Genomic DNA, 62,024 nt, shown 5'->3' on the forward strand with positions numbered 1-62,024 from the left:
AAGGCACGACTCTCAAAAGCATTGAAAAAGTGGATCATGTGAGAGTGTGACTGCACTATATGCACTGAAATTATATGCTAAATGGTGTCATACCATGAAAACATCACATGCATAACATTTTAAAGGCCTCAAAACTCAAATCTAGTTAAAGCCACTTATACCACAACCATGCAAGGCAAGCCTCAAAGGGCCAAGACCACTCAAGACAGAGTTAGAGCATGGAAAAACATGAGTAAAAACATGCTGAGACAAAGCTAAAACATGCTAGAACAATGGACTAACTCATGAAGCATACTATGCTAACAAGCAAGATTGCACTAGAGGTGTAAGATGTGAGCAACCAATGACCAAACCAACCAAAAACAGAGTTATGGAAGGTCCAAAAAGTCACAAAATCATGCTTGAGCTAAGTCACAAAAGAGTAGAAAAGCATGCTCAAATATGAGGCCAACAAGACATGCAACCAAGAAGCAAAGAGGGGAGGCCACCCCCTCCTACTTTGGACCTCAAAACATGGTTTCTACCACTGAAATTTCTCTGAGTTTCAGTGGTAGAAAGGCCAAACAAAGAGTGCCTCAAAAGCCTTAAGAGATAGTATAAGGCTTAAGCAAATAAGGCACACAAGGAGGTGAAACACTCCTAACTCCCACAGGGCCTCAAACAGCCACTTTTAATACTCAAAAATAGAGTTTTTGCAGTTGACAACTAGGCCAAAATAAGCATGCAAAGGTGGCCTAAACTAGTACAAAAACAAGCCTAAAAGGGGGTATGTGCTTACCCTTGAAGAACCACAGCAAGACAGCAACTTCTCTGAGCTAAAATCAACTTTTTGAGTCCAAACAAGACCCTCAAGTACCTCAGCAACAAGGTTGTGGTGTTTGACTAGGTGTTGTAGTGCAAATATATGAAGAAAAAAACTCTTAAGGCTCAAAATAGCACAATATAGAGAGAGAGTGAGAATTCTATAGAGAGAGGGAGATTTTTAGCTCTGAAAAATCTGAACCCTCAAATAGGGGGAAGGACCTCCCCTTATATAAGCAAAGCAAGGAGAAGCTTGCTTGACAAGCTTAGAGCTTGTTCCAATCCCTCCATACACGTGTATGGAGGATAGCCTCAACGCTCAACAGCTAGCTCAAAATATCTGGAAATATCTGAAAAGGAGAAAGATTGGCTGCCGGCCAGTTAAGGTGGCCGGTCGGCCACCTCCCCTAGCCGGCGGGCCACTCCAAGTGGCCTTCAAGAGAGGAAAGTGGCCAGCAGATTCCAAAAGTGGCCTGCAGCCCTTCCCCTCCCTTAGGTAAGAGGCAACAAGGTTTTGGCCCAAAAACCAAGGCCAAAACACAAAGTGTTAAGAGGCTCAAAGACAAGGCACTCAGCCGAGAACTTCGGACGCTCGAAACAAGCACAAACATGCACAATCATCGTGTGCACAAACGATAACGTCAGAATCTTAAGGTCGGTCAAAAATGGGGTGACTACAGTTTTCAACAACAAAGATGAATTTCTTACTTGGGTACGTGATATTGGAAGGACAAATGGCTTTGTTATTATTATAAGGATGTCACACTATGGTAGCGGTCGCAAAAGTCTAAGAATTTATCTTGTTTATGAGCAGAATGGAAAGTATAGATCATGTAAGAAGTTGAAAGACAGCTCGAAAGACTTGTTGAGACAAACTGGTACGAAGAAGAGCAAATGTCCATTTGATTTGAGGGCATACAAGTTGAAAACAAGCGATGAATAGACATTGCATGTAGTTTGTGGACTGCATAATCATCCAACTGTGGAGCATCTCCAAGGGCATACATATGCAGGGAGATTGTCAACTAATAAAAAGTCATTGTTAGTAGATATGTCAAAAAGCCTACTAAGACCAAAAGAGATACTCATTACACTCAAACAGAGGGATGCCCTTAATATGAGCATAATGAAAACAGTTTACATGTATGACATCGATATAGGGTTCTACAGAAAGCTAGTAGATCCTAGATGTAACAACTATTGGGTGAATTAGCGAAACATAAGTACATTGAGCGTCATCAATGTGAGAAAAGCTCTATGACTGTCACGGACTTGTTTTGGGTACATCCAGTGAGTTTGGATTTGCTTCGTACATTCCCTTGTGTGTTGATTATGGATTGTACATATAAGACGAATAGATATCAGCTTCCTCTTATTGAAATTGTGGAAGTGACATCAACTCATATGACATTCTTCGTGGCTTTCGCGTAGTTGCAAACTGAGCGGGGTGATAATTATGTATGGACGTTACAAACATTGCATGATCTTATGGGCAACAGTGTTTTACCTAAAGTCATTGTCACAGACAGATAGCTTGCCTTGATGAATGCCATTAACAACACCTTTCCGAATGCTCAGCATTTGCTATGTCGTTGGCATATTAATAAGAATGTATTGGCGAAATGTAAAAAAATGTTTGAGATAAAAGAAAAATAGGAGAAGTTTAACACTACATGGAACTATTTAGTATTGTCATCGACTGAAGAGGAGTACAATGATCACCTTGTAATACTGCATAAGGATTTCAATAATTAGCTAAGTGTGCAAGTCTTAACATCTCCATAATGTTTACAATTGTAGCGTTGTTGCCTTCCTACCACGACCATGAACGAATCTTAAACGAGTGATTATGACACTTCAAGGGCCTCATTTCATCAACACCATTCCAAATAGCTGCGGTAACATGACTTTTAAAACTTTTAAGGATTGATGGATCAGTTGGCCCTCTCGGAAATGGCTAAGTAAGGATATCTTCATCAACAATGTCAGCATCATCAGTAGTAGGGTCATCATCTATAGCAATATCCCATAACTGGTGCATCATATATAGGATCATCATCCATGGCAATGTGTGCATCATCATCATGCACTCAAGCACGTCCACATCCACGTTCAGCATAATTCACGAAGTCTTCTGTTCGAAGCTGTTATTGACCGACGTTAACTGGGACCGGCATCCACCTGCATAAGGCAAATTATTCTCATTAACCCAATATAGCATTTATAGTGAAAATACTAACAAATATACAATCAAATCATCAAATTGAAGTCATCAATCAATATAGAAATAACAACTACTTGTGTTAACAATATAATGTAGAAACACCAATGCTGCACAAATTTTCTTTTCTATTGTTATGCATCGAAGTTTGCAAAAAAAAATAAATACATAAACATATCCATAAAATAATATTGTTGGAAAAGAACTTAAGGTAAAACCAATCTTGATGACCTATGTGGTCTAAATATATATATATATATATATATATATATAATAAAAGGAAAAAAAAATCCATTCGGAACTTCAATGCCGAAACAACACGTAATTTTCGAAACTAAACTGTCGAAAACATGGCATCATTTCGAAACTACAAAATCGAAGAAATTCATCAACGTCGAAAACTAATAATTGAGAATTTATTTTTTTTCAAAAGTAATTTGTTGAAATAATACAATTTATTCGGAAGTTATGTTCCGAATTCACTCTATCTTTTCAGAAACTCAGTGCCGAAAGCCTGAAATCGTCACTCACAAGACTGAAATCGAAGGTTCTATGCCACTAGAGTGCACATAGATCTGAAATGATAAATACAATAACAAAATGATAAATATAATAAGAAAATGGAAAGATTTCTTACCTTCAACACTATTTTGAAGGATTTATAATGGTTTTCAATGGAGGTCTTCTATACAAATCTTCAATGAAGGAAATTTCACTTCAGACCAAAGTTTTCAAGAGCATGGGTGGGTCAATGTGAAAGTAGAGTCAATCAAAATTGTATAGAAAGAGGGTTAGTAGTGTGTGTACAATGGTTATGAGTGAAGGATGTAATTGTAACTTTAAGTATGTGGATTGAGAAGATTAATTGATAATCAAATTAATAGGTGTGTGTATTGAGAAAAGATGTGCCCTGAGCTAATTAGGTGTGTGGAAATAGAATTTCCTATGTCTGGATCTTTGAACAAAGAGAATCTAAAATTAGATTTATGGACCAAGTGCTTTTTATTTTAATATCTATCTAAAATTTGAATTAGTTTTGATCGTTTTAATCTTACCAAAATGAGGTCATTATAATTATGTAAAAACTATATTTTTCTTAAATTTTAAGCACTGTGAGTCTAATTTACCCTATATAAAATTAATAATCATTTCATTTTTTCTCTTTCTCTAAATTTTTTTAGTTTTAAAGTGATTTAAAAAATGAATTATAAAATAAATCAGTCAATTAACCTATATGAAATTAATAAAAATGAATTATATAAAATTAATAAGGAACTTTTTTTCATAAATCTCGTTTCTAACACTTTTATACCATAAAACTCAAATCATTTTTGATTATCTCATTAGGTATCATTCAGTGTAGTAAGACCAAAGTACTCTCCCTCCATTCTAAAAACAAAACCATTCATATTCCTCATATTTTCACTCTAAAAAAATGCATTAACTACACACCACTATTTAATGTTGATATATATTACACACATAAAATTAAATATGGTTCTTTATTGATTGTCATTATATTTTGGTAGTTCCCATTCATCCAAATGTTGACTGTACGTGATGACGTGAATGTTCACATCAGATGACATGAATGTAAATGTTCATATCAGATGACATTGTGATAAATATGATGTTAAGGTTCGTATCAGTATTGTATCAAATTACACAACTACAAGCCTTAACTTTCATTTGAATATAAACATGACATGAATATTCACATTTTTATGTTTTAGTGTGAACATTCACGTCATTTGACATTAACATTTGTATTCACATCCATATGTTTTAATATGAACATTTACGTCATTTGATGTGAACATTCACATTCACATCATCTGATATAGACATTCACGTTATCACGTACAGTCAACAATTGGATGCATGGAAACTACCAAACATAATGAAAATTAATAAAAAATCATGTTTAATTTTGTATGCAATGTATATCAACATTAAATAGTGGTATGTAGCTAATACATATTAACATTTTTTTTTTCGATTCAAATACATATTAACATTAAATATAAGAGTCTAAGAAAATAATATAAATCAAAAAAAATAACCTTATAAAATAAAAGTATAAATATATGATGGGTTATAAATTTCATTCATAAACTTCTTAAGTTATAAAACTCCTAAATAAAACTTATGAATAAAAATTCCAAATTAATAATTATTTCATTTTTTAATAATAAGAAAAATTCAATTTTTCTTTTTCTTTTTTTTTTCACTCCCTTCCCAAATCACTTAATTGAAGAGTGATCCCTTCTTCGGGGAATTAAATGAGTGCACGCATTAAAAACCGAAAAGAAAAAAATAATAATTAAACTACAAAAGATCCACCGAAAAGTCCAAAAGCAACGTCAACACAGTGGCTTACTACACCAACCAGAAAGCTGAAAACAGTATAATCGCTTTGAATCTCATCTCTCTATTCCTATTCCTCTTATTACCCACCAGGTAATCTCTCTCTTTCTGTATCTCTATCTATATATATTTGTGTGAAACTATACACCCATACATAGATTGACTGTACTTGTCCTAATTCACCAGTTTGTTTGTGGGTTTTTAATCTTTCTTGATGTGAATTTTTCATCTATCACAATTATTTGTGTATGGGTTTTGCCTTATTAGAAATACTTTTACATGGGATTAGTATGTTATTGCTTATGGGTTTGAAGATTTGTTTGCCTTGTTGAATTTGATGAATTCTGGCTTACTGCGTTAGTCTAGAGTTGTTTCAATTTAAAACAAAAAGGTTTGGTGGGTATAGAGAAGGCAGGATTGGCACTGTCAATGAATTGTATGGTAAAATAGAAGCCTACTGAATAAAACTAGAGCTAGTGGAGAGAATTACCTATATGGTTGCTTGGTTGATTTTTATTGGATGTCACCAAGTCTTATTGGCGATGTTGCATTTGACAAAGGATGGGTATTAAAATGCAAATCTTAGACTTCAACCATAGCTGTTGAAAAGCGAGAAGGGATAGGTCTTTGGAAAATAGTTAATATGTATACTAAACCATTTATTTGAAATGTGGAAGATCATTGATTTAGACTTGGTAGGTAGGTGGAAAGCGTAAAACATGTAGTTACACCTTCTCAACATGAGATGTCATTCTAGATATGAACTGATGGAGAAAAAGGTTCTACATAGCAGATATGGATTGAGGCGTTGCTGAGTTGACTTAAGTACCCATTAGGGAGTCATAATTCATTTGAAATCATTTAGAATTTCATATGAGAGATTAAAGCTACAGGCTGATTCCTACGACTTTGGCTTGTCTTTAAACTTTGAAGTTAAATCATTGAAAGTTATTTGCTTAATTTGATTTATTTAATCTCAAAATGGTTTGGAGATTTACTCATGTTGGTGTATGATATATTGTGGATTGCCTATCAGAATTCCTTAGGTTTTAAAAGAGGCAGTTTCATTGGTATCCTTTCATTTATAGATTACATTTGTTGGTTGGGACTATTTAGCCAACAATCTAGTAAACCGTTGTTGCAGCTTGCAACATCTGGTCAAAATGGGTTGTTTGCATTGAGATATCTCACCCGACATACGCTTTTCCTTAATTAAATGAACTTTGTTAATTGTCTTGAAGGAAGTGCTTCTTAGAGAAACTCTTAATACGTATTGGTAGTTGTGAACATGGAACCTAACAATATTCTTGAAACTAGAAGCTAGCTCCTGATGCTCTCATGACACTCTGTCACCAATGATTTCACCCTCTTTCTTTCTTTCTTTCTTTTTTAGGCCCTATAGAACTTTCTCATTTATACATGCTATACGTTCTCTAGATTTTTTAAGCTTGCTTTCATATCAAATATGGAAAGCTACTTCACAAGGTTTGTTTCCAATGAATACTTTAACAATCTGCTCATAATTTGGTATGACATCCCAAAGGGCATTGACTTGTCATTTTCAGATAATTATAGTTTATACAACTTTGATTGAATCAAAGCCGAGGACTTCACAACTTCCCATTCCCACTCTCCATTTTGAAACGATTGGTTGGATTTTGGTTGGCATGAGATGTTTAATTTCTATGATGACTTATGCTCTGCAGCTATATCCTAACCTTGTTCTTAATTCACTCTTAGGACACATATTGTGTTTTACCCGTTCCAATCATACCCTTGCCCACAAATATATCTTTGAAGTATTTTATATTGGGTGTTATGTCTTATTCTTTAGTTAGCTTGTATTAAGCTCCTTGATCAGAGAAGTCGCTTTAGTGGCCATAAGAAGCACGTTATTTCCAAAGATCCACCTACTAAGGTGAAAGCATGTAGTTTTTCTATTTTTCATGCATGTAACATTCTACTATGTTAGTTGGTATTGAGGTCAAGACTAGCCCATTACAACCTATAGTTCAAACTAAATTATCTGTGGTCAGGAACTTATTATGAACAAACCCAGCTAGACTAACAAGGATAAAAACAACCTATATAATATGAATACAATGCAAGGGTATTTTGCTTTTCAATCAAAATATGTTGTACTGCTTTGCTTGTATCTGCATCGTCAACTACGGAATCTGTTTATGCGACTCAACTAAACTTACCAAATACAAGACTCAATATTTTTGAATGAAATTTAATTTCCAACACAAAAAATGATATGAGAGTAAAGTTTTCCTCAGATTTCTAATTTGATAATAAAATTTAAAATTTGTTACATTTAGAACTGACACCTTGTTCTCCGTGTAGGACTATTTTGCTAAAGAAGTGTAAAACTCATCCAGATAATGGGGAACACTGAATCAATGTCGGATGATACTCAGGATGATTATTTAAATCAGCCCCCTTCATATTCAAATAATCAACCCCCTTCATATCCAACTAATCAACCCCCTTCATATCCGAAGAATCAACCGCCTTCATATCCAAATAATCAACCCCCTTCATGTGCCGGAAGTTCAATGGATCCTACCTATCAAATAAAGCAGCAAAGTCTTTGCATAGCGGATAATTTCAATTCCTTGGATGAGGTTTTTAATTATTTCATATTCGTATATTAACTTTTCCTTTATAACTTTTTTTTTTTGCCTGATTACATCATTAGTGAAGGAGCCTTTATTTAATGTGCTTGTCATGATATTTGATACCTTAATGAATGTTACACTTTTTAATGAGTGTGAAGAACATATGTGATGCATGGACAGTTAAGAAATAACATGTTCAAACATTAGTATAATTGAAATGAGAAAGTTGAGATTGATGAGTGTTCTTGTAAAAAAAGTTTAGGGAGAAGGAGAATTAGAAGTGCCTCCAATTAAATATACAATGAGGGAGACACTTGAGATGGTATGGTATGTGCATTGTAGACCAATTAACATAAAGTATGGAAGAGTGCTTTGATCTACGCTGAGGGTGGTAAAAGAAATTAAGAAGGCCGATGAAGAAGTATATGCCTTAAACTTAACAGAGGATATGACTTCTAATAAGAGATAACAATAGGAAATGGGTCCATGTACCCGATACCAAGTAATTGGGGCAAAGGCTTGTTGAGTTGAGTATCAAGATGCTAGCAAGGAAATATATTGCCATTAGTATTATAAAGAAGATACCTGTATGAATAGCATGTAGTTTTACTTGTGGTCCTTCTAATCAAATGTTATGGGAACTCAACCTATAATTTATTATCCTCCATTTTCTATTTTTAAAGGTAGATACATACCATGCTTCGGGAGTTATTAATGCTTTACTTATACTCCTAGGTAATCTCGGCACTAAGAGAAGCTGGCCTTGAATCATCAAATTTAATACTTGGTATTGACTTCACAAAGAGCAATGAGTGGACAGGTGACCTTTTCTTGGCAGTGGTGATTATTTTGTAACTTCTAATCAATTGAGAAGATCATTTGACATTTTAATGATTGTAGGCAAGCAATCATTTAACAGGAAAAGCCTCCATGCGATTGGTAACACACCTAACCCCTATGAGCAAGCAATCTCTATAATTGGCCGCACTTTGTCTCCATTCGATGAAGATAACTTGATACCTTGTTTTGGATTTGGTGATGGTTAGTCCTTGCTCATGACTGCGCTATTAGGTTGAGTTCCCTTGGATTTTTGTTGTCTAATAATTCTATATTTTCCTTATATTTTCTGGTAGCGTCAACGCATGATCAATATGTGTTCAGCTTTTACCCTGATCATCGATACTGCAACGGATTCGAGGAAGCTCTCTCACGATACAGAGAAATTGTTCCTTACATAAAGTTATCAGGTCTTGAAATATACTCTCCTTTACCCTTATTTATCCAACATCTTTAAATAATTTTTTATTGTCAATTAAAAGTGTGGCCCACAGCTCAGTTGGGTGCAGGAAATAAGGGTTGAAGAATGTCTTATTCACCTGCTGACATATATTCAGTATATATATTAGGGCAATTTCACTTGTGGACTAAAATGCAGCTTAAGAGAAAAGATTGAAATACCTTTGTACATAAGTAACCTCATTATGCAAACCACAAACATTTTCGTCTTCTTTTTGGGAAGCAAAATTCACTTTAACCCCCTATGCTTTACTCCATGTGTGATTTACTCTCTCTGACATTTAAAGATGAGCACATAACCCCTTTATGTCCTGACACATGTTTCAGCCTTAAGGTTAACTTGGACGGAATGTCTAACGGTGCACTTTAGTCTGCAAAAACCATAATGGTTATGTGCTTATTTCCAAATGTAGGGTTTAACAAGGGCCAAACCACAAAGGGGTAATAAGTGGTATTTGCCCTAGATATTATTAAAGAAAAAGGAAACCAAGAAATATGTCATCATGCAAAAATCTCTTCTTGCTTTGCAGCTACGTTTATTATTAGGACATCCAAAGATTAGGATTTTATTGCATTATAAAATTGAGTTTCATATATGTCTAGATGTCAGCTAGATCTAACCTTACCCACAACAGAGTGGTTGAATTGTTTCATGATGAATATGAGCTTTAATGACTTTGCATTAAAAAAAATTATGGTGAAAAGAGAGATGCACACCATAGCATTCCCTAAAGAACAAGAGGATTAAATCAGTCATTATAAAATTTTATATTTTCCAACCAAGTAGAAGTAGATATCCACCTACCAGAAAGACTACTTATGCCACCAAATACTTTACTTATGTTTTCCAACTAAAAGGCATTGCTTGGTGCAATGGTAAAAGCTTAGGTTGATAAGCGTGAGAATGTGATTGAGTTTCAAAATAGCCACTTTGTGTTTTATAGTGCAAAGGTTAGAAATGTCTCCATTCTAATCCTCCCAACACCAACAGGGAACAACACTGGGTAATATCTTTTTTTTGTTTGTTTACTTTTTTTTGTGCTCGGGATTGAGACGATGGAGGGGAAGGGAGGTGGTGGTATGGTTTCTACATTCATAAATTAATCCGTAGACCTTGCACTTAAGTAAAATGCAATAAATAGAGGGGTTGTTTGGGAAGTTGGCTTTTTGTTTAAAAAAATGAAGGAGCCAAAAAAAGCCAAAATGTCACTAAAAACCCAAAAAACTAAAAAGCCACTAAAAAAGCAAATTATACAAATCAGTCTTCATGTTTTTCCGTGCTACAGCTTTCACTTGCACCACATACTATGAAGCATGAATACGGATACAAGACACGGGTATGATACAATATGGATACGACGATACGACAAAACTTAAAAAAATAAGATACAAGTACGGCTAGAATATGCTTGTGATTTTTTTTTTATATATAATTTTTAGTAGGGGAAATTACAAAAAAAAAAAAACATCGGTGTTTGACTCTTGTAACAAAATAAATCTTAAGTTTTTCATTTTGACAATTTAAACCATAATCTTTCAATTTGTTTTCAGTCTGAATCATTAGTCTATTTTTGTTAAGTAAAACTGACAAAAAATGGTATTTTAATCATTAAACTCAACGGAAAAGGGTATTTTAGACATTTTAGAGTTTAATGATTAAAATATCATTTTTTTGTTGGTTTTATTTAACGAAAATAGGTTAATAGTTTAGATTGAAAACAAATTAAAAGATTAATTAGATTGTAAATTGACAAAATTAAAAACTCTGTGTTTATTTTGTTACAAAGATCAAACCCTAAGGGGTTTTTTTGGTAATTTTCTCTTTTTATTATTGTATTATACATAAATTGAAATTAAGAATTAAAGTTGTGTTTGGATTAGGATTTGGAAAGGGAAAAGAAAAGGGAAATGGAAAAAAACAGAGCTTAAGCATTAGTTTAAGAGCTAATAGCCAACCGTTAATTTTTTTTAGAAGTCTTATGAAAATTCCATTTCCAAATCCATCCAAACAGAACCTAAGTATTAGTTTAAGAGCTAATGGCCAACCATTACTTTTTTTAGTAAATCCTATGAAAATTCCATTTCAATATCAAGTCTAAATTGTGTTTATAGTCCTTGCACTTTTCCCTTTCATACTTAAATAAATGTATTATATACAAAAGTGCTATACATAACTTTAGTTGCTTTTTAACTGTTGAAATCCGATTTTAGTATCATTATATTTTCTTATTTATCTTACTTTCTAAGAAGTTATAGCTATAGATATGGAATACATATACGACACATTTATAAGAATTTGTCAATTTGATAAATTTTGAAAAAGTAGGCTTCTACTCTAATCTCACTAGTTTCTTCTTCTCTAATGTTGTGCAAGAATTATAATATCACAATCTCACTTTCAAAATAGTTCGGATACATGACTTATCTCAAAAGTATCCGATACTTCTCAAAATTAAAGAAAATTAATATCAAGTATTGGATACGTTTAGGAAGTATCAGATACGTATCTTCAAGTATCCAAGGAGTATCAGTATCTAATATGGGTATAACTTTCTTTTGGAAGTATTCGTGCTTCATAGACCACATATACAAGCTCACTTACCTCCATGAAAATTAGGAATGGCAACGGGGCCGGGGATCACCCTCCCCGTCCCCGATCCCCGATGATAAGAATGTCCCCGGCCCCGGCCCCGATCCCCGACGGAGAACCTATTACCATCCCCATCCCCGTCCCCTAACGGGGATCGGGTTTCCCCGACCCCGAAAATTCCCCGGATCAAAAAAAAAAAAAAAAAAAATTCAAACAACATCATCCACAACAATATCATCAAACAACATCAACACACAAATCTGAGTAAAAAGAGAGGTAGATCTAAGTAGAGAGAGATAGATCTAGCTGCAATCTAATATATATATATATATATGTGTGTGTGTCTATATATAACACAGAGAAAGAGAGGCGGAAAGGTCAGGCGGCGGAGGAGATCGCGGAGGAAGGCAGCGAAGGAGATTGGCAGACGGCAGAGGAGGGCGGTGGAGAAGCGGCGCTGTGAGATCGGCGGTGGAGGAGCGGTGCTGTTAGATCGGCGGAGGAGGGGCGCTGTCAGATCGGCGCTGTGAGATCGGCTCTTCTCTCTCTCTCCTCATTTTTCTCACGCGAAATGAAGCTATGTGTGAGGGGAGAGAGGATCTGAGATGGGAGAGAGAGAGATCTGAAATGAGGGAGATGAGGGAGATGAGAGGTGTGTTCTGGTTTTCGAATTGGGAGATGAGTTCTGAGAGAGAGAGAGAGAGAGAGAGGGAGGAGAGTATATATTATATGAGTACATATATAATATTATATTATATTAGGTTTATTATTATTTATGTTAGAAAGTAGTGGGTTCTAGTCAACACAGTCAGAGAATAGATATAATATAATATTATATTATATTAGGGAGTGTATTATATTAGATTTGAAATGAGAGAGGGAGAGGGAGGCGGGGAGAAACAACGGGGAACGGGGCCGGGGCCGGGGCCGAACCACTTATCACCGTCCCCGGCCCGAAAATGAGCGGGGATTTTTTTTTTAATACCATCCCCGGCCCGTTGGGGGTATTTTTCGGGAAAACACCGTGTTAATCGGGGTCGGGGGGTCGGGTCCCCATCGGGCCGGGTTTAAATTGCCATCTCTAATGAAAATGTAATTATTTTGAGTTGTTCCTATTTAAGTGCACTTTGTTGGAATATGTCCCACATCGCCTGGAGTTACCCCATCTATGTGTTAGAATGTGTTTCATATCGCCTGGAGTTGTCCCATCTGTGCTAATTATAAGATTTTAGTTTCCCTCTCCTTAATACCTAGGTTTTAAGAAGAAGCATGGGTTAGGCTTTTCAATTTGGTATCAGAGCTTGGTTAGGCCTGTGACTGGTGGGCCATTTGTCCAGCTAGTGTATGTTATGGTCCAGGAGGGTGTGTTGAAATGTGTCCCACATCGCTTAGAGTTGCCCCATATGTGCTAGTTATAAGGTTTCAGTTTTCCTCTCCTTAATACCTGCGTTTTAAGGAGAAGTGTGGGCTGAGTTTTTCAATTTGGTATCAGAGCTTGGTTGGACCTATGACTGGTGTGCCGTTTGTCTGGCTAGTATATGTTGTGGTCCAAGAGGGTGCGTTGGAATGTGTCCCACATCGCCTGTAGTTATATGTTGTGGTCCAAGAGGGTGCGTTGGAATGTGTCCCACATCGCCTGCAGGCAATGTGGGACACATTCCAACGCACAGATGAGGCAACTCTAGGCTATGTGGGATACATTCTAACACACCCTCATGAACCACCACAGACACTAACCAGACAAACGGCACACCAATCACAGGTCCAATCAAGTTCTGATACCAAATTGAAAAGCCCAACCCACACTTCCCTTAAAACCCATATATTAAGGAGAGGAAAACTGAAACCTTATAACTAGCACATATGGGGTGGGACAACTCCAGGCGATGTGGGATACATTTCAACATACTTTTCCCAATTATCTATTAGGTTCACTAATCACGAGCACAGAGTAAAGCGTGTAATTGATGAGTGTGTGATTGGCATTGATCCTTGTGATTTTAAGGTTCCAAATTTGAAACCTAAAAAATGAACCACAATATAAGCCCCGAAGTGTCACTGAAAGGACTAAATAAGATTCCAGCAAGTGTACTTCTGCTGATCTTGAACTGAATAAGAAGCAACCATTGTTTGACCAAATATTTTTTGACATTTGCCTTAACCCTAGCAAAGGCTTATCTTATGCTTGCGTTGCAAATGGTTCTCATAAACAATTATAGAGGCTGATCCGCTTATCTCATGAAATGATGAGTTCTATTTAAAGAGATCATTTTTCTTTAAAATATAATTTGATGATTAGGATGTGCCATGGTTATTTTATTTTTCTAGTTGTAAATGGCATGTCATCTTGTTACAGATGTAGATATTTGAAACATGTATCTCGAGCTTTAAACACATTACATTGCAGCTAATTTTCTACCATAGTAGAAAGTAAACTAGTTCCACGTTTGGCTCTATAATGTTATCCTTCTGTGCATTCACTCAATGAATAGGTCCTACCTCATTTGCACCTATAATTGATGCTGCAATTGATATTGTGGAGAGAAGCAATGGGCAATATCATGTGCTCGTCATCGTTGCAGATGGACAGGTTTGGAACATGATGGGTGTGTTTGGCTTGTGTTTTGAGATAAATTTTCAAAAAAAAAATTTGGGGAGAGAGTTTAGAATTTTTTTTTGATTTGTTTGGTTGTATGTTTTGAAAATAATTTTGGAGTTTGAGAGTTTGAAATGATTTGATATTTTGTTATAGTTGAGTAGATGTGTGTGTGAGAAAAAATGATTGAGAATGAGAGAGAAGAGAGAAAAATGATTGATTGATGTGTAGGGAAAAGAAAGTGATTTTGGAAAAAAAAATTCAAAAAATTTGAACCAAACAAAATTTTGAAAATTTTTCTCAAAAATTGTATTTTAAGATACAAACCAAACAAGTCCGATGTCTTATTTGGGAGCTTTTATCCACACACCACAGAAATTCTCAATTCACATCAATTTTCCATTCGGATGTCAACTTCTCAACAAAAATGAATTATTCGGATATGAACTTTCAAACAAAAATGAGCTGTTCAGACATGAACCCTGTTCGATGGTTGATATCCCAACATTTGATTTTTGTTCGGAAGTTCATGTCCTAATGACACCAATGGTGTGAACTGAGAATACGGTGTGTAAATAGAAGCTCCCTATTTATTTGTAGCATTTATAATAAATCGTAATGAAACTGTTTTGAAACTTTTGTAATATGAAATTAGGTTACCAGAAATTCTGATACACCGCCTGGAAGATTTAGTTCACAAGAACAGGCAACTGTCAATTCTATAGTTGCTGCAAGGTAAAAGAGTTACCATATGATGAGCTTGACTATGATTGCTGTCTTCAATTGTTAATTGATGGCATTTAATTAACAGTCAATATCCGCTTTCAATTATCTTGGTTGGTGTTGGAGATGGACCATGGGATGCAATGAAACGATTTGATGATAACATTCCTCAACGTGCATTTGATAATTTTCAGGTACTTTGAGAATTGTTGCATCATCTTGATAAATCCCAATCTTTTCATTTTCCATACTATAACATTTACTAAGCTGTGTTTTTTCTTTTCCTTTTTTGGATACCCTTTTTGTTTGGTATGAAACCACCGTTTAGTTGCAGAAAGACCCCCAACACCCTGAATTCAGTGCTATTGGCCAAAGAAAATTTTTTTTTTTTTGCCCATGTTGAACCCGCTGTATAGAGAAATTATTTTAGTTTGCATGCCATAGCTTTGATTGCTGTGGAACAAAATGAAATTTGTTATAACATGTTTTTTGTTTATCCTCCGTATAAATTTTTTCCCTGCTCCACAGTTTGTAAATTTCACAAAGATCATGTCTGAGAACACAGACATGGAAAAGAAGGAAGCAGCTTTCGCCCTCGCCGCTCTCATGGAAATTCCACTTCAATACAGAGCTGCACAAAGCCGTCAGCACATGGAGTAAGGCTGAAAAGCTGTAGTTTAGGTTCTTGGTGTTATTTATTGTAGTGCAGGGATCTAGTGAATATACTAACTTGTTCACTTATGTAGTAGAAATATGGGAGGTCCACGGACAACGCCTCTGCCTCCTCCGCGTGCTGTGATAGATCATGATAATGCGGTTAAATCAATCCCACACATGACAAACTTCGAACCAATAGACCAAACACCAGTGGAGCAGGTAAAGTTCATTTTTCTTTTGTGGAAAAAGGAAACGTGCTCATTTCTCCCGCTTTAGATTCCTGCAGTTGGTTTTTAAAAAAATTTTGGTTGTATTTTACTAGGTGTGTCCCATTTGCTTGACAAATCCTAAGGATATGGCTTTTGGATGTGGTCATTTGGTAAGCATTTTGAAAAAGTTATTTTGTTGGTCTGGACATCAACAGTTACAATGTACACTTGTGTTTTTGGGATCGAAATTATGTTCATACAATTTTTCCTCAAACTAAGCTCACACTCCATATTTTATTATGATAACTCCAACCATATTTGCATTTATATTCATGTTTGGGTGAAACTGTTTTTTTCTTTTCTAATTCTGGCATTGGAGGGATGCAGATATTTTCATTGGTTGTCCTTTCTGTTTGAGAGAGAGAGAGAGAGAGAGTATGATACTAGCTGTGAGCCTAAAAATCACAAGTGAAACAATTTTTATTGGGTAAATTACACTGACCTCCCTAGAGCTTCGGATAAAATACAATTAGCCCTATAGTTTTAGTATAATTACACTAACGTCCCTCAAGTTTTAAATTTGAGGACAATCTAAACTACATGTTAGAAATTTGTTAATTATTTAACAATAGACTTAATTTGTATAATAAAATTCCAAATTTATTCTTGTTAAAACAGTTTAACCGTATTAAATGGGTTAATCTTATTTCTTTACTGTTTTTATCTTCCTCTACCCCTCCCCTTCTCTCTCTCCCGCCTTCTCTATCACGTCTCCCTTTTGCAGAACATTGTCATGCCTCCAACATGCCAAATCCATCGCCTCCGACATAGAAGCCACACAACCCTCGCCTCACCTTCCCCTTCCTGTTCCCTCACCTCCATATTTTCTCCCCTGTGACCACCATGGGCCCGATTCCCTCTTTTGCGCCCTCATCTCCTATTAGTAGTGCCACCTCCCTAGCCCCCTCCACCACGACACCCCGCTCCGACCTAGGTCACTTCCACCATTGCAACCCTCCAACTACCTCATTCTCCCTCATAATGGTGGCTCATAATAATGATGATTCTACTGAAGTTGAAGAGAGACAGATGTTGATTTTACCACCTCCCACTCCCTCTTCCTGATCAACAGACTTGTGACCCATACCAAAATAATCAAAATTTGAACAATTTAAGCTTAAAAAATTAATCAAAAAATTTCAAAAACTCATTATAAAAAAAATTAAAAAAAAGAAGAGGAAAATCCAACACCACCCAACTCCACCGCTTCTTCCTCTCCAATGCCGTCCAACCCTTCTGATCAATGTCTTGCAACCCTACCCCCTTCTTCCTCTCAGTGCCTTCCACCATCCTCTTCCTCTTTATTAACAACAACAACAATGAAGCAAAAATTTGAATTAAAGAAAAAGATGGGAAGCAATAAGACGTTCGCAGTGGCATGTGTAAGAATTTATGTATTATTGATTGATATGTTGATTGTTATTTTCTGTCTATTACAAATGGTTCCTTATATAGATGTAGGTGTAGTGGATGGTGTGTAGTGGATGGTGATAGTGGTGTAGTGGGTTAGGTTTAGTGGAGTAGGTGAGGTGGTAGTGGTGTAGTGGGTTAGGTTTAGTGGAGTAGGTGAGGTGGTAGTGGTGGTAGGTGATGGTAAATTCTAACAGCCCCCGCAAACTCAAGGAGGATAGAAACTAACCAACTTGAGTTTGAAGAGAGGAACAAAACAAGAAAATACATTAATACATAAAATAAAAGAGGATAGGAGACACTGGTCGTGTCAGACCATTGGTGAAGACACTGGATGGTGGTGTCATAACGTTGTAGAAGACACTGTATGGTGGTGTCATAACGTTGTAGAGGACACTGTATGGGGGTGTCAGACCGATGTAGAAGACAGTTTATGGGGTCATGTCGGACCGTTGTAGAAGACAGTTTATGGGGTCATGTCGGACCGTTGTAGCAGACAATATTGTGACAGTTGTTGTGACAGTTTACGGAGTCTTGCTGGACCCTTATAGAAACTAACCGGAATCAATGTCGGGACAGTTTACAGAGTCTTGTCGGACCCTTGTAGAAACTAACCGGAATCAATGTCGGGACAGTTTACAGAGTCTTGTCGGACCCATGAAGGAGCTAACCGGAATCAATGTCGGGACAGTTTACAGAGTCTTGTCGGACCCATAAAAGAGCTAACCGGAATCAATGTCAGGACAGTTTACAGAGTCTTGTCGGACCCATAAAGGAACTAACCGAAATTAATGTCGGGACAGTTTACAGAGTCTTGTCGGACCCTTAAAAAATGCACCCTCAAAAGGTGTGCCCAATTTTTCAAAAGGCGTGCCCAATCCATAAAAAGGCGTGCCGGACATGATGATGGCGAGGCACGTGAGCGCCTTGGCTGGCGCGCCCGTTTGTCGTCGAGCGTCGAGCGGCGCATGATGCGCGTGTCTGCCGCTTCGTCAGGGTCTTTATAAATCGAAGCGGGGGCTGAGGCTGGGAAGCATAACAAACCAGTCTGAAACCTCTGAACCTTTGCAGTCTGAAACATTCTGTAAACACTCTGTAACCAACCCGTCTCTGAAACACTCAGCAACATGGCCTCTTCTTCCCGTCCAGCTACCCAAAACATGGCCTCCTCTTCCCGTGGTCTGCTCACGCTCTTTCCAAAACTGAACGAGCCCACAAGAGAAATAACTGGTGCGGTGGCCAGTGAACCTCAACCAAACACCTCTGGTTTTGCTCCGTTGAACTTTCCGATGCGGTCGGTGGAGCAAAAAATGGCGGTGCAAACTGATATTGAGGCCAATCAGTATATTCTGAAGTCATGTGTGGAAACCATGACTGCGGTCACAAACTTGTCGCACCGGCTGCAGAGCAGGACAAATGAGGTGCAACAGTTAAACTCCCAGCTGGCTCTGCTCCAACGCATGTATAAGGATGCGCGAGCAGAGATAAGTGTGCTAAAGGCGGAAAACAAGGAGCTGAAGCGGAAGGCCACCGTGATGTTTCGATTTGGAGGGCCGCCATATGCTGCAGTGGAGGAGCAGGGAGTAGTGATCGTGCCCAGTGGAGTGAACGTGCTCGGTGGAGTGGGAAACACGGAGGCAACACCGTCAAGGACCGCCCAGGACGGAAGCAAAAAGAAGAGACCCGCGGAATAGGCGAAGAAGTGAGGTCGGTGGGTGGCCGCCTGCAGAAAAGAAAACAAATCTTTGGGTGTTTGTTTGTTGTTGTTGTTGTTGTTTTTTTTTTTTTTTTTTTTTGTGTAAAATTGTGATCGGGGTTGATCCCTGAGATGAATAAAATATGGTTTGGTGTGCAAAGCTATATGGTATGAATGAAATTGGAAAAAAGATTAAAAATAATGTGAAAGAAAAATAAAGAAAGAAATAATAAAAATATATTTGAAATCAAAAAATGAAAGATGGGGGAAATAAGGAAAGTGGTTTGAAGAAAAATAAATAAAAATAATGGAGTTTGAAATCAAACGGAGGAGAGTTGATTTTTTTTTTTTTTTTTAAATATAATATAATATAATAAAAAGAGATATATATATATATATATATATAAAATAAAGAAAGTGGGGAACAAGTGTGTATCAAGAGCACCAATCGGTGTCCCCCATGTTTTCCTCCTCCAACCGAGACCCAGAGAGAGGGAGATTGAGTGGGTGCATGATGATGATGTTGGGTCCATGGAGAGAGAGAGAGAGATTGCCCTCCTTGAGTTTGATCTGGCCAGATCCAGATCCAGAACAGGGGGAACAAGGGGAAAGTGATGAAAGTGGGTGCAAAGCCAACCATGAAGAAGTGGAGCCTTGGGAATGGGATGAGGTTGACTGCAAGTTGTCGGAGATCAGAGTTGAGCTGACCAGGAAACCGAAGGCAACAAGTGACACCACTCATGGTGGTTCTGTTCTTAGATCCCTGAGCAGAAGCTAGAGCCGCAGAGCAAAGAAGTAAGAGGAAGACGAGTGATCCGAATTTGCACATTTCGCCGGCAAATTTCGCCGGAAAATACTCAACAGCTCTGAAACTTGAGGCGATCTCCGGTGAATTTTCAGGTTCAGTGAGATGAGAAGAAGCTTTGGCATGAAGAGTGACCATCCATCTTCAAAGCCCATTGAAAATGAAGAATCAGATTCTCACTTCATGTACAGCAGCAGTCCTTTCCAGATGGCAGACCCACGAAGCAGCAGCAGCACCTCCAATACTCACAGCCACAGATGCAGATGCAGTGCAAGAATCCAATTTCCTTAAGGTAACCTTGCAAGAAGACAAAAAATGTGCATCATCAAAGAGGTGCAAATCCGATGATTACTCTAGACATGGACATGAAGATGACGATGAAGAAGCTTTGGCACTTTTTCCAGCTGTAGAGAGAGAGAAGATTTGGACAATGATGGGAAGGTATGTGTAGAAAATAAGCGGAATAGATTGAGGTCCGGCGGGCGGCTAAGGTGAGGTTGCCGCCCGCCGGGGAAGCGAAAATATTAGGTTCTAAACCTGCTCTGATACCATGTAAGAATTTATGTATTATTGATTGATATGTTGATTGTTATTTTCTGTCTATTACAAATGGTTCCTTATATAGATGTAGGTGTAGTGGATGGTGTGTAGTGGATGGTGATAGTGGTGTAGTGGGTTAGGTTTAGTGGAGTAGGTGAGGTGGTAGTGGTGTAGTGGGTTAGGTTTAGTGGAGTAGGTGAGGTGGTAGTGGTGGTAGGTGATGGTAAATTCTAACAGCATGTGATGGAGCTGGTGATGGATTGCGATAGAGGAGCTGGAGGTTTGTTGTGGCTGTCTGATCATTGTTCATGGCAGTGTGAGATAGAGGCAGCGACAATGTGCTATGGAGGAGTCGGCAATTGGCGATGGTGTGATGAAGGCGGCGGCAACATGCGATGGAGAGGATCCAACGATGCTGACGTGCTATGGAGGTTCTCTCTGGTGACTTCTGCATGTGATGAAGGAGCCGGCTTGAGGCTTTATGGAAGGCTTCGAATACGCTACAATAACCATTTTATTAAAACTAGTGGTTGGCACACGTGATGCGTGTGCACTTCAAATAAGTAAACATAAAACCAAATATTTATTTATATTTTGTGCCACCCAAATGGTAAGAGCCTTCTTCGTTAGATCCAAGGTCCAAGGTTCGAGTCGCACACCTCCCATCTAAATTTTTTGTTCTAAATAGGAAAATTGACACCACCAAAGGTGTTCACTTTATCTAAGTTTTTTGTTTTAAATACAAAAATAGACGCCATCAAAGGTGTTCACTTTATAATAGTATAGAAGATAGATAGATAGATAGATAAAGGCAAAGATGTAACTTGCAACAACTGTTAGTTTTGTTACATTTGTTTTTAATGTAATTATATCAAAACTACGAGGCTACTATATTTTCTCCATTCCTCCAGGGACGTCGGTGTAATTTACCCATTTTCATTTTAGGTACTATAACTGATCTTCTGTGTATAGTTTAAATAACCAATTTCAGCTATGACAAATCAAAATCTAAGGCATGCTAAATGCTACACACAAACAAAAACAAAAACAAAAATAAAAATAAAAAAACTAATGTGGTATAATTGTATCTGATGTCCGATGAACAACAAAAATACCATTCCTTTTCCTCATTGGTCTAGATTTTGCACAACTATTTAAATAGAGGACTGTTGTTGCAAATTGTTCCTTTTCTTACTCTTTTTTGAAATTTTGCCTCATTTTAGACATGCAAGGATTGTGGTGTGACCATTTCATCTTGCCCTATGTGCCGGCAGCCCATAACAACTCGCATTAGACTCTACTCTTGAAAGGGAATGTGAAGCAACACTCTGCCCTCTACAGTTATTCTGAGACAAAAATTATGCAATATTTTGGTTACTTCTCTAGTTTGTTCTTTGCGCAAGTCATACTTGTGGTTGTGTTCAAGGTAAGGTGTGGAGAGTTTTTAATGTTGTTGTTAGTGTACTTTTCTGTGGGAAAATTGTCCAATTCATTTTGTAAATTGATTTGGATATTCTGTTGCTGCTTCTGATTGGTATCTGCCAGGGTTGTATTTAAAGCTCTCTTCTTTCACATACTTGAGTCCCACAATCTAGGGCCATGAATGTTGTTGTAATCTTAAGGAATGTCAATAATATGAACTAACATATTTTTTCTCTATCCTCCCCCTCCCTTTTTTTCTGGTTTTGGTAAAGAAAAAATCTACAAAGTTATTAATTTAAACAAGATATGGCCCGTACCTTGGTTCCTTGAAGCATCCATATTTATTGGAGAAATGGGTCTGTCAAAATTTTGAATGTGGTTTTATTTTTTTAGAAAGAAAAACATTAAAAATCTCAAAAGTTTTATTAAATATTTTACCAAATGTTTCGCATTGATGTGTGACTCACACTACGTGAGTCTCACACTCGTGAAATATTTAGTAGAAATGTCTACTTGTGCTGTATTTTATTTACTTGTGTTGTGGGGCATATAATCTGAGTACTTCTAATCAATAAAATTTATTTATGATTTGTTTTCCCTTATTTCTCTCCATGTGGAATTAAGGAATCCCCTAGTGAATTCTAGGGCTTTGCATCTAATATATATATATATATATCAAATTTGTTTTAATTCAACACTTAAAATTTTATCAAACAAATTTTCAACTTAAAAAAAAAGCATTCAACATTCAACTTTCAATATGTAGAAATTTAATGTATAAAGAGAAATAGAGAATTGTATTATTGATTGATTTATATTGATATCTATTACAATGATTCATGATTCCTATATATAGAAGAGGGTGAGTGTGTAGTAGGTAAGGAGTAGGTGAAGTGGAGGTGGTAGTGGTGTAGTGGGTTAGGTTTAGTGGAGTAGGTGAGGTCGTAGTAGTGTAGTGGGTTAGGTTTAGTGGAGTAGGTTTAAGTGGGTGAAGTAGGTGGAGAGTAGGTGGATTTTAACAGCCCCCGCAAACTCAAGGGGGATAGGAACTAACCAACTTGAGTTTGGAGAGAGTAACAAAACAAGAAAATACATAAAAATAAAAGAGGATAAGAGACACTGTATGGTCGTGTCAGACCATTGGTGAAGACACTGGATGGTGGTGTCATAACGTTGTAGAGGACACTGTATGGGGGTGTCATAACCATGTAGAGGACACTGTATGGTGGTGTCATAACGGTGTAGAGGACACTGGATGGCGGTGTCAGACCGATGTAGAAGACAGTTTATGGGGTCATGTCGGACCGTTGTAGCAGACAATGTTGTGACAGTTGTGGTGACAGTTTACGGAGTCTTGCTGGACCCTTGTAGAAACTAACCGGAATCAATGTCGGGACAGTTTACAGAGTCTTGTCGGACCCATGAAGGAGCTAACCGGAATCAATGTCGGGACAGTTTACAGAGTCTTGTCGGACCCTTAAAAAGTCGCACCCTCAAAAGGTGTGCCCAATCTTTCAAAAGGCGTGCCATCAAAAGGCGTGCCCAATCCATCAAAAGGCGTGCCATCAAAAGACGCGCCCACTTCATCAAAAGACGTGCCCGACAGAAAGCGTCGAGCCATCAAAAGGGGCGCCTGACACGCGGCGATGCACGTGATTGACAGAGCGCGTGTCGGCCTCGTCGTCTCTGTCTTTATAAACCAAAGCGAAGTATGAGGCTTGGAAGCATAACAAACCAGTTGAAACCTCTTCGTTCTCTGTAACATTCTGTAACCAACCCTTCTCTGAAACACTCAGCAACCCAAAAACATGGCTTCTTCTTCCCGTTCAGCTACCCAGAACATAGCCTCTTCTTCCCGTGGTCTGCTCACTCTCTTTCCCGACCTCAACGAGTCAACAAGAGAGATAACTGGTGCGGTGGCCTGTGAACCTCAACCAAACATCTCTGGTTTTGCTCCGTTGAACTTTCTGATGCGGTCGGTGGAGCAAAAAATGGCAGTGCAAACGGATATTGAAGCTAATCAGTATACATTGAAGTCCTGTGTTGAAACTATGACTGCGGTCACAAACTTGTCGCACCGGCTGCAGAGTAGGACAAATGAGGTGCAGCAGTTAAACGCCCAACTGGCTCTGCTCCAACGCATGTATAAGGATGCGCGAGCAGAGATAAGTGTGCTAAAGGCGAAAAATAAGGAACTGAAGCGGAAGGCCACCATTATGTTCCGATTTGAAGGTCCGCCATATGCTGTAGTGGAGGAGCAGGGTGGAGTGATCGTGCCCAGTGAAGTGGGAAACACGGAGGCAACACCGTCAAGGGCCGCCCAGGACGGAGGCAAGAAGAAAAGACCGGCGGAATAGGCGAAAAAGTGAAATCGGTGGGTGGCCGTCTGCAGAAAAGAAAACAAATCTTGTGGTGTTGTGGTTAGTGTTGTTGTGGTTGTTTTTTTTTTTTTTTTTTTTTTTTAAATTGTGATCGGGGTTGATCCCTGAGATGAATAAAAGATGGTTTGGTGTGCAAAGCTATATGGTATGAATGGAATTTGAAAAAGATTAAAAAATAATGTGGAAAAAAAATAAAGAAAGAAATAATAAAAATATATTTGAAATCAAAATGAAAGATGGGGGAAATAAGGAAAGTGGTTTGGAGAAAATAAATAAAAATAATGGATTTTGAAATCAAACGGAGGAGAGAGAGGGGACAAGCCCATGTGAGAGAAAGAGGGGAAAAATGATAGCCGATGCACCCAAAAATAATCTAGCTGCTATCCATAGGCGCTTAGGGGAAGGAAATGGTAGCAAGAGACGGCCAACACCGTATATGGCTATAGCAAAGAAATGGAGTATCAAGCTCAATGGGCTAGGATTTAGACCAGAGAGTAAAGCCACTGGTCCTGTTGAACACACACCTCCAAGGCTCAAATAATCAAAACATGCTTCACGCATTTCCTTCCTTGCTTGATCAGGAGATGCACAAAACACCTTATACAGGGCTCCAGTCATTCCTCCACCAGTTAAAGGATGACGCATGTTGAAAGCATCACCTATTAATAGTGCTCCAGGAGTAGGGTAAGGAGCAGCTGGCATACTTCTATTGGGCATTGTTCTAATACTTCCCTTATCAATTGCAGCCATAAATGAATCATGCAGCTCAGGTGGAACCTGGGGAGCCACCAGAGGGAAGCAAAGCCGAAGGCTGCTGCAAAGCCGAAGGTTGTAAAAGCGAAAAAGGAAAAGAAGGCTCCGGCTAAGACAAAAGCTGCTGCGCCAAAAGCTAAAGCCGCTGTGAAGCCCAAGCCAGCGGCAAAGGCCAAGCCAGTTGCAAAGCCAAAAGCTGCTGTGAAACCGAAAGCTGCAGTGAAGCTCAAGGCTGTGGCGAAGCCCAAACCAAAGCCGAAGGCGAAGGATCCTAACAAGAGGCAAATGAGCATGGAGGAGAAGCATAGATTGAGTGTTGGGTTGCAGAGTTTGCCCCAGGAAAAGATGCCACAGTTAGTGCAGATTATGAAGAAGAGGAATTCACATTGGCCTCAAGAGAGAGGATTTAGGCAGTGATGGGAAGGTATGTGTAGAAAATAAGCGGAATAGGTTGAGGTCCGGCGGGCGGCCAAGGCGAGGTTGCCGCCCGCCAGTGAAACAAAAAATACTAAATGCTTAACCTTACTCTGATACCATGTAGAAATTTAATGTATAAAGAGAAATAGAGAATTGTATTATTGATTGATTTATATTGATATCTATTACAATGATTCATGATTCCTGGTGTAGTCGGTTAGGTTTAGTGGAGTAGGTTTAAGTGGGTGAAGTAGGTGGAGAGTAGGTGGATTTTAACACAATACTTCATTTTTAATTCACTATTTTTAAAAGAAAATACAATACAATACAATAGTAATACAAAACACGGTTGGACATGTGAGCCTTACCTCTTAGACAACCCTAAGCAAGCCTAACAAAAAAATTCTGCCCAGGCCTCGGGAGGGGATGGTGCTAACTCGTACACAAGTGAAAATCACCTAATTCTATCAGAAAAACTTGGCTATGTAGAACACCCATGAGAAATCCTCAGAATTATGTAGCAAAATTTCATATACAACTCCGTTAATCATGTCTGGTTCTTCAAACGCTACCAATCAGGAGATTGGACTTCTGCAAAATATATATCCACTTCAAAAAAAGAATGCTAACTAGAAGTTCCACCGATCTAATTGGACCTTTGCTTCTGCCATGTCTTTCTGTGCCTTTTTCCTCCGGTAAAATATTGGACAGTCCCGGCTGAACAAAAACATACCATTGAAAGATCAAGACACAAACAACACAGAGAATAGAAAGAAACAAGTGTCACAAGTTCAACCACCAACGCAATTAATCAGCCATCATTTGAGACATCAAACTGAAAGACCAAAACCAAAGGTACGAAACCAAAAGTTGAGTTTAAGGAAAACCTAGTGCACAAAACATCCTGATGAAGAGAACCTTGGCACTCCTGGCATTGCGTCCACAGCCTCCCAAAAAGCTTCTCTAAGTCGGACACTGCAATCAATCCATGTTTATTGGTTATTCCAGCACGCTTTCAGAGTCAAATTTAACATTGTAATATCAAATGAGTAAAATTTCTAGCATACCATTTGCTACAGTTTTGCAATAGAGTTCAGCTTCTCTTCCTTTGCAATGTGAACAGAGAGTTCGATCAGAATTGCTGGTCCAAACAACAGCAATTTTCATGATTAGAGAAAAACAAATGCATGCACATGCACCAAATTCTCAAAGAGGAGAGCATGGACTTTCATTTCTTCCATAATATAATATTACTCACTGCCAAATATAGTAATTCTTTTTGGGTGAACCACTGAACTAAACCCAAGTTTTAACCCTCAAAAAGTATTGTATGGAACTATACAAGATCTTTTGTCTTTTAATTGAGAGAGAGAGAGAGAGATGTTAGTGGCATTTCTAAACTGAGAAGTCATTCCCATTTGAGCACTTCAGCAAACATTGGTGTTTTTATTTTTTATTTTTGGCCACAGTAGAACATGCAATATATGTTCACTCTCCAATAAGATTTATAGAGTTTGTTGGCACTAATAATTAGACATTAATTTGAGTTAAAGGAATCACTGAAGAGTTGCAGTCTTTGTCTGTTGAAGCTAATTTTCAATTTTAAAAAAAAATCTAACAGTAGTGAGGAGTATAAAAAAAAAAAAAATTAGAAAAACAATGGAAGGATTTAGTCCTCACATGAAGTAACAAAACATGGAAACAGCATAGCATTTGAACTCTACCTGATTAGAGCCTTGCAGCCAATGCAACTAAGTTGCTTCTTAGCAAATTTCATTATGCCACTGTTTGAAGGAGTTGAGATGGAGATAGATCTTGTGTGACTTCCTTGAAGAAGTTCCTTACTGGCATTCTTCAAAATGGGCTCAAAAATTCTTAAAAGTGGCTGCAGGTGCACATTATTTAGGAGACCAAGTTGAACAAGGTAAAAGATAAAATGCAGAGTATCAGATACTAAACTAACCTTGCTTATTTGATTTTCAAGGTAGTATTGAGGGTCTATAGGTATACTATTTTCTAGCACGTAAATAGGATCCTCCGACTTCTCATAAGCCTGATTGTCATCATCAAATGATCAATTTGATTCATACACCAAGCACACAAAACACCAATGTGGTTATGAAAAGATAAAACTATGAAACAGATTACCTTGGCACCTTTTGCAGCTTTAACAATGACATAAGGTACTCTATCGCCGACATTTGGAGCAGTAGCAGCATCTCGCTGTCAATTGAAACAGGGACAAATTAAAAAAAAAATTCATTACTTCACCAATTAAATTGGTGTTATGGACACCTCAATTGAACTTGTAAACATTATACTGTTCATACCTCAAGCATGTGTAACAATAATATAGAAGTATGTCATACACATGTTTTGAAAACCAGACCGTTGATCAAACCGCAAAAAAGACTGGGTCAAGGGTCACTGGTGTTGAATATAGAAATTAAAGTACATCGAATCCTTTTATTTTTAATATTATGTCTATAATCTGTGATTGTGTCAATCACTGATTTAATATTGTTTTCTTATTTATATAGGTTCCTTATTTATATCGTTTCCTAAATTGTATCATGAATCTATTATATATACATGGCCTCTACCTCATTCATGGGTAAGTCAAATAATTCTTTCATTCTTTTTTATATCAGAGTTAGGTTAAGTACCCAATAATTTTGCTTCACCGGCGAATGGTAGCCTTGCCTTGGCCGCCCGCCGAATCTCAACCCATTTCACTGCCATATTTTCTTTCAGTACCACTTCGTGATAATCTCTTCCTCTATCCACTGGTTTATTCATATCCCAAATATCTCCATCATATTTTTTTTACTCGCAATATATTTTTGTGTGTTTCTGTTCCACTTTGTCTCTCTCTATTTCAACCTCAAATAAGTTTCTATCTTCAAACCTATTTGAGTTTGAAGAAGAAGTATTATACCTATATAATGGTGAGCATGGTGATATACCATGCCGCTCCCTCTAGCGCACAACCCAAGTCTCTCTCTTGGCACACCACCTAAGTCGCTCCCTCTAGCGCACCACCAAAGTTGCCTCCTGGCGCACTATCTAATAAGCCGCCCCTTGGCGCACTCAATCATTTGTTGTCATCATCGTTCAACACCACGTCATAAGTTATGTATGTGTCACACTTGCTGATTCAACATCTAGTTCTCTACATCGGTCCGGCGTGACCCCATTAAATTATCTTGACATTGATTCCGATTAGTCTCTACAACGGTCCGACATGACCCTTTTAAACTGTCTCGACATTGATTCTGGTTACTACAACGGTCCGACACGACCATAAACTATCTCCTGTCATTATTAGCTTTGGCCTGTAATGCCAACCACGGTCTTGTTGGCTACCGACCAAGGTGTTTCCTGGCCATAGATGCTTCGGCAACTCTTCTAGGGCAATTCAGCCCCTGTTTTTTCCCTTTCCAGGGCGTGGTGCTGATGTATTAAGCACTTTTTCGGCATTTTTCATTTAGAAGACTACCAGATTTGTTCAATAGCATTTATTTGAACTAGCCGTTGAGTTTTTTCCGACTTCTTCCAGTCATCCATTGGCAAGTTACGACTGTTGAATATCTTCACACCAGCTTGAGGGGGAGTGTTGAATATAGAAATTAAAATACATAAAATCTTTTTATTTTCAGTATTATGTATATAATCTATGATTGTGACAATCACTTATTTAATATTGTTTCCTTATTTACATCTTTTCCTTATTTATATCGTTTCTTAAATTATATCATGAATCTATTATAAATACATGGCCTCTACCTCATTCATGGGTAAGCCAAATAATTCTTTTCATTCTTTTATTGGTTCAACCAACGGGCCAACCGGAATCAAACCATGATGTCATAAATGTATCAAAAATTATATATTAATTTTAAAAAATAAATATTAAATTTACAAAAAAGATTACCCAAAAACTTAAATTTTCTTAAAACAATTTTCTAATGCTTTCCTTTATTTCTAAAACAAAAAATATCATAAATATATTTATTTAAATTATTTTTAGTTTTGTATTGATTATTTGAAAATGAAATAATTATATTTGTTGTTAACTGAATCATATAATAAATAATATATAATTTCCTTTTACTAGCAACTTGCAACTTGTAGTAATAGCATAGTGGATAACATGCATCTTGCTATAAAGAAAGGCCTGGGTTCGAATCCCAGCAGCACATATTTTTTACATAATATGTGCAATTGTGTTAACCGGGTGGTTGTGGTGAACCACCTCCGGTTCACCCGATTCGACGGTCCAACCACGGCTACAACCGGTTTTACATAAATACCCTGGTTTTCTACTAGAAACGGTTATGGTGATTAGTCCAAACCGGAATCAAGACCAGGTGGCGGTTCAACCAGACAAACCCGATTCAACAGTCCAACCACAAGTATAAGCGGTTTTACATAAATTGGCAGGTTTTCTACTAGAAACGGTTCTGGTGGTTAGTCTGAACCGGAATCAAGACCGGGTGGCAGTTCAACAGGTTGAACCGTCCTGTTCGGTCCAGTCCGGTTTCCTAAACAATGGTCATACATGTAAAACAAGGGTAATTATTCAAAGTAATTCAAGTGCATGATCCAGTCAATGAAGTACTACCAACCTTTCGCATCCGCTCAGCAAGTTCAACATGTGCTGCCTTCACTTCATAATCATCTCCTGTTTTTGTCAGACCCTAATAAAATGTAGTAGTCAGTGCAAGGTTAAATAACTTTCACCCTAATGTTAAGCATTTTCAGAACATGGCAGGTAGAAAAGGAGAAAACTGTCTGATCAAAATCTCCCTTACCTTGGTAATAACCAAAAGAGACAAATCCATGCGATTCATGAGAAGATCTGAGATGGTATTTTTGACGTACTGAACAGCACCAGGAATATCCCTTTCTATTAGTATTTTATGAAGGCACTCATTTACCAGGTTCTTAACCAACAGACAATTGTCCCTTCGAACTGTTTCAATGCCTGAACAAAAATTGATAAATCATAAGGGTAGGTCAACACAAGATACTGAAGCTCAGACAGTTGAAAAACTCCATTCCTCACCTTTAGTATCCATTTTGTCAAATTTGTCCGGATTCGTCCATAGAAGACCAGCATATCTCTTCTTGCTAATCAGTAGATATGGATAATACACCTTCTCAAACTCTAGTTTTATGGGCTTCAAAACACATGTACCACCAAAATAAGAGAGAGAACAACTAAAAGGTTGTGTAAAATAACTATAGTCTAAAATCTTAACACAAGGTCGGGTAAATGTTCTTTCAAGTTGCTACAAGGAATTCCACAATTTAAACTAAAGACGAGACTGAAAAGGAACTGGTAAGAACGCACATTTTTAATGTTAATCCTACAAATATATAAGCCAATATGTGCCCAAGCATCTCTCAACAGTTCAAATTTATTAATTGAATCCAATGTCAGTTAGTAAAAAAAGAAATCAATCTATTTTAATTTAACGGAGTGCTGCTGTTGCTGTTTCAAAAACTCAATGCTAGTCTTTTGACTTAAGACTGCATTATCAGCAAAAAACATAGACATATTAGAAATGATTAATTAAGTTGGAATTCAGTAGCAGCTTCCAATTAAAGACAAGATGAGAGAGGAATGGTTTGCTTGTGCATAAGAATGAAAACTATTGCAGCTGTAAGTAATGACAATACACTCCTTGAAAGTGATCTAAGCCTTGTTCCATGACCAAAAATAAATAAATAAATAAATATGAATAGATCAGGGTTGAGTTTTTCCAGAAAATACAAGATTGCCAATAATATGACATAAGAATTCATTTCTAAAGACGAAGCCAATTCATTGGAATAATGCTTTGAGTTGAGTTTAATAAAATGTATAGCTATTGAAGTTCAACCAAGTCCACAACACATCCAAATATATCCTCCTACCCCAACCCCCAGCCCCAAAACAAAATTTAATAAAAATAATAAAATAAAAATGAAGGTAGAAAATTCCAAGAAATTGGGCATTTAAACAATGAGTGCATCTGCATACCATACAAAAACACCATCTTTCTTCAACCAAAAATGGTTTTGAACATAACTTATCAGTTTCTTCCAGTATAAATTGTTTAGTAAGATCTCTTCAGTACATATTTGAAAACTAATTCTAGAAATGGTTGCGTTTGGTAGAGTTTTGTAAATATGATTTGAGAGTATGAGTTGTATTTTGAGTTTGTGAGTTTTGAAATTATGATTTGAGTATGGAAAATTTGTTTGGTGAAAGAGTTTTGAATTGAGTGGGAAATTTTTGATGTGACATGATATTTGATACAAAAACTTACAACTCATAACCAAACATACAACTCAAAATTCTATTAAAACACAAAAAAAAAATTTAAAATTTGGAAAATAATTTTTTCGAATATATAAAAATTAATATATGTCAATTGCAAAATATATATATATATATATATATATTTTGCACTGTTCCGGTCAACCGGCCGGACGTCCAGTTAGGCCAAATTTGAAAAAAAAAAAAAAATGAAAATCACGCCTGAGACAGTTTTCTGCAGAGTTTTGGAAACATGATTTGAGAACTGGTTCCAAACATCATATTTGAATATGGGTGCAGAATCATTGTTTGGAAACACAACCAAACACAGCCTTATAATTTTGAGCATGATCATGAGGGAACTTAGAGGTAGTTGACAATTAGGGTAAAGATGATAGCCAACTAAATAAAGAACTCAAAACACTTAACTTACTTTCGTGAAAGTCCCACTAATGTAATCAGCAGCTTCCCTCCCCAAGTTCATAGCTTCTTCAACAGCAGAAACACCAAATTGTACCATTACAGAATCTGTATCTCCATATATAACCTAAAATTGTTAAATAATCAATTCTCATTGAAAAAATGGACCACATATCAGTGTCTTAAGATAGCTGAGTATGAACTATGACTACAGGGCACAATGCACTCAAGTGAACTACAATATCAAGCAAATAATCAATTTGCATGCTTAAATATGATTCAGTAATCCATCTACATAAGAAGACTAATGAACTTAGCAAAGAAAACAAATGTGGGTTTGGTAAGAGCAACATCTAGAACCATATACTAATTGACAAAATATAGAGCCCATCATACTTTCATATTTCAAGTTCTGTTCCAAAAAACTCGAACAAAAATTTATTCGTGAACAATACCATATTTATCCAAATAACTCAAAATGCCGGCAAAAGTAATTATATTAATCAACCAGCAAAGGTTATGACAGACTAGAAACTTTAGTAAATATAAAAGCAATTATCAGCATAACAATTTTGATTGGTTAATGTAACTTGAAAGGATTTTGATCAACTAAGTTTTATTAGATCATCAAATCTTTGAAATTGTAAATTTAGAAACTAAATACAGGGAGAACATTGTACTGAAGCACCACTTGAAACTATGCAAGATCAGTATTGTTAATAGCACCACCAGAAAGATCTTTAGCATAGAAAGGGATGCAAATATGTGGGAAGAATTTAACATTATGATTGCTTGGTTGAAGTGATTATTTACCTTTACAAAAAATCTATTGCCTGGAAGTTTATAGTCTATTGGGCTTATCGGGGGGGGAATAACCGAAAGTATGATTTATACAACTAGAAAAAACAATAGAAAAATAAACAGATTGTTATTAATTCATAAATTTAGTCGTCTTGAATGAAATAGTACCATATTTCAAGGTGCAATATGGATTGAGAATACTGGGGTACTGGCATAATCTGGTCACACCGGTTGTGTCTAATGAATTAGATATTCCAACATAAAAAGGGATTTCAGATGATATACCTCAGCATTGTGTTCATATCCCCCAAGTGTCATAAATTTCTCTTCCACGAGTTTTTTTGTATGCTCAATCATCTGCCGGCCTTTAGAAGGAGGAGCAACTCATAAGCACAACTCCCATAGATACTCACAAATTATTTTGCCTTGTACAAAGGCAAATTTTTGTATTGGATTAGCAAGAAGAATTACTAGAAAGGTATATTACCATAGCTTGTAACACTGGAAGATATCTCTAAACATGGTAATTGACCAACAGTAGCTCCTGTAAACCCATATACAGAATTTGCACTTATCTGAAAAGCCAACACCATGGAGCTTAAATGACTGGAGAATGTAATAATTCATATTATGTTTAGAATTATGAAAAATACAAAACCATCAAAAAGTAAATAACTAAACACAATCAAATGCCTAAAAAAGGAGACAAATAAACAGGAAAAATGCTAGGGACCCCAAATGTCATACCAAATGTTCTACCAATTGTCTCGCATGGGTGTGGGACCCATACCATGTGGGTCCCATGTGGGTGCCACACCCATGTGAGACATTTGGTAAAACATTTGGGATCCCTAGCATTACTCAATAAACAGTGACATGCTTTACCTTTAAAGCCAGCTGGCGACCGTCTAGCACAGCCTTCACAAGAGGATCCTTCGCTTCCTGAGAGCCAAATGACAAGATCATTACAAGCAGAAAAAACCTATCATTAACTCAGAATGCAATTTGGGACAGGTCAACCCAAAAGCTAAACCAACCCCATAACCTTGGGTTGGCAACTTTTTTTGTCCTGGATTAGAATGCTTGAGAACAAAGCCTATGTGGTCAATTCTGGGTTGGGAAACAGATTTCCCAGAACCAAAGCCACAGCTTATTGAACCAGAAACTAGGGGGAAAATTGTGCCAAATTTTGAAAAACTGTGGTCCTTTCAAACCTAAGCAATCATCCTCTGCATCCAGTATAGCTCCTTCTCCTTTATTCTACTGCTATTTCTGCAAAGAACACACATGTCTGGGCAAAGGGCTTTCTAAGGTCTACTAACTTGAAGCATCTGGTATTGACTCCAAAAACGTAATTCCATTTGTCAATGACTTAAGAAAAATTTCCTCTATGCTGTATACATAAGAGGTAATAGCTACCATTTATCTCCGAAGGACCTATCCGAAGTCGCATTTCAAAAAATAATAATAATTTGTATGCTTGATCACACATATATCTCCAAATTGTTCCCCTTCAACAACAAATAAATAAATAAAATTTAATTTAGCAGAAAAAAAAAAAAAAAACAAGTTGAACTAATCAATAACTATCAATGCATGACAGAAAAAATGAAAACAAAATTAGAGCCCAGAAAACACTAGAAAAGTAAATAGACACCTTTAAATCTGCTTTAGCTCTTTTACGAGCAGTTAACAGTTCTTCAAGAATTTCTGGAAGTATTCCCTGAAATTAGATGATAATAATTTGTTGTAGATTAGTTTCACCCATGTATTTATATAGATACCATTCAAAACTACACCAATAAAAAGGTTTAACCTTCTGTAAATTCGGTTTGACAAAAGTTTCACCAGATGGAGTTTTGTTAACACATTCTGGAGGGAGATTGAGTTTGCGAACATCTTCAGGCATTACCTTCATGGAAGTTGTCAAAAAATAACAATAAACCTATTAGCTTCTTCGATAGAACCTATCATGCATAAGAGTTGGGATATATTCAATCCTAGATTCAAGACAAATGGAAGACACTGATCATAAAGAATAGAAAAGCATTTCACCAGTGTGCAGTAACATAAATTATATGCCATCATGATTGATGGATATAGAGATGCAAAATCCAACGTTGCTATTGGCTTCTCGTAGAATCCTGCCCTGGCCTCCAAAACCTGCATTGTATAGAATCCAGGAAGCCACACAGAGAGATATATAAATAGATAGACAGGTACATACATACATACCACATACATATATATATATATATAGAGAGAGAGAGAGAGAGAGATCCATTTCTAATTGGAGTTCCTATATTTTATGCAGTGGCTTGTAGGAGACCAATCAAATTGCTAAAAGTCATGCTAAAGACCAATTAGAAAACTGTGAGTGCTAGTGGTTTGTCCATGCTGAGTGCTAGTTATCTGTCATGAATTGGTCATTCTATCTATTAATATACTAAAAGGGTATTCTATTAAACTGCATGGAAATATCATATCAAAATTAGCAAAGAGTGATGGAATCAGTTTCGTTGAGAGTACTTTGGGATCTGTCCATCCAATCACGGTAGCACATATAGCCTACCCCATACCCTAATTTGAAGGATTACATGTCAATGCCCATCAAGAGTTAGAGATTACAAAATCAGACCAAGCTACTGGTTGAAAATGAAACAAGGAAGAAATAGAGAAGAGAAGCGAATGTGAAAAAAGAAGGGGAAAAAATAGAAAATGAGGAGACAGTGAGCTGTCAAGTATAATAAGCATTTGTGTTTTCATGGAAGTGCAAGTCGGAGCAAGTGAAAGCTGTCTCATGCCACAGCTTTCACTTTCACCAAACACGGGCTCACTTGCACCTCCATAAAAGTGTAATTATTTTGAGTTGTTCCCATTTAAATGCACTTTTCCCATAAGTTTATATGGTGTCCCAGAAAAGGGCCAAAATGCCCGTATAACACAATCACTTTTCTTAAGAAAAGTCACCAAGTGATAATTTTCTAATCACCATCATGTCTCCACGTAGATTTCAACCCAATGCAATGAGTTTCTAATGAAAAAGAAGACTGGTCAACACTGGCATTGCTTTGTGATTGCATAAAATCAACAAATTCAGATAAAAAATAATCCACATAGTGCTTTGACATCGTCATACATCTTGTCTTCCATATTTCTGCAGTCACATGATTTTTATGATGCTCCCTCAAATATGAATAAGTTACATTTCCTTATAATGAAATTAAAATTTATGAAATAAGCTTTATCATTTCAGAATTTTAAATTATATTGTGCATTGGATGGATTACGAGCAAGTTGGTACTACTGCACTGCTCACTGGCAAATGGTACAATAAGCCAATTCATCTAGGGAATTGTTATTCCCACTCATTTCTTTATAAATACACTCCAAAATTTGTCTTTAGTGTCCCAAATTGCACATGACACAATTCGCAATGCTTGTTAGAAGACAAATTTTAAAGTACATTTAAAAATAAGTTTGGCAAAAATAACAATTCCCTTAATCTATTAGTTTATCATGTACATGGAGGGTGATTTCATTCAACTTCCCATGTGATGTGTATTTGGTTTTCCAAGGGTAAGATCTCCTTCAAAATTTTAATTGGCGTGCTACTGCAATTATAATGATGGCAATATTCTATATTCAAAAATAAAATAAAATAAAATAAAAAATCGTTCAATCCTTTTTCTAAAGAAATGCATTTATTGAGGAAGAGTAAATGACAAACTTACAGTTGCACCTTCATAAGTTCCTGATTCAGATCCTGCCTGTTTCACATTTGGAATAACAAGATTCTTTTGTCTCGCCTTTCTAAGAAGTTGAGAAAGCACCTGAAGGTAATGATTGTTGGTATTCATTTTTTCAGTATATAGAACCCTCCACGTATTCATTTTTTCAGTATATAGAACCCTCCACCACAACTAACAACAAAGCAATAGTTGAAAAGCTCATAACCTTAATACTCTGTCCTCTGGAAAGAAGAAATGAGATAGGTACACCTGTGACACGAGCCATCTCCACATAATTGTAAATGAACATCAACTTGTCCAAAAGCCGTTGTGGGAGATAGGCATCCTGCGAACAAATTAACATGTTCGGTCTGGTATGTAGTATGTAATTTATGTAATTAAGCTTTTTCTTCCCAAGCATGAGGAATGATAATTTATGTAAACAAGACATACAGGATTTGCATAGAACATACCAGAAGCACTACCTGTGATGCAAATTTTTATGATGCATTTTTCTTCTTCTCATATGTTTTTTTTTTTTTTTTTTTTTTTTTTTTTTGGTGTGTGTGTGAAGTGTAACATCCCACCACCTGTTGGCCCAAGTAACCTGAAAAAAGTTGGTCTACCAACATGACTCAAAATGCTTAAGCCAAGTTACCCCAAGATAGAATTACCCCACGATCACCCACGCAAACTTTGGATGTGGGGCATCGTTACAAACTTCCTCATTTATACCCTCACGTCCTCATGAGGGGTCCATAATCAATCAGAATACCATAATGAGCTCGTGGCCAACCCAGAGCAACGACCCACATGGTCGTGTGCACAGGATGGCTTTGATACTAATTGTAACACCCCACTGCCTGAAGTCTAGTAACCTATAGAACGTGAGTCTACCAACATGACCCAAATCCAAATGTTTAGGCCAAGTTACTTAGTACCAACCTAGCAGTGCCTTGTACACCCAAGATCAGCCATGCAAACTTCTAATGTGGGATGGGGTCGTTACATAAACGAAGGAACTACAAAAAAGATGACTTCCAAAATTTTCAAATTAGACAACAATATTTCTACGTAAAAAGTTCGAAGAACAACCTATTCAACTTCATTCCTTCCCTATAAAAAATAGTTGAGACACGATTTTTTTCTATAAGCCACTTGAATTCTTTATTTGATTACGCTAAAAGATGCACCAAAATAAAATATTATATGCACCTTCAAACAGTAGACAGCTAGTCGCCTTCTTGTTTCGGGGTTCCCATTCTGAAGGTCAGATATAATTGAATGATGGACATCCTCTTTCTGTGCACAAAAGATGGTATCAGCAAAAAATTCTATTCCATGACAGAAACCAATAGAGAGCTAAAGAACCACAAATGGGGATCACAAAAGATAAGAACGGACAAAAATGCATTATGAACTTCTGTAACACAACCCCTCACAGTCCACAACCTCACTGACTCAATCTTCATTTCAAACAGAACTGACAGCAAGAGTAATAGCAAAGATTTTGAGAAGATAGCTTCATCAAGTACAAGATGCTGCCTAATAGTTATATATTACCTAGAACAAATGTACGAAGTGCGTCTAGTTCTAAAAATATTTATTATTAAAAAACCAACATATTTTGATGCATGTTTGATACATGTCAAAGTCGAGACGTGTCCAACATCAACATGGCACCTTCTTAGAAGTGTTCATGCTTCTTGGAATCGTAATACCTCAGTTTGCCAAATGCAAGAATGTCGGTTCAAGGTTAGAGGCAGCCAAATTGTTCAAATAATGAGAAAGTTTAGGTTCATACCCAGTTATCCTCCCAACACAATGGCCAGACCAAGGTAGTTGCCAATGTAGATGTTGAAGTCACACTTGGTCTTCATATATCATTGAGCCTCTTAGCCAGGACCAATTAGTGACCATAATTTTGTCCGAGATTAATGATTTAATCCTCCAATGTGCCATAAAGCTCAAATAATATCCCACAGCAGAATTTCTCTCTGTAGAGTGAATTCTCCTGTTGAAGTACTAAGATCCTTCTATTCCCAACAAACAATGTGTGTTTGGGTGTATTGAGACAGTTTAGTATGAATATTCTGGATCTGAAGTGATATGGTAGGAGGACTTAAAAGTGGGCATGTGTCCAAATTTGCATAATTATTCCTTAAAGAAGACATTACACAAAAAAACCTTCAAAAATTTACAGAAGGCAGGGGGACTTAAAAAGTGACAAACATAACAGTATCTTAAATCAGCCACTTGCATTCCGAAACATACATAAGTTCAAGTATGCTAGAGAAAAGAGATGAGAAGCAAGCTCGCTGATGTATGTATGTATGTACATGCTTACATGTATGTGAATAATAATAATCAGAGTTTCAGTTTTCCATGATGCAATGGAAGTTAGGCAAATAGAAGAAGAGACATTTTCACTCGGGGAAGGAATAGCTATAAATCTAGAACACAACAACTGGAAAATGGAAATGCAGCACAAAGAAGCATTTTGGCCCATCACATTGACGAACTTTAATGCTTAGAATAACATATAATTTTAATCTCCAATGGTGATTATAATTAAAAAGAGCTCTTCCATCGGTAACTTATTCAAATGTTGCAAACTGTTAGTGGATGTAGATTATAACAATGAACTGAAACAAATGTTGAACAAGATACCCTCAATATTACATAATAAAACAAATAAAAATAGAAAGGAAAACATAAACTTTGCCTGCTCATTAAGAAAGTGTGCTGAAACAGAATTCAATGAATACGAACTTAGTTTATAATCCCTTTGCATAACCTGCATAATCAAAGAGTGATAGTAGAAATATTAGGTTTTGATTGAATCTTCGTGAATATACCACCATAAACCAATCTGAGAGAAAGCATAGAAAACAATCCCAATGAGCAAAACCTGAAGCAAATCAAATTGAACTCTCCCTTCCACTGTTACTTCTTTACTCTCCCTTGTTCCATACTGCCTGCAATCCCACAAATATCAATCAGTTGAATACTCCCACAAGTTATATAGAAAGTAACACCAAGAGAACTCACTAGCTAAGTAATATATTCCATTCGAATGCCTGCACAGATAAAATGCATGTAATGTACAACAAATTGTATTGAAGTCCACAACCACAACTTATTATGAGAAAGAGAATCTTCCAAGTCCACTATAAAACCATTTTGTGATACATGGACAAACAAATAATATAACACACAGGTTAGAAAACTTCAAAACGCCTCATTCAATTTTAATTTTTGGAAGTCTGGAAAATATTGTGGCCAAGAGGCTGAAGCATAATTAAGGCAAATGATAGACAATACAATGGGCATTCAAAAAAATAAACTATGAATGCAAGCAAATACAAGATTGAATATCAATTCTCCACCATGCACTTCCAAGCTTATATACACGTGGAATTTCATAGTTTCCCTTTGCTTCTTTCTATGCTTGTCATCATTTGTTCTACAGCCCATATCTACGAATTTACAAAATTAACAAATTGCCAGAGACTTATAAACTGAATAAAAAGCCATTAAGGCTGTCCAACAGCATTCTAATCTATATAAAAATAAATAAAAATAAGATTCAAGATCATGGGCTGAATAAAAAGCCATTAAAGTTGGCCATGATAGTATGATATAGAACAAAATCTATATAATGAGGGTAATGGATGATTTTTTCTTCCCCTTTTTTTATATGCTTTTGATTAGGTGATGGACATAGAGTACAATTTTCGCATGATTCTTAGCGTGGACAAAGACACCTTTGAATTAAGCCTTTCAAGATCATTTTGTGATGCCGACTAATTCAGATGGTGCAGTACTGGAGTTTTGGGACTCATCCCCTTCAAGAGTAATTTGGTCACTTTTTCTAGAGACCCTTGCAGGATTGGTAGCGCAAATGAAATTAGAGCAAGTACTATTAGCCAAAATGAAATGTTGAAATGACTTGTACTTATTTAATGTGGTAAAGAAGAATCAAAGAAATCAAGGAAGTCAACGCAAAGAACAAAATACCATAATAATGGGGTTTCCAAAAATAAAAATACCAATTAACTAGGAAACACAATAATGGGCTCTTTAAATTAGATGTGTGCCTTGTATTAGGTGCATACAGCAGAAAATTTTGTATTGTATAAAAGACTAACAATTAAATATTAATCAGCTTTAGGTGATTTTAATTGATCGTCAAAGAAACAAATTTAAGGGATGAACAATCTAACATGTAACCTTGAAGAAAAAGTCGTATCTTTGACACGGACTCTGCTGTTTCTGATGCGGCCAAGCATTGGAAATTCTGGTATTCCCAAGACTTCAGCTCTCTACAGGAGAAAACATAGTTCAAATGAACTTACTCAAGCTGGTCAGAAACAGGAAAACTTTTACATTGCTAATTCTCACACAAAACAGATAAAACCAAATAAAAAACTTCGATGGTGATGGAGCACATAGTAAATACAAAAAACGTTCAATAACCTGAATGAGATAGGGCAAATCAAATTTGCAGATGTTATATCCAATTATAATATCAGGATCTACTTCACGAATAAAGTCCTGCAGATAAACCTTGCTTGAGTGAAGCTACAGAAGTTTAAAAATAGAAGTAAGGGCTATATTTTCTTGCAAAGCCATGACAAGCAGTTTATTTAACATAATTAGAATTCACTGCATGAACTAGAAAGAAAGAGAAACTGAAACAACATTACCCGAATTTCTTCAACCAATAAAATGTATATTACTCCTATTTTCCTCATCGCAACCAACATAGATAAGTGCACTCTTTGAAAAATACTTATGATCAAGGGAAGCAAACCAAATAGAGAGTAAGCACAGCAGAGGATAAATGACTAAACCATACACCTTTCCAGGTACTTCAAAAAATGCCAAGAACCAGGTACCAGGCATGTGAACATAGATAACTTTTCCATGTGAAAAGTCTCCTAAACTGCAATAGAATCATGTTAATTTCTGCATTACTTCCTGTTCCCCTATCTTATCCTTCGTCAATAATATCAATGTTTATTGATCCATTGACCAGTAAAAAGAAAAATAAATAAATAAAGATACTAATACTAAAACGATTACGATTTCATATATACTACAATCTTTAACCAATAAATGCGTTCTTTTAGGATGAACACTACCTACATAAATTATTTTATTCATTATGCCATCAGGTACAGGATCATTACTTTGAAGCATTACATAATCATTGCAAATAATAATAATTATACTAATATTAATATTAATTACCCTCCAAGCTAGTAACACTTCTCTTTCCGTATCGAATGACATCACATCAACACCTACTATTGGTGAGCATGAATTAAGGGTCATGACATTCCGAACAAATGGCTGGTCCTGTCCTTGCAAGGTAATTAGATTAGCCACCTAGAACAAAAAATCTTGCTTCAGCAAAATAACCAATACTTTCCAACTGGTTGTATTTAACTCAAATAAAGTAGATTGACAATAGAGAAGTATAAATTAAACCTGGATAACAGGATCATGTGTAGGCTCAGGAAAATGGCCCTTACGACCAGCACACTCAATGTCAAAGCTCAATATGCGAAACGGAGCCATTTTGGAGAACTCTCCTTCCGGAGCATGGCTTATCAAGTCTGAATAACTAAGAGAAATGTTAAGGAAATCATTTATTCTTATAGTGAAAGACTCAATAACAAGTGAACATAGTGGAGCCAACTGCATGGACTCCCTGAATAAGGATACAGGCAATCAAACTCTAATTGGCAATAGGATAGATTCTTCGCTGACTTCCTATATTTTCCAGCAGGAACTTCAATCCAATTACCACCAACAATGTTGCAGTCGATCATGAATCGAAGAGCAAAAAGAACATTGCTTTCGTACGTCATAAAGCTCTTCATACCAAGACCATCGATCTGTATGCCTCTATCAAGGATACCTACCATGTTTCAAAAATATAAATGGATAGCAAAAAACAAAGTACAAACTGCTAACATGATCAGATCAGATCTCATGATACCAAACTAAAAAAATGTCATGCATACTTGCACTATGCTACATTCACCCTATCATTGCATACACGCTTGTCCTACCATTTCAAACTAACGAGCAGATACAACCAAGAGTGGGCTGGTTTCAGGCCCACCAAACCATAAATCGGTTACATATGCAGGCATAACAGTTGTGAAACCCAGTCCATCTGCCTAATGCCCATGCAAGAAGCAACAACTGAAATTAATAGGCCAAGAAAAAGTATGACAAGAGAATGAGGTTGCCAGTAACAGCTACACATTGAGCTTCGCATGCACAAAGTATGCAATGAATATGGGTCATAAGAAGCAAAAACTGTCAAAGAATGTGATTAATTAAATGACTAACTACCTCAAAATAAAATTTTGAAGGGGTAAGAAAGTTCAAATGTTTACCACGGCAGCTGGTAATCATTGTTGGTAATGCAACCACAATTCTAAGAAATGGCTGAGAATCCTGCTGCTGATAGTACATAATGCTTCTTCTCTGCACCATTTCTATGCGGCGAACAATCTTAGGAACCCTATTGTTTCTATTCGCCTCCCTCATCCTCCCCTGAAATAACCACCACATGCAACAAGCATGTAAATTTATGTAACTATTTTCTCAAAAGTACTCAATCATGTATGCTCTCAGACAAACCTATAAATAAGTATTTATACACAGAGACACATACATTTCCATAAACATATAGGAAAATATATTATTCTATTGTAATTTGTAAAACAAAATACCTCGAGAATTTGATGAAAATGAGAGATATCATCAGGACCCATTCCTGGAGGGCAGCTGATGTAGAAATATGGTTCAAATCCATGAACATGGCAGCACACGCTATGTCCTGACCAATGATCATATAACCATTGCTTAGAATTTAATGAGACATAGGTTAACCCAAAAAAGAACCACTAAATACCCAAATAAAACCATGTTTGACTGCTTGAATCCAACTTTTTTATGTTAAGAAAGAAAAATGTGTCGTACTTTATGGCAGAACTAGAGTACTCCCATTGTGAGGGCCTTTTCTTCCTAAACCATTGAGGCTATGTTTGGTTCATAAATTTGGATAGGGATTTGGAAAGGGAAAGGGAAAGGGAAAGGAAAAAATTGTGAAAGGTGTGTGAAATGTAATTATATTTCATTCACATTTCACCCGCCTTTTCTTTTTCCCTTTCCCTTTCCAAATCACTCACTAAATCCGTGAACTAAACACAGCCTGAAAGAGTGACAAATAAGCACAACACTATACTTTATTGACAATTTCTAAAAAAACCAAAAGTTACAGGTCAAGTTAAAATAAATGTCCTCAACTTAATTTTAACCATTAAGGATTCTTTACTATACAATTTCCACACACAGGGTGGAAATCATATTTGTAATTGACAAATTGAAGGAACGTAATTAAGGTTTTGATATCCATGCTGATGCCTACTAAATGGTTAGAGCTTCTCCACTGGCGTAGTATTTTTTGTATTATTTTAGCACAGCAAAAGTGCACTTTATACGAATTTGTTACAAGTTGCTGCACTAGTGTGTAGTATTTAATGTGCTAAGATAGAATAGGAGTCAATGTGCTAAAATAGCATAGGTGCTCCAACAATATAATATTTTTTGTCCTAAAATACCACTTGGGTGGACCCAAAAAATTTAGCATTTCAATTTTTAAAAAATATATATGCATAGGGAATGAGTAATATCCTGGGTTAAAGATACCTATAAGAGAATGCCCATACTTTCTATATAAAAGAGAAATAAATAAACTACTTCAAGAACTATTCATGTAATATGACTGGATCAGATTCAGACAGTGCCCAATTTAATACAAAAATAAAAATAATACTAGAAGTCAAAACCCACAAAAGAAGAGCAATGTTAGCCATTCCAAAAACTCAAGAAAAAAAAGGGGGAAAAGAGCAAACCTTCCCTGGTAACCCCAAAGATCCTGATAATAGCAGCAGGACCAGACGAATTAGGCAACAATTCCTTATGACTCTCTCCGATAACGTAATCAATCTCCAGCTGCTGAAACACTACAAACCCAAAAACCACAAATCTTCCACACACACACAAAAAAAAACACCTACAAATCAACACAGCTCTGCAAAGAAAAGAAATTTTAAAATTACCGATGCTCTGGGACTGAGACTGGTAGGGCTGAGACAAAGCGGGGCGTTTCCACTTCAAGAGACGAGAGGAGAGAGCTTGTTGCTCCTCCATGTCGCGGAGGACTTGGGACTCCTCCTCGTAGAGGGTTTCGTCGAGGAAGACGTCCTCGTCCATATCTTCTTCTTCCATGGCGGCGCGGTGCTTCTGCGGCTGCTGTTGCGGTGGTTGTTGGCGGTGATCGGAGGAGAGTTGAGATCGCTTCTTCTTCTTGTTGTTGCTGTCGTTCATGGCTGTGGATTGGAGATAGATGAGTGATGAGAGAGAGAGAGAGAGAGAGAGAGAGAGAGTGAGGGCACGAAGCAACAACAGGAGAGAGAGATGGGATGAAATTCCCGCCAGTTTTAGGGATGTTTTTATAGTTGAGTAAAGTCCGGGCATTTCCCTAAATAAGCCAAAATACTAGTCAATTCCCAAAGTAAACTAAGTCTAATTTTGAAAGAATTCTCAAAATAAGCTAAAGCATGGTTCACAACTACGCTTTCAAATGTGTGTGCGCCTGTTTTGCGTGAAAATTGAGAAATCCTAAAAGCGTGGTTACAAAAGGCGCTTTTAATTAATTTTTTTTCTTCTGAAATCGCTATTCTGAACCATACTTTTACAAAAAAAAAATTCTTCTGAAATCGCTGTTCTGAACCACATTTTTTGGCAAAAAAAAATTTCATTAAGTAAAATCGTGGTTCACAACCACGCTTTTAAAACTTATATATAATCTTTCCAACCTCGTGTTTTGCATTCACGCTTGTTACAGTTTCACTCTCTCGCTCTCTGCTGTCTCTCACTACTCTCTCTCTCTCTCTCGCTCTTACTGCTCTCTCTCTGTCTCTGTGCTCGAGCTCCTTCTGCTTCTCAGTACTGTCGGTACCTCTCTCTCGTTGGTATGGCTTCTGTCATCTACTTTAATGCGTTTTTTGTGTTTGTGAAATTGTAAATAAATTAAGGTTAGGATTCATCAATGTGGGTATAATGTTGGTAGAATAGGGTTCATGAATGTGAAAATGTTGTAAAATCAGAAATAATAAATTAGGGTTAGGGTTTATATTTGTGAAACCTGTTTCGAATCTGTTAAATGTGAAATCTTAAATCTTAAATTAGGGTTAGGGTTAGGGTTTATATTTATGAAAACTGTTCAGAAATCAGTTGAATGTGAATGTTGAATGGTTTATATTTATCTTAAATCTGTTTATAATTGTGAAATCTGTTGAATGTGAAATCTTAAATCTTAAATTAGGGTTAGGCTTAGGGTTTGGGTTTATATTTATGAAATCTGTTTAGAAATCTGTTGAATGTGAATGTTGAATGGTTTATATTTATCTTAAATCTGTTTATAATTGTGAAATCTGTTGAATGTGAAATCTTAAATCTTAAATTAGGGTTAGGCTTAGGGTTTGGGTTTATATTTGTGAAATCTGTTTAGAAATCTGTTGAATGTGAATGTTGAATGGTTTATATTTATCTTAAATCTATTTATAATTGTGAAATATGTTGAATGTGAAATCAGATTTCTATTGAATGTGAAATCAGATTTCTATTCAATGTGACATCTGTTGAATGTTGAATCTGTTTAGAAAAATTTAAATATTATGTATGAAATGAGAAAATGAGGGTTATGGTTTTCAATTGAATGTGAAATCAGAAATGAGGGTTTTGGTTTTGAATTGATGAATGTGACATCATTTTTCAATTAGGGTTAGGGTTTTAAATTGTGAAATCAGAAATGAGGGTTATGGTTTAAGAAATCAAGGTTTAAGAAATTTATGATAAGTTAAATTTTTTTAATAATGTTATATGATTTTTTTTAGGAACAAATAATTTTTACATAATCAATAAATAATTATCTATAATAATAATAATTTTCTTGTATATTATTATCGTAATTAACTTTATAATTTATTGGAAAAAAAAATGGCAAAACACAAGAAAATCTAATTTTGTCTATATAAAAATTATCTATAATTAAAATTTCAAAATTTTCTATCCCTTTCTTTCAAAATTTCCAAATTATTATTTATTTTTTCTTTCACTTTCACTTTCACTTTCCACAAATTTTTCTTTTTAATCAAAACATATTTAAGGAATAATCATGCCATTCCCTTTTATTTTCATTCCAATAAATTAATCACTGCCTAACAATATTTACGATATATTAAAAAAAATAGAATCATATAATATATATCAGTGTCATACAAAATTGAATTACAAGGAACTATGTTTAAAGTTGTCATGGTTAGTCTAGTACTAATTATCCCGAGTCCATAGATCCAACTGATCATTAAATCATTTTTTCTTTCTCTATTATGGAAAGTATAAGGGGATGTTTGGCATAAAAGAAAAGCAAGTTCAGTCAAAAGAAAATGAGGAGAAAATTAAGGGGAAGAAGAGAAAATTTTCAGTTGTGAGAGGGTGGCCGTGTCCTTCGCCGCGAATAGTCTGAGTGAAATTCAAGATGGTCGTCGACGACGTTCTTGTGATTGTGAATTACAAATATATTTTATAGGATTTTCAATTGTGAAATCAGAAATTAGGGTTATGGTTTCAGTAATTTGGGTTTTGAATTGTGAATCCTGTCTATATTTATTGCATTGTGAATTGTGAATCCTATCTATTTTTTTACAAATTAGGTTTTTGAATTTTGAACTGTGAATCATGTCTATATTTTTTGAATTGAAAATATAATTTCTGATTGCTTCTTAGTCCTGTCGATATGGTTAAATCTTGTTATTCTTTCGCTTATTTCTTCAGCTTCATCATTAGGCCACTATAACTAGTAGAAACAATTTTTTGGATTGTTTTAGAAAATAAGTTAAAAGCTAATTTTTTGTATTTTATAATTTTTTTTTGGGAAAACGTGTAAAAAAAATACCGAAAATGCCTTTTTACCTCTTTCCCAAAAAATTACCAAAACATTAGAAGTCAAAAAATTTGATATAAATAAATGACTTTTTAGAAGTGATCCACAAAAAAATTGATATAAACATTAGAGGTCAAAAAATTTGACCCACAAAAAATTAGAAGTAAAAAAATTACTTTTTACCTCTTTGCCAAAAGAGGCCTTTCAAATCGTCATAGAAAATGCTATTATCAAAATATTTGATATAAAAAAAAATTTGTTTAAGAATTATGTTTGAAAAAATTAAAATATTTGATTTATAAAATGAGTCATTCTCGATAATTTTTACCCACGTGAATTATCCAATTGACTTATTCTCTATGCGCCTGCATTATGTTTATTCAACTAAGTTTTAACTTTTTATGATAGTCGGATGTCTAAATCATTTTACGTATTTATCGACTAATCTTACAATCCACACCAAACGTTCCTTCCACGCAGATCCGACAAATCTCAATTAATACCTATAAATATGACACATACTAAGAGTTCAACTTGAGATCTGAAATGAGCATACCTAATTTTTAACACATAATGACATCTCATTAATATTAATGAAACTCAAGTTTGACTCGATTCAGGTCGATAATTTTTTTGTTATGTTTTTTATATTGCTTAAAATTATGAGAGCTCATTAATTTTTTATTTATGTTATTTCTTACGTTATTTTCCTAAGTTATTTCCTACATTATTTCGTATGAGGCTATTTCCCTAGGTTAGGGAATAATCTCATAGGAAATAACCTACCAAATAACTTTGTCATTAAGGTCCCTATTGGCTGAAGCTTGAGCAAATAAAAGTAACTTCTCTTTAATTGTCCATAAATCTCACTAATTGGACCACCAGTTTTAAAAAATTACGTGAACAATGTTTGAAATAAAAATTAAGAACAAGTCATACAAAATCAGTCGAGTTATTTCAACTCAATGAAAAAAATAATAATTTCATAGAAAAATTTATACTATGATTTAAGATTTTTGTATGACTTGTCCAATTTTGTCCAATCGCACTGAATAAATACAATACTTGATACAAATTATACTATAAAATTATATGAACAGAAAAATAAAAGAAGAATCTTCATAATGTCTTCATATTCAAAATTATTGATATATCTGTCTAATTTATCGAAATACTAATGTCTGAATAGATCAAGATTTATCAAAATATCCTGAAAATAAGTGTTTTTTAAATTGTTACCATTTACATGCGTACGATTAAATCATTGCCCAAATTAGGAGCTTTTCCCAAATTAAGGCAAAATAGTAATTTATTTTCCAAAGTAGGCTTAGTTTGGATAGAATTCCTAAACTAAGCTAAAACGCGGATACAAACCACGCTTTCACCGTTTTTGTGGCCCTTCCATGGACAATTTGTAAAATCTTAAAAGCGTGGTACAATCCACGCTTTTAATTAACAAAACATGGTTACAAATCACGCTTTTAAGGAAATTTTATTTATACATAAATTTTTAAGTAATTATTTTTTTAAAGTAAATCTGATTAAGGAAATTTGATTTATACATAACCATGCTTTTGTTAAGTAATTCTTTCTATCTTCAGAAAACGTGGTTGCAAACCACGGTTTTACTGTTGACCCGTGGATAATAACCACTTCTAAGCAAAATGTAAAAATTCAACAAAAAATTCAAAACCAGCACTCATTCTTATTTCTCACAGACACTCACAAATGCTCTCTCTATCCCTCTCTCTGACACACACACCCACAACACTCACACTCACATCAAACATATATAATTTTTAATATATATAAATTTTATTTTGTAAAATTCAGACCAATATTAAATATATATAATAATAATTGATAATAGCAAATAATAATCAACTATATAAAATGATTATTTTTTTACTTTAATTCTTAAAATATAATTTTTTTATTTAGGTAACTTACATTGACACCCTTGAGGTTTATGTTTATGGCAGTTATTCCCCCACCTTTGAAAAAAAAATTCATTGGAAAAAAAATAAAATTAATTGGAAAAATAAATTATTTCAAAAGAAAAATTAAATTAAAAAAAATTAATTGTTCTGAATTTTATAAAATAAAATTTATATATATTAAAAATTATATATGTTTGACGTGAGTGTGAGTGTTGTGGGTGTGTGTGTCACAGAGAGAGATAAAGAGAGTGCGTGTGAGTGTCTGTGACAACAAAGAGTGAGTGTTGGTTTTGAATTTTTGTTCAAAATGTGTTTTGAAAACACGTTTTTACATATTTTACTTACAAGGGTGGACACGAATATGTATAAATCAAATTTCTTTATGTATAAATCAAGTTTACCAACACTTTATAATTTATATAAAGTCACAACCTACACTCATAATTTATGTAATGATTATAAATTAGGTAAATTAGAAATATTGTTATTTTGATGTAGGTTGTTACTTTGATGTAAAGTTAGGTTTACCTACACTCATAAGTTTACATATCTCATAAGATTGTTGGATTTTCCTACACTCATAAGTTTACCTACACTCAAAGTAACAAGATTAACAACTTACACTCATAAGTTTATGTAAATTACTTAGATTTATAATTTATCAATTACCTAAATCAACTTACATCAATTATATTTATTTAATGATTACAAATGTTGTTACTTTATAATTTATAATCATTTTTAACTCATATGTTAATTCTATATGTGTTGTAAGACTTGTTTATTAAAAAGCTAAAAAATCTAAAGCATTATCATTATTTTAACTCATATCTTAATTAAAAAATCACTAATGATTGTTGGATTACAATTGCTGATTACTTAAATAAAGTTTTTGCGTCACAAGTAATTGTAATTGAATGAGTTAAAGTTCATATAATTCTTTTACAAGTACAAGGAGATATAAGTATATTGTTGTTATTTTAATGTTTTTTTGTCTTAATTGAAGCAAGTATATAGAGACTGTTCCAATTATTTTCTACTGGGGGGGAAACATAATTCGGGATCCCGATGAAGGCGTATCATATGATGCTGAGCCAAAAGGGATATATGCGGTGCAAATTGGCACCACGCTTAGCAATTTGGAGGAGATGTTTACGTCAAAGGTGGCAAGTTACGGGGAAAGTGTCCGATTGATCTTCAAATATAGATATCCTTATCGCCAGTGGCAAGCACACAACAAATACAAGATATTACCGATCAATGACGATGAGGCGTTGAACACCATATTAAGTATCGGTGCAAGTTTTCAAGCACCAAATTGTTTGGAAGTCTACATTGATAAAGAGGTTGTACACAATATCTCGAACATGACACAGATGGATTCTCGTCTGTTCACTACATTGCTGACGCATGGGATTGACACAACAGCGTTTCAGTCTCCTATGTATGAATCAGATCAATGTTATCCACTGTGCTACACACAACAATCATTTGAAGGCCATGGTGTAGAATCAAGTTCACGTGGTGGATATGATTATGAATTTGACAATAACACACAATATGTGCCTACATGCAGCCATCATACCACTCCGGTTGAAGTTGCTGGTAATATGGTTGAAACAGTGAACGAGGTGCAGTTTGCTGACAGTGACATGTACGGTCCTGATGTCGCCCTAAACGATGATGACAATGAAATGTGTGATGAAGAAAATTTATTAAGCGGATCAGATGATGATGATGATGATGATGATGAATATGACGCCTAGGCTCCCGTTGACCCTGAAAATGCCCCCATTCCACCTAGAGTTGAAATCCTTTTCCATGACAACATTTACATGGGTGGTGATTTTGACATTAGTACCCGTGATGTAGTTCCCCGTAACCGGATCTGGAGTGCTGAAAATCCAGAGTTGGACAGAGGAATGGTTTTTGTTGATAAGAAGCAACTTCTACATGCTATGAAATTGTACCATGCAACAAATAATCGAGAGTATAAGGTCGTAACCTCCAAGCGAGACCTTTGGGTGTCTGCTTGCAAGCACAACTGCAGTTGGTGGTTGCGTGCATCTCTTAGTAGGAAAACATGGTCTTTTTGAAATAAAGCAGTACAGGGGTCCTCACCATTGTTTATACCCACGAATGAACATGGACCACACTAATATTAGTTACAGTTACATTGCTTCTCATATTTTGGAACAAGTTGCGGTTAGTATAAAAAATAAATGTTTACATATATATACATATTTGTTTGTTTATAGTGTTCACACCCAGATAATCCAACTCATATTTGATTGTCGTATGTAGAATGAACCTGATATGCCAATTAAGAATGTCATCGAAGATATAAAAAAGACCATGAACTATAATATATCATACAAGAAGGTGTGGCATGCAAGGGCAAATGCAATTAAAATGGTATTCGGTGATTGAGATGAATCATATAGGCAGTTACCTAAATTCATGCATGCATTACAGACATCTAATCCTGGCACCATCGTGACATGGAAGCATAGATATACCAGGCATACAACCATTATGCCCGTTTTCCACTTTGTTTTCTGGTCTTTCAAACCCGTCATCGATGGCTTTGGATATTGTAGGCCTGTTATAACTATAGATGGTACATTCTTATACGGTAAATACACTGGTGTGTTACTTGTAGCAACGATTGTCACTGCCAATGGCAAAATATTACTGCTTGCATTTGTTGTTGTTGACAGGGAGAGTTTGGAGTCTTGGTCATTCTTCATTCAAAATATCAAGGAATATATTGTCATGGACCGACAGGGAGTGACTTTGATATCTGATCGAGCTGAGAGTATTTTAGCTGCTGTGAGGCGGCATTGGCTGAATCACTCGCTCTAATTTGTTGGATATCATCGGCACTGCCTTCGACATGTTTGTAGTAACTTTAACACATATTTCAAAAATAAGGAGCTCAAACAACTTCTATGGAAAGCAGGGAGTGCTGATCAACGACGAAAGTGTAATGGTTACTTAGATCAGATACAGGCTATTAACCAAGAAGCCATCAATTGGGTCCACAAGATGAATCCTGAGGACTGGGCCCTTGCATATGACAGTGGATATCGCTGAGGGGTATTGACCAGTAATGATGCAGAGTGCTTCAACAGGTCTTGAAAGGTGCAAGGAACTTACCTGTCTCAGTTATGGTTGAATTTACATTTCGACGGCTCGTCAAATATTTTGACGAGATGGGAGCCCAAGCTGAAACAGATGTACGCAATGAGTTCCAATACCCTAGAGAGATGCAAAAAACTATCGAGGAGGGTATTGCAATGGGAAATACTTTCCAGTTGATATCGTATGACAGGTTAGTTTGTAATGTGAAAAAATTGTTATTATTATGTTGTTATGTTAATTACACCTAAAAACATGAACTTGATTAGTTTGTATCAATATTGTCTTATAGGCCCCGCCGTGTATTGAGGTGCAAACATCTTTTCGCCGTGGACGAGGTCGCAATAGACAGATTGTGCGGATGAATCAACCCACGTGCAGTTGTGGGAAATATGAGATAAGACACTATCCATGTTCCCATATGCTCGCTGTGATGTCTGAATGCGGTGACAATCCATTCCAGTACGTTGATCCAGTATATAGGCTTCCTGTATACATAAGGGTTTGGGAAACTAAATTCAATCCAATACCGCATCAAGATTATTGGGATGATCCGCAGTGGACCTTAATGCCTAATAAACTTCGTCTGTGAGAAGTAAAACGGGGTCGTACATCTATGGATCGTATTCCGAATGAGATGGATATATTAAACAGGCGTTTGACAACTCGTTGCAGTGAGTGCCACCAGATAGGTCATGATAGGCGAACATGTCCGGCGCGACTTGGTCGATGAAGACTATGTAATACTTACATGGTGTAATATATCATTTTGAAATTCTTTATTTGTAATAGATCATTTAATTATGTATTTTTAAATTCTTTATTTGTAAACGGAGTGGTACATTTAAATGTGTATTACAAAATGTGTACTTGATTCAAAATGTATAATGCAAAATTGAAAATGTGTATAATTTATTCAAACTTGTATAATTTATTGAAAATGTGTACTAGTTTTTAACTGTGTACTTGATTCAAAATGTGTATTACAAGATTCTATACTTAATCACGTAGTTCTTCTACCATTTCAAAATTTCATATTTTTGAATAAATTTAATATCGAATGCTGCAATCATTGTTCACATTTTATAATTTAAAAAATTTACAAATTTAAAAAAAATTAACCTATTATAAATTAAAATTTTAAAAATTGGAATGCTGCAGTCATTGTTCACAATTACAAATTTTATATGTAATTTGCAAAATTTATAATTTATTCAAACTTTTAGCATTACAAAATCAATATTTAAGTTTTGTCAAATATGCCATAAATGTAATCATTAATTTCGAATTGCTTCCGTGTAAGTGGCACATAAATTTGTCTTTTCTCGAACCCATAAGATTTACTTAATTGTATTTTAAATCGTTAATTACAAAATCAATAATTACAGTTTTTCTGTTATTATGTTATGATTAAATGAGATTTTGATATGGATGATCTAATATTTCAGTTGGACAGGCTTCATGGCACATGTACCTGAGGAGGTTCCACTGTTCAGACAGGCACATCGAGCTGACAGTATGCGGGATCGTCCGGTATGCAATAGCGTTTGTTGGACTTTACGCTTACAATTAAAATACATTGCATTATGTTGTATATTTCGTGATAATGCTATTATTTAAACTGGTCATTCTGTTGTGCAGGATGAGGCACGCACCGTGTTGACATGCCGTTGGGCAGATTCTGGATTGTGGGAGCATCTGTTGGACCATAAAGTCTTGCAGTATCTATTACGCGCGGGATTCTATGGTGTGTATCGTATCAGGCACATTCGATTGGACCATGCACTTATCACTGCTCTCGTCGAAATGTGGCGCACAGAGATTCATACATTCCATTTCCCGATCGGGGAGGCCACCGTCACGTTGCAGGACGTATCCGTCCTATATGGTCTTCGGATTGATGGCCGAGTAATTACTGGAGTTGACCCATCTTTCGCGACGGAGCAGTGGATAGCCCTATATGCTGAGCTATTAGGAGTAACACCTACTCTCAATAGCTCATTTTCCAGATCATGCTCCAGATGAGTTGGTACAGCAGCATACCCGAGCATATATTCTGTGGCTTATTGGGGGGTACTTCTTCTTGATAAGTCACAGAACCTACTCAAGCTGATATACTTGCCATTGCTGAGAGACATTGAGGAGATTGGGCAGTACAGCTGGGGTAGCGCGGCTCTGGCATGGTTGTATAGGATGCTATGTCGAGCAACTCAGGTGAGTACGAGGGAGATTGGAGGACCACTTGTGTTGCTACAGGTCAGTAAGAATTTTGTTACATGTCAATTCATATTGTATGCCATATATCAGTATTGTAATTGTGTTCAAAGATTTGGGCATGCGAGAGATTGATTCGCATTGCCCCGTCTAGGTGACAACCGGTTAGTCCTGGTGAGCTTCCTATGGGTGAGGGGGACATGTAGTTGCCCACCGGACCGCGAGGTAGTTGATGGAGGGTTGACATGGGCCACGAGGTCGTCTCGACCCACGTAGTGGTAGTTTATAGAGACCAGCTGGACCGGATGATCGAGGGCGAGGTATGAAATTTTTTGATTGCGTTTTAGTTGTCTTCTTAATTATATATGTTTTGAGTTCACGAGCAAAATTTAATTTATTTGTCGTCATTGTAGTTTATCTGGCAGCCTTACGCTGGGGTCCTCGGTACGCTCCTCGACTACTGCCTACTGGGTCAGAAGATATGGATGGCCAGAGTGCCACTTATTTGTTTTGATGTGGTTGAGTGGCATCTCCCCCATCGTGTCCTCTGACAGTTTCGGCAGAGTATAGAAGAAAAATCCCGCCTGTGGATGTGGTTGTTTTGTTTGTGTTTGTTTGTTTTTTTTTTTTTTTTTTTTTTTTTTTTTTTTTTTTGGTGTAAAATTGTGATCAGGGCGAAGTCCCGATATGAATAAAATGAGTGTAGTGTGCAAATCCGAATGGCTTGATGGTACAAGACTGAGTAGAAAAAGGAGATGGAATGAATAGAAGGTTGTTTTTTTTTTTTTTTATATATATATATAGATATATAAGATAAAGAATGTTTGGGCGGTGAAAAATGTGATAATGATTTTTGAGTGGAGAAAAAAGTGTATATAATAATAATAAGAAAAGGGAATTGGGTGGCCCGAGGAGGGTTCAATTCATTTGCTTATTTATTTATTTATTTTATTTGTTTGTGGTAGAGTGGATCACATGGGTTTATTTATTTTATTTGAAGCTTTGCAGATGACCATCGAGACAGAGAGAGTGGTGGTAAAGGAAATAAAATATAATAACAAGAAAGTGGGGTGGTGTGTCAAGCAGGGGCTGTGAGGAATTTTATTTTATTTGAAAGACAAAAGGTAGTGGAGATAAATATTAAAAGAAAAAGAAAGGAAAAGAGAGGGTTTAAAGGGAGAGAGAGAGAAACAATGCCCGAGAGAGAGAGAGAGAGATTGAGTGGGTGCCCCCCATGTGCGTTGCAGAGAGAGACCCAGCTAGATTTCATCAAAGTTGATAACTCCCTCCTGGTTCTCAACCTTGGACGTCAATTGTATATGCTTGGCATGAATCCCAAGAACCTTTCGGACATTAACAAGATCTTGCGCACAAAAGAGAGAGCAATCATATCAATGTTGTTAGGACCACCCCATTCCAGGATGTCTTCCTTGTCCTTCTCTGTAAGTGTAGGAAGATCCACCACAACACCAGGAAGATTCACATTCTTCCTCTCACCTAAGACAGCAGTGTTCTGGCAACAGCATCTCACTGTTCCAGCAGCTGGATCACAAGACAAGACCGTAAGACTGATAGTGCCATCTGCACATAAGATGGTATTCCCAGGCTTCACGTCGACAGGCAGCTTTTTGTAGCTCATGGAGATCATCTCCGCATCCCCTTTTATGCTGTAATCAGTGGAAATAGTAATTTCCTGACCCTCCTTGAGTTGAACAGGCTTTGCATCCTTTAGGAAACCAGTTCGAATCGCAGGTCCCTTGGTGGTCCACGGTGGTTCACAGCGGTCGACGACGGTGGAGCAACAGTGGTTCTCCGTCTGTGTGTGTGATGGCCGAGAAGAGGACTGGTGTGAGTTGCTTGCTGCTATGGCTTCTATGGGTGGTAGTGAGGATCGGTGGTTTTGGCGAGGTGGTGCTGGTCGGAGTCTCTGCAAAGGACTTGGGGCGAGTTCGAACACCAAGAGAGGACTGAGAGACTAGCCCATGTGTGTGTGTCTGTCTTTCTCCCTGAATTTCAATACAGAGAGAGAGAGAGTTGAAGATGCAGCGGAGTGAAGGTATGTGTAGAAAAACTCCAGCGGGCAGTGAAAGCAAGGTTGCCGGCCGACTGCCCGCCGGTGAGAAAGAAATATAGGCCTAAATCTTATAGCTCTGATACCATGTAAAATTTAATGTATAAAAAAGAAATAGAGAATTGTATTATTGATTGATATTGTTATTTTTTACAAATGGTGAAGGGCTCTTTATATAGGAGATGTAGTGGAGTAGGTGGTAGTAGGTGGTAGTGGTAGGTGTGTAGTAGGTGGTAGTAGGTGGTGGTAGGTGTAGTAGGTGGAGTAGGTGATGGTAGGTTTTAACAGGTCAGGTGCAGTCCGTGCCGGATCGGTTCGACACTGAGTGGCAGTTGCACGTCACTGATAGGCGTAGCCGAGCTGGCACTGACTGGCATCTATTTTGTATGCCATATATACAGTTGTGGGATGCCCGCCGGGACATTATTGTACAGGCTGACTACAGCGATGAGGTGATCCCCTCTTCCGACCCTTATATGTTGTGGTATCGGCGACATACATACCTACTAGTCGGGAATCCGAGCCACGTGTCTGAGTTTGGATATCAGGGAGTTGGGCCTTATCTTGAGGCATTGGTGAGTATCATATTATGTGTCAGATAATTAGTAAAATCATACTTGATTTACTTTTTGTTAACTGTAGCCTAATAATACGTCTGAATGTTTGTTCAGGTGGTTGGAGTTGGGAGGTCGTTTCACTTGGCTGAGGACGCCCATTTGAGACGTGATGGATAGCATGCCTTACAGGCCGTTGCAGAGATCCGGGAGTTATTGTACCAAGCATTCCGGGTTGCCCACCGGGGAGATAGTTTGCATTACGGCCACTACGGTGTACACACTTCAACAGCTGCTCCAGGCACATCAGCACCGTCCACGTTAGCGCCTTCCACTTCAGCGCCTGCCACATCAGCTTCTTCGACATCAGTCACCCCACCACATACTACCCCATACATATCTGTAGATTCCCTCGACGTACTTCCTACGCAGCATACTGGCATACCTTATGTGCCTGACCCTGATTGGACACCGCCTCGATACATGCATGACGTTGTTACCCCCCCACCCAGTTACCACCACCAGACAGTTCGACCGCGACCATGAGTACACATGATGCAGTTCTCACCGACATCTCCCACGTTGACGCTGAGGCCCATATTGAGCCCTCCCCAGAGCGAGCGGGAAAGGGCAGGGTTTTGGTCGTGGCGGACGTCACGACCGAGGTCGGGGTGAGGGCAGAGGCAGAGGTAGAGGTCGAGGTCCAGCTGCAGATCATGATACAGTTACATCAGATGATGGAGTTTCACAGCTCACAGCAGTATCCGATCTTCGACCACAGACAGGATCAGGGGCAGCACATGCAGTAGAGGGGGGTCACACTCACAGGCTCCACAGGATACGCATTTACGATTGGGGGAGCCAGATATTCAGAGAGTCTACTGCCGGAGACCGAGGAGGGAGGTCATGGTCGGGGTTGTGGGACTGGGGGCAGGTTAGGGCATTAGCGGGTGTGATATGGAGTGTATAGTTTATTTTATTTATAGTTTTTGTAAATCAAACTTATACAGATGATGTAAATGTGTCATACTTATTTATTCGAAAAATATAATTTTACAATTTTTTATTCTTACTTGTTTTGATGATTTCCATAAAAATGAAAAGGAAAACAGGAAAACAAGGATAAGAATTGATAGAATTTTATTATTGAGCGAGATTGGAGGACCACTTGTGTTGCTACAGGTTAGTAAAAATTTTATACAAAAAAAATCTGGGAAAAAAATGTAAACATTGCATAATGGATAGTTGTAGGGAGAAATATGAATAAAAAGGAAAGAAAGTAAAGGTAGAATTACAAGTAGCGTTCTTCAAAATAACAATAACGGAGAGAAAGTAAAGGTAGAATTACAAGAACTATTCGAAAACAATTGAAATATCTCCCTTCATTGATAAGTCGTTGATAAGCATTACAAATTGCATGCATTACAGAAATGGTTTGGGTGTTCATCCAAATAATTTCATTCATTATCATCATCATCTGACATCTCAATATCAGATTCATACATAACATCCATGCTCCAGGCGAAGTACTGGTGTGCATCATCCATTAACCCATCTTCAGCACGCTCATTTGCGGTCTTTATTAGTCTGGACCTTTGCAAACGTTGGGTCATGCGATTAACTTCGTCGCGGATACGATGCAATGCCCTTTGCAACAACTGTAGAGTGTCAGTTGGCATACGTATGGCTAACCAGCGAGGAAATTTAAGATTAACTACATGACATAGCTCAACGAGAACGTTTGCTCGAGTTTTGTGAAATTCCCACTCAGCTCTCATGGTATTGACGGTGGCATATGAGGAACGCAAATTTGGATTTAATGGGTATTCAAATTCATCTCCATCTGCAACCCAATAGCGACCCATTGCTGAATATAGATCAACCACCGTATATCTCATGATGATATCGCTCGAAATAGCTGTAAAACTTTTGTTATGGCATGATGCGATATTTATACCATATATACACATGGTAGCTGTATGTATGAAATTATTGTAAACAACTATACATCAGAGTTGTCACGTCAACTTTTATGACCTGAACAACTATGCATCAACTTGATAGGAGTTGTCACTTCGACTTTTATGAATTACATAATTTATTGTTATTCCAAAACAAAAAGTGAAAACATAAAAAAAAATAATAAAATAAAAACGTCTGAATTAGTCAATTTGCTTAAAATATTTTAAAAAATCAGTAAACACTTTGAAAAAAAAACACGAAAATTAAGAAACTAGAATTTTCGGAAAAATATTTTATGAAAAATGAAAAGAACCAAGTTGATCAACCGACTAAACGTCTGAATTAGTCAAATTTCTCTGCCTAAATTTTTTTTAAAAAAATAAATGTGAAATTACAATTTAAAAATCTTTAAAATATTTTTAAATTTTTAGAAATATTTATTCACAAATTTGTTTTACTTTTTAGGTCTATTGACATATTTATTAATTTATTGTTATTTTGTTATGACACCCCCTCAAAATTTTAATGAATTGCATAATTCACAAGGGCACAGTAGGTATGGTACGATAATAAATTGTAACTCGGCGCAGTGATACGTCCAACATTTGTCAGTGATGCTCGCCAGTGACTTGAACAGACGTAATAATTTGGATGCTTTGTTTTTTCCTCAGATGCTATGTGACTTTGTGCAGCGATGTAGTGATGCATATGACTTTGTGCAGTGATGCAGTGATGCATGTCACTTTATGCAGTGATGCAGTAATGCATGTGACTTTCTGACTTTGCCATGCTTATATAGCTTGTCACTTTTTTCCTCATATTACGTAATGTATGTGACTTTTTGCAGCGCAAATAAATGCTTTATTTTTTTCTCACATTTCAGAATTCATCTAAGTCACATCAATACGACCACATGACAATAGTGTTGATAAACAATTATGTGATAGACTGAAGGCGTAAAGTGTAATTTACCGAATATAAAAAGAAGCAAAAAATGCAAAGAGGAGAAAATGGGATGACTGTGAAGTTCATTAAGTGAAAATAAGATAAAATATAGACTGCAAAGTTCCAATCGTGTTTACATATCAGGTGACCATTTTATTATTTCGGTGAAAAAAACAACGATAGTTTTGCAGGTCGAAGTGAGTTGGACGGTTGTGTATTTACTTGCACTCTGTTTCATAGTTGTTTATGAAGAATATCACTTTAAAACAAAGAAAATTTAAGCATTTAATTTCATTTATAATTTTTTGAAAACACCAATTTGTACTGAAATCGTCAATTTCAAGTGACTACTTACTGTATTAAAAAAGTAAGCATGAAAAAATAGTTTCATGTGGCGATGTGACAACTTACTGCATGTTGTTTTATTTGACAACTCACTGCTCCAATATGAAGGGATTGCATTGTCATCCTCTGGCCTACAATTATGATTTTATCTGACAACCACGTCCGTGACTACATCACAAGTACACAAAGTCACGGGTACTTAGGATTGCATGAAATGAAAAGCTAAAAAATAATATCACGGGTATCACTTCTTCCATAGTGCCCTAGTATGCATTATCATCATTAGATCATATCTAGTTAACCCTCAGTATGATGTTTATAAATAGCGACACCCCCAGTATGATGTTTGTTTAAGTCATAACAATAGTAATATATCTACAATTACTATTATTATTTGTTTGTTTATTTTATGAACAATGTCTTCAAGAGGTGCAGGAAGTTCACGCCAGCAAAGAAATCCGAAAGTGTGGCTGCTACCTCCATTTACTTATGACTACAAGAGCGAAAAGTACTCGAGTCCGAAGGATTATTATGCTGGTATCCGAGCAGAATGGGCGTTTAGGGTAACGGAACAAGAAGGATTGTTTAATGATCTACGTAACTTTGGGGCACCAGTACCTCATCGTCGTTCATTGACCATGGCTAGACGAAATGTGAGTGACTATGAAAAAGCAGTTAGCAGAATTAAGAAGGAGAACAACAGAATGTTGATGAGGAGATGTCGACATTTCATGCTTTAGCTAGCCACCGAAATGGCAGAAGCAAGCAACAGAGATTTGACAGTGATTGAGCGAAATAATGTCTTAAACAATGAAAAATATCTCTCTGACTACCACATGTCAGATGAGGAATGAGAAATCAAACACTTTTATATTTCATATATGTTTGTATATTGTCTCATATCTTCGTTACTGGAGTGTAAGACAATGTTGTTGTTTATCTAACGTACGGATGTATTTCAAGTATTGGTTTTATGAACCTGAAGTTTAT

The 62,024-nt window shown here is 36.5% G+C and overlaps 2 protein-coding genes and 1 pseudogene across 9 annotated transcripts; 1 reads left to right on the forward strand and 2 right to left on the reverse strand.

Annotated features, from left to right (window-relative positions):
• Positions 1-5,302: 5,302 nt before the first annotated feature.
• On the forward strand, positions 5,303-22,254 carry RGLG3 (Copine (Calcium-dependent phospholipid-binding protein) family). Of its 6 annotated transcripts, none has more exons than XM_028267267.2 (12): positions 5,303-5,482; positions 7,739-8,019; positions 8,749-8,833; positions 8,914-9,054; positions 9,147-9,260; positions 14,392-14,489; positions 15,151-15,230; positions 15,307-15,412; positions 15,747-15,874; positions 15,965-16,094; positions 16,198-16,254; positions 21,819-22,254. In XM_028267267.2, the coding sequence occupies exons 2-12, from the start codon at positions 7,777-7,779 to the stop codon at positions 21,900-21,902; spliced, it is 1,266 nt and encodes a 421-aa protein (XP_028123068.2). In that variant the 5' UTR covers positions 5,303-5,482; positions 7,739-7,776; the 3' UTR covers positions 21,903-22,254. The 6 variants fall into 6 exon arrangements, with proteins under 6 accessions (XP_028123068.2, XP_028123070.2, XP_082746146.1 ...); XM_028267269.2 differs by having other exon boundaries at positions 15,968-16,094; XM_082890020.1 differs by having other exon boundaries at positions 5,481-5,582; positions 15,968-16,094.
• Positions 22,255-25,846: 3,592 nt separating this feature from the next.
• LOC114320149 (DNA polymerase delta subunit 1) lies at positions 25,847-45,363 on the reverse strand. 2 transcript variants are annotated; one of them, XM_028267264.2, is made up of 30 exons: positions 44,975-45,363; positions 44,768-44,878; positions 43,583-43,689; positions 43,244-43,403; positions 42,561-42,756; positions 42,324-42,459; positions 42,084-42,221; positions 41,307-41,384; positions 41,061-41,152; positions 39,739-39,805; positions 39,553-39,624; positions 38,043-38,129; positions 37,054-37,173; positions 36,831-36,929; positions 35,152-35,259; positions 34,913-35,008; positions 34,754-34,819; positions 33,982-34,038; positions 33,584-33,671; positions 33,382-33,461; positions 32,309-32,422; positions 30,637-30,751; positions 30,383-30,555; positions 30,197-30,268; positions 27,717-27,791; positions 27,532-27,621; positions 27,293-27,453; positions 26,636-26,709; positions 26,456-26,543; positions 25,847-26,285 (listed from the first exon to the last, which is right to left on the reverse strand). In XM_028267264.2, exons 1-30 carry the CDS (start codon positions 45,240-45,242, stop codon positions 26,198-26,200), a joined length of 3,276 nt encoding a protein of 1,091 aa, XP_028123065.2. In that variant the 5' UTR covers positions 45,243-45,363; the 3' UTR covers positions 25,847-26,197. The 2 variants fall into 2 exon arrangements, with proteins under 2 accessions (XP_028123065.2, XP_028123066.2); XM_028267265.2 differs by having other exon boundaries at positions 27,293-27,420; positions 44,975-45,362.
• Positions 45,364-56,187: 10,824 nt separating this feature from the next.
• LOC145821325 (pyruvate kinase, cytosolic isozyme pseudogene) lies at positions 56,188-58,180 on the reverse strand (annotated as a pseudogene). The gene is made up of 2 exons (XR_014363326.1): positions 58,067-58,180; positions 56,188-57,132 (listed from the first exon to the last, which is right to left on the reverse strand). The product of XR_014363326.1 is annotated as a pyruvate kinase, cytosolic isozyme pseudogene (transcript).
• Between the last annotated feature and the right edge of the window lie 3,844 nt (positions 58,181-62,024).

Source organism: Camellia sinensis, chromosome 1, assembly GCF_055761805.1.
Source record: "Camellia sinensis isolate YWXY chromosome 1, ASM5576180v1, whole genome shotgun sequence".
NCBI lineage: Eukaryota > Viridiplantae > Streptophyta > Magnoliopsida > Ericales > Theaceae > Camellia > Camellia sinensis.

What these genes read in the sequence shown, in the direction of transcription:
- RGLG3 (XM_028267267.2), top strand. Translation starts at nt 7,777, where the DNA reads ATGGGGAACACTGAATCAATGTCGGATGATACTCAGGATGATTATTTA. An exon ending in GTGCATTTGATAATTTTCAG is followed by an intron (nt 15,413 to 15,746) that starts GTACTTTGAGAA and finishes CCTGCTCCACAG; the next exon opens with TTTGTAAATTTCACAAAGAT. An exon ending in CAAAGCCGTCAGCACATGGA is followed by an intron (nt 15,875 to 15,964) that starts GTAAGGCTGAAA and finishes TCACTTATGTAG; the next exon opens with TAGAAATATGGGAGGTCCAC.
- LOC114320149 (XM_028267264.2), bottom strand. Translation starts at nt 45,242, where the DNA reads ATGAACGACAGCAACAACAAGAAGAAGAAGCGATCTCAACTCTCCTCC. An exon ending in GAGCTAAAGCAGATTTAAAG is followed by an intron (nt 34,039 to 34,753) that starts GTGTCTATTTAC and finishes TTTGGCTCTCAG; the next exon opens with GAAGCGAAGGATCCTCTTGT. An exon ending in AAGCTGCAAAAGGTGCCAAG is followed by an intron (nt 27,622 to 27,716) that starts GTAATCTGTTTC and finishes GATGACAATCAG; the next exon opens with GCTTATGAGAAGTCGGAGGA.